Below are 60,772 nucleotides of genomic sequence, written 5' to 3'. Positions count from 1 at the left end.
CCAACACTGCCTCCTTTTGCTTCACTGATGGCTCGATTGCCTGAAGGCACACAGCCTAGAGGCTGCCTGTCAAATAGGAGGAGGCCGCTGTGCTGGGTGGGGAATAGAGCTGGTGTGACGAAGGCTTCAGATCTACTAATGGCTCTTTAGTCTCATTTGCATATCAATTCAAATGCTGATTTCTCCGTAAAGGATGAACAGACTGGCCGTGTAAATCCTGTCACCCCCCTCTGATGCGGGCTCAGGCACAACCTGCATCTTTTCCAGCACATGACAGCTGATTTAATCAGCTGTCATGTGCCCTTAGCAGCCGGTGGAAACACAATCTGCGGATGTTCTGCTACACTTAGCAGGGCTTCAGAAGATCGCAGCTTCAAATCTCCTATGGAGACTATTCAAGCAAATAAAAAGTTTTAAAAAAAAAGTTTAAAATATAAGTTCCAATCACCCCTCTTTTGCCCCATTCAAAAGAAAACAATTAAAAAAAATAGACATATTTGTTACCGCCACATTCAGAAACGCCCGATCTATCAAAATCTAAAAAGAATCTGATCGGGATGAAGTGTAATGGGGGAAAAAAATCAAAACGCCAGAATTACCCCCTTTTTTTTTGCTTCTGCAACATTGCACTAACAGGTGATCAAAACATTATATCGACCCCGAATTGGTATTGATAAAAACGTCAGCTGGGCTCATAAAAAAATAAGCACTCACCCAGCCCCACATCCTGAAAAATGTAGATGCTACGGTCTTGAAAAATGGTGACTTTTTTTTTTTTTTTTTTTAACAAACTTTAGATATTTTTTACCACTTCAATAAAAAAAAAGAACCTATACAGGTTTGCGGACTCGTACTGACCTGGAGAATCATAATGGCATGTCAGTTTTAGCATTTAGTGAACATGGTAAAAAAAAATTGTAGCATTACATATTTTGTTTTGCAATTTCACGGCACTTGGAATTTTTTTTTCCCATTTTCCAGTACATGATATTCTAAAATCATTAAAAATTACAGCTCGTCTTGAGAAGAAAAAAAAGCCCTCACACGGGTATATGGACTGAAAAATAAAGAAAGTTATGGCTTCTACGCTTTCTTTACCTTGAATACGGCTGTCACGGTAAGATCAGCTGGGCAATGCTGAAATACGGTGAATTGCCGGACTTAAAGTTATGTGTTTTTTTTTTTAATACTGATATATATTTTTTATTTGCATGTTTTTGGGACGGTTATCTTGCTTGAGTTTCCATTAACATCATAGATGTGCTTTACAGCAGACACGTGGAGTATAGGAAACTGTATAGGGATATTCATTGACTTCTATGGAAGATTGACACAGATGATTGCTGTGAAGTCATCTCTACCTTTGTGAGGCTCCGAAACAACTGAAAGTGCAGGAGTGTATGTAGATGTGTTTTAAAATAGGGAAGAAAAAAAATCACTAAACACAATTAATATAAAACCTCAAGGTGATTTTAGCAACTTGCACAGATGGGTGTTGTTAGCTGCTACAGTTTTCTATGCAAGGTGCAGTAAATTTAAAGGCCCTCGCACAGAATGTGAAGGAAGTGCACTATAAAAATCCAATATTAGTTAAGGATATTGCAAAAAAAAAAAAAACTAAATCCTCAGAATAATAAATAAAGTACCAGCAGCCTAGATGACATTTTACAAAACTCACCTACTCACTTGGAACATTATCCTGTCTGGCCGTAGCCCTAATAAAAAAATGGCTATAAAATGCAAACCGCTGAGTATGAATGCAGCCTTATAGAACTGAACATGCATTACAATTTGCATCTATTAGGCTACGTTCCCACAACAAGGTCTTAGGGTATGTTCCCACGGCTAGGAACCGGCAGCGCTTTGGAAGCAGCACATGTCCGCTCCGTCCAAAGTGTCGCCGGCTTTTGAACGCCGGTGATTTCGCATGTGTTCATTGAACCGTGCGGAATCACCGCGCCCAATACATTGTACGGGGACATTTATCTTGAGGAGACTGAGCACCTCCACAAGATAAATTGACATGCTCTGATCTGGAAAGACGCGCCGCATGTCCGTCTCCGCAGGAAAGCCGCGGGCGCTGGTGCACGCATAGTGGAGGTGGGATTTCTTTAAATTCCATCCACTCTGCTGTAACATCTGGACACTGCAGATGTACGCGGCGCCCAACCCGCAGCGTTTACTGACCGTGTGAACATACCCTTACAGTTCCAGCAAAGTGGATGTGATTTATAGAAATCTCCTGCCCGCTGTGCTTTTATATTACTCAGCATAAACTGGCCTGCGGTGCGAGTTTCATATCCTCAGCATGGCAATTTCTCTTGCTGGCACGCTGAGTTTTCTGTGCAGATCTTCCCCATAGACTTGCATTAGATGTGGGAAATCTGCAGGTAAAAAACGCACAAGCGGAAACGCATCAAAAAAGCAATAATCTGAACCTAAATGTCTATACGAGTTTTGTCAAATACCCGGAAGTATCACAATCAAAGCAACTTTATTTCTAAGCAAAAAAGGGGAGAAGCCAGCGCTGCCTATGGTCAGAACGCAATACATAAAGTGCAAATGCACATATTGATTTCTAACTATTTAAAATGAGACATTTAGCAAACAATTGATCAATTCTTTGAGCTACACCGCCACGTCACGGCAATCTCATAATGGGGCAGTGTCACTCTACGTTTTTTATATTCGCTGTGCCATAGAGGCCTCCTAAATAAATTAAAAGCAAGACCACATTAGATGCAACCTGTACCTGGGGTCATTTCTTAATCACTCCCATGGCGTCAGAGGGGCAGGTAAGGATAAAGGTTGACCAGGTCCAGACATAGACATTTCAGGTCCAACTTCCACACTGCCCAGTCAGCGCCACAGATAAAGGGTGAGACAGGCTGAGACACAGGTGCACAATTAAACAGAACCCAGGGCAGGGCTGCTGTATGTGTGTACAGCAGCCTATCAATCACAGGAAACACAGAATGGCGCACATGACCAGGTGACGCATGGCTACAGTGGTGGTCAGCCACGGAACCAATATCGAAGCAATAAAGGGGAGAAGCCAGCGCCGCCTTTGATCAGAACGCAATACATAAAGTGCAAATGCACATATTGATTTCTAACTATTTAAAATGAGACATTTAGCAAACAATTGATCAATTCTTTGAGCTACACCGCCACGTCACGGCAATCTCATAATGGGGCAGTCCTACTCTACGTTTTTTTATATTCGCTGTGCCATAGAGGCCTCCTAAATAAATTAAAAGCAAGACCATATTGGTCTGTGGCTAACCACGACTGTAGCCGTGCGTCGCCTGGTCATGTGCGCCATTCTTTCTGTGATTGATAGGCTGCTGTACACACATACAGCAGCCCTGCCCTGGGCTCTGTTTAATTATGCACCTGTGTCTCAGCCTGTCTCACCCTTTATCTGTGGTGCTGGCCGGGCAGTGTGGAGGTTGGACCTGAAATGTCTTTGTCTGGACCTGGTCAACCTTTATCCTTACCTGCCCCTCTGACACCATGGGAGTGATTCAGTAATGCTCCAGGTACAACTTGCATTTAATGTGGTCTTGCTTTTATTTATTGAGGCCTTTATGGCTCAGCGAACATAAAAAACGTAGAGTAGGACTGCCCAATTATGAGATTGCCGTGAGGTGGTGGGGTGGCTCAAAGAATTGATCAATTGTTTGCTAAATGTCTCATTTTAAATACAGTTAGAAATCAATATGTGCATTTGCACTTTTACCCTTCGCCACGACAGCACCCCACATGAGAGAGAGGGATCCGCCCATAGGAACAGGAAACCTACAGAATAAAAGGAGGCGGTCCCCTCTCCTCCTCAGTTTAGGTTTCCTGTTCCTACAGGGACCCGGCTTACCTACAGATGAAGAGGATCCCTGGGCCATGCACCCGCCTGCGCCGGTTTCTGTGGGAACGGCAGGGGCTGCGGTACCAGAAGCAGCGGCGGGGGAGCCCCTGCTTGCAGCCTCCCCCCTCGTCTGGCCAAACATCCACGGTCCGGGTCCGGTCACCGTAGGTCCGGCCGGCACTGTGAGGACGCGCGCGCTGCAGCGGCCGGCTTAATAGCCTCTGGCGGCCGCATGGTGGTGAGAGCGGCGCGTCTAACCCGGAAGTCGCGGGAGCACTTCCGGGTTGGTCCGGGGAGGCAGGAGAATGGGCGGCAAGTTTAAAAATGCAGCGCTAGCGTCGGGCCGGTGTGTGTGAAATGGCTTCACCGGCCGACGAAGCGCACCTGCCCGCAGTGCAACAGCGCTCTCCCAGCAGGGAGAGAAGCACGAGGAGCAGCACAAAGAGTGGTGGCCGACCTCCAGAGAAGAGTTCTACCACCAAACGAATTCCGCCTCCAGAACCGGTACCTGTCAGCTTCACTGGGTGAGTTTTTGAAAGAGTCTCTTCCTATATGCTGATATATGTTCCTCCTGTATCCTTCCTCTAGACTAAGAAAAGGACACACAAATCTAAGCATAAAGAGTGTGCTTTATGTACGCAGCCCCTCCCGGATGATTATGCCAAAAAACTGTGTGCAGAGTGTATCATGCAAACTCTACGGCAGGAAAATATCATGACTCCCTCAGATGTCAGAGCTATTATCCGAGAAGAGATGCAGGGTTTGGCGCAGACAAGTAGCGCCAGTACCCGTCAGCCTAGCAGGTCCCGGTCTCCGGTTAGTTCGGAGTCAGAGGGTGTATGTATTTCTTCAGACGAAGAGGGATCTCAGCCGAGCTCATCCGAGACTGAAGGGGGACTTTGTCTTCCCAACAGTAATGTGGACAATTTAATAAAATCTGTCAGGAGCACGATGGGGTGCCCAGATGGGAAAGAAAAGAAATCAGCACAGGACATAATGTTTGCGGGGTTAGGACAGAAGAAACGTAGGTCCTTCCCCGTCATACAAACCATCAAAGATATTGTCAAAAAGGAGTGGGACAAGCAGAATAGAGGGTTTTTACCATCATCCTCTAAAAGGCGCTATCCCTTCAGCGATGAAGACCTAAACACCTGGTCAAAGGTGCCAAAAGTTGATGCTGCGGTAGCCTCCACAACCAAACAGTCGGTCCTACCAGTGGAGGATTCAGGGGTCCTAACAGACCCGCTGGACCGTAAAGCAGAAGCTTTACTAAAGAGGTCATGGGAAGTCAATACGGGGGCGTTCAGGCCCGCCATATCTAGTACCTGTACTGCAAGATCTCTACTAGTATGGACGGAGCAATTGGAGGAACAGATTAGAGGCAAAACTTCGAGGGAATCTATCCTGCTGAAATTGCCTCAAATTAAAGAAGCAGTAGCATTCCTAGCTGATGCCTCAGTGGACTCGCTACGTCTTGCAGCCAGGTCAGCCGGCCTAGTCAACACAGCCCGGCGTGCACTCTGGCTAAAGAATTGGAAGGGGGACGCACAAGCTAAAGCGAAACTTTGTGCGATTCCCTGTCAGGGTGAGTTCCTTTTTGGGAAGACGCTGGATGAACTCCTGAATAAAGCAGGTGAAAGGAAGAAAGGCTTCCCTAACCAGTATCTTCCATCCTACAGGAGAGCCTTCAGGAGACGCCCCTTTACTAGGAACAAGCCGCTTGAACAAAGAGAGCGATGGGAGTCGAAGGACCCAAAGCAAAAAGGTGCCTTTTTTAGCGGGTCCCATAATCCGAGACGTAAATACCGCTAACCAGGAAGTAGGCGGCAGATTAAAATTTTTTCTTCCCCAATGGGGACAGATAACATCCAGCCAGTGGATTCTGGACATTGTGCAATACGGCCTTAAATTAGAATTTGATCGAATCCCTTGGGATTCCTTCATAATAACATCTCCAAAAGGTCAGGACCAACAGAGGGCTCTAGAAATAGAGATCCTATCTCTTCTATCTAAGAAAGTCCTGATTGAAGTTCCCCAGGATCAAAAAGGGAAAGGGTTCTACTCCCCTTTATTCCTGATTAATAAACCAGATGGTTCATTTAGAACCATCATAAATCTTAAAAAATTAAATTCTTTCCTGCGTAATCATACCTTCAAAATGGAATCCATTAGTTCTACCATAAAACTCTTATTCCCTAGGTGTGTCATGGCCGGAATAGACTTAAAGGACGCCTATTACCATCTTCCCATACATGCCGAACATCAGCAGTACCTAAGGGTAGCAGTCACCCTGGAGGGAAAGGTTCGTCACTTTCAATATGTTGCAATGCCATTTGGGCTTTCTATGGCTCCCCGCGTCTTCACTAAGGTGATACTAGAAGTGATGGCTCATCTACGCCAACGAGATACCTTGATAATACCCTACCTAGATGACTTTCTAGTGGTAGGAAGCTCTGCACTTCAATGTAAAACTCGTTTATCTAATACGATCTCGTCCCTACAGGAGTTAGGTTGGATCGTCAACTTCGAAAAATCTCGGCTGAATCCAGAAACCGTTCAGACATTTCTAGGAATCCAGCTAGACTCCGTAAGTCAGAAATGCTTTCTTCCTCAGTCAAAGAGGTTGACTATACAATCAAAGGTATCAGACGCAATACGCAAACCCTACATGACACTAAGAAAGGCCATGTCCTTACTGGGGTCATTATCATCATGTATCCCTGCTGTACCTTGGGCACAATTCCATACCCGTCAATTGCAGTACGAAGTATTGTCGGCTCAGGGGAAAGACGGTTATTTAGAAAGTAGAATAACTCTTTCCAGTAATGTCTTAGAATCGCTATCCTGGTGGCTAGACATGGACCACCTATCACGGGGTGTGCCATGGATAATAGACCCGTCTAAAATAATTACCACCGACGCCAGCCCTATTGGGTGGGGAGCACATATGGAAGACAATCTGGCCCAAAATACTTGGGATCAGACAGAATTAATATGTTCCTCCAACTGGAAGGAGTTAAAAGCAATAGAATGTGCCTTATATCATTTTCTTCCGCAGATTCATGGAACAAATGTAAGAATTTACTCAGACAATTCCACCGCAGTGGCATACTTGAACCGTCAGGGTGGTACAAAGTCAGGAAGTCTGATGACCATAGCTGCAAACATCTTTCAGCTGGCAGAGGCTCATCTAACATCCTTAACAGCCCTGCACATCAAAGGTGTAGAGAACATCAGGGCAGACTACCTCAGCAGAAACGAGTTGCGTCAAGGAGAATGGACCTTAAACAAATCCATATTCAGAAGGATAACAGAAGCATGGGGGATACCACAAATCGACCTATTTGCCACAAGAGACAACCGGCAAGTACAAAGGTTCGCTTCCCTGAACACCAGGGATCACCCAGATATGTTGGACTCTCTCCACCATCCTTGGCGGTTCAGACTGGCATATGCCTTTCCTCCAATGTCTCTGATTCCTCTAGTGATCAGAAAGATCAGGAGGGAACAGGCAAGAGTAATCCTCATTGCACCATTCTGGCCGAAAAGACCATGGTTCTCTTGTCTCCAGACCATGTGCCTATGCGATCCTTGGATCCTCCCATCAGACAAGGAGCTGCTGTACCAAGGCCCCTTTTTCCACCCGCAAGTGAAAGGTCTTCACTTGACGGCGTGGAATTTGAGAGGCAACTATTAAGTTCCAGAGGGTTCTCAACAGAACTAGTAAACACCCTCTTATTGAGCAGGAAAAGATCTACCACCCTAATATATAGTAGGGTATGGAATAAATTTTTAGACTTTTACACGGTACCGTTCACTAAGCAAGTTCCACTCACACCTATCCTAGAGTTCTTGCAAAAAGGCCGAGAGTTAGGACTATCTGTAAATACCTTAAGAGTTCAGGTCTCGGCATTAGGAGCCCTATATGGATGCAATATAGCAGCTAATAGGTGGATCTCCAGATTCATAAAATCTTGTGAACGTAGTAAACCGGTCCATATTCCCCGTCTACCTCCGTGGGATTTAAATCTAGTATTAGAGGCCTTAACAAGCTCTCCATTTGAACCATTAGATTCAATACCTTTAAAAATCCTAACATATAAAGTAGCCTTACTAGTAGCCCTAACCTCAGCTAGACGGGTTAGTGACATCCAGGCCCTATCAGTAGACCCACCTTTCTTACTGATATTTCATGATCGGATAGTCCTGAAACCAGACCCCTCATACCTCCCTAAGGTAGCGTCCACCTACCACAGGTCACAAGAAATATTTCTCCCTTCCTTTTTTGATTCACCTGTAACTCCAGAACATCATAAGTTCCACACCTTAGATGTCAGAAGAGCCATCCTGACTTATATAGAAAGGTGTCAGACATGGAGGGAGAGTAGGGCTCTGTTTATCTCCTTTCAGGGCCACAAGAAAGGACATGGGGTCACGAGAGCTACCATATCTCGGTGGATCAGAGAGGCTATCTGCTTGGCCTATACGTCAAAAGGCGAGATTCCTCCAGTGGGTATAAAAGCGCACTCAACACGAGCCATGGCTTCCTCCTGGGCGGAACAAGCAGATGTACCGATCCATTTAATATGTAAGGCTGCAACTTGGTCTACACCTTCTACCTTCTACAACCATTATAGACTTGATCTGTCCACGTCTTCTGATCTGACCTTTGGTAGAGCTGTTCTTAATACAGTAATCCCACCCAAATAATGACTCTCTGAAAATCTCTCATGTGGGGTGCTGTCGTGGCGAAGGGTAAAAAGCCGGATTACGTACCGGTAATGCTCTTTTAATGAGTCCACGACAGCACCCATGTATTACCCTCCCTAAATTATGCACAGCTCTTTCCTTTAAGGTCACAAATAATGGTTGTATAGAGTTAAGAAATTTATGTGACTGAATAAGAATGAATACTAACACTTTTGCGGTTCCCCTTTTTATACTCTGTAACTAAACTGAGGAGGAGAGGGGACCGCCTCCTTTTATTCTGTAGGTTTCCTGTTCCTATGGGCGGATCCCTCTCTCTCATGTGGGGTGCTGTCGTGGACTCATTAAAAGAGCATTACCGGTACGTAATCCGGCTTTTATGTATTGCGTTCTGACCATAGGCAGCGCTGGCTTCTCCCCTTTTTAGCTTTATTTCTAACCCAACATGAAAAGCCCACAATGATGAATTCTGGAAACAAAAAATGGAAATACAGTAATGGTGGAATTGTGAGGTTTTCACCATTTCACTGAACTCGGAATATTTTTTCCTTGTTTTTCAGTACAGTACATGGTAAAATATATGGTGTCCTACAAAAAAAGCAACTCTTCCTACAAAAAAAACTTGTACGATGTGGATGGAAAGATAAGTTTTGACAATTCATAAAAACACGAAAATACTAAAATGACAATTTGCTGTAGCAGAAAAGGAGAGAAGGGATGTAATGGCAGCCAATACTGGTGGACACCCAGCTTTCCCTGGAACAGGCACTAAACATTGAGGACTTGTATTTAGAGGGCCTTTTTTTGTCTAAGGCTATGTGCACACGTTGCGGATTCTTCGTGGATCCGCAGCGGTTTTTGTGGTGTAGAAACGCTGCAGATCCGCAAATGATTTACAGTACAATGTAAATCAATGAGAAAAAAAAAATCTGTGCACACTTTGCGGAAAATCCGCTGCGGAAATGCTGCGGTTTAAAAGAAGTAGCATGTCACTTCTTTTTTGTGAATCTGCAGCGTTTTTGTACCCATTCCATTATAGAAAACCGCAGTGGTAAAAAACGCAGCAAATCCGCAGACAAACCGCAGCAAAAACGCGGAACCGCACAAAAAAGCGACAAATCCGCAGGTGCGTTTTCTGCCAGCACAGGCAGAATCCGCACCAGAAATTCCTAAGGCTAATCCGCAACGTGTGCACATAGCCTTACTCTGTGTTTTCCCTTTCTCCTTTGTGCAGCAGGGACTGGATTAATGAAATGTGAGGGCGGCGGGGTGTAAGGTGCCCGATTCTCTGGCTGTGAGGTTCCGATGCTCGGGCTGCGAGGTGACTGTGCTCGGGGTGTAAGGTGCTAAGGCTGTGAGGTGTCCGGTTCTCGGGGTGTGAGGTGTCCGGTTCTCGGGCTGTGAGGTGCTATGCTTGGGGTGTGAGGTGTCCGGTTCTCGGGCTGTGAGGTGCCGTGCTCGGGGTGTGAGGTGGCGGTGCTCAGGCTGTGAGGTGACTGTGTGAGGTGTCAGGTTCTCGGGCTGTGAGGTGTCAGGTTCTCGGGCTGTGAGGTGCCGTGCTCGGGGTGTGAGGTGGCGGTGCTCAGGCTGTGAGGTGTCAGGTTCTCGGGCTGTGAGGTGCCGTGCTCGGGGTGTGAGGTGTCCGGTTCTCAGGGTGTGAGGTGTCCGGTTCTCGGGCTGTGAGGTGTCCGGTTCTGGGGTGTAAGGTGTCCGGTTCTCGGGCTGTGAGGTGCCGTGCTCGGGGTGTGAGGTGTCCGGTTCTCAGGGTGTGAGGTGTCCGGTTCTCGGGCTGTGATGTGTCCGGTTCTGGGGTGTAAGGTGACGGTGCTCGGGGTGTGAGGTGTCTGGTTCTTGGGGTGTAAGGTGCTGGTGCTCGGGCTGTGAGGTGTCCGGTTCTGGGGTGTAAGGTGTCCGGTTCTAGGGCTGCGATGTGCCGTGCTTGGGTTGTCAGGTGTCTGGTTCTCGGGCTGTGAGGTGCCGTGCTCGGGGTGTAAGGTGCCGTTCTCGGGGTGTGAGGTGTCCGGTTCTCGGGCTGTGAGGTGCCGTGCTCGGGGTGTGAGGTGTCCGGTTCTCGGGCTGTGAGGTGCCGTGCTCGGGGTGTAAGGTGCCGTTCTCGGGGTGTGAGGTGTCCGGTTCTCGGGCTGTGAGGTGCCGTGCTCGGGGTGTGAGGTGTCCGGTTCTCGGGCTGTGAGGTGTCCGGTTCTGGGGTGTAAGGTGCCGTGCTCGGGTGTGAGGTGTCCGGTTCTCGGGCTGTGAGGTGTCCGGTTCTCGGGCTGTGAGGTGTCCGGTTCTCGGGCTGTGAGGTGTCCGGTTCTCGGGGTGTGAGGTGTCCGGTTCTCGGGCTGTGAGGTGCCGTGCTCGGGGTGTGAGGTGTCCGGTTCTCGGGCTGTGAGGTGCCGTGCTCGGGGTGTGAGGTGTCTGGTTCTGGGGTGTAAGGTGCCGTGCTCGGGGTGTGAGGTGTCCTGTTCTCGGGGTGTGAGGTGTCCGGTTCTGGGGTGTAAGGTGTCCGGTTCTCGGGGTGTGAGGTCCAGTTCTCGGGCTGTGAGGTGCCGTGCTCGGGGTGTGAGGTGCCGTGCTCGGGGTGTGAGGTGTCCGGTTCTGGGGTGTAAGGTGCCGTGCTCGGGGTGTGAGGTGTCCGGTTCTGGGGTGTGAGGTGTCTGGACACCTCACAGCCCGAGAACCAGTTCTCGGGCTGTGAGGTGCCGTGCTTGTGGTGTGATGTGTCCGGTTCTGGGGTGTAAGGTGACGGTGCTCGGGGTGTGAGGTGTCTGGTTCTCGGGGTGTAAGGTGTCCGGTTCTAGGGCTGTGATGTGCCGTGCTTGGGTTGTCAGGTGTCTGGTTCTCGGGCTGTGAGGTGTCCGGTTCTCGGGGTGTAAGGTGCCGGTGCTCAGGGTGTGAGGTGTCTGGTTCTCGGGGTGTAAGGTGCCGGTGCTCAGGGTGTGAGGTGTCCGGTTCTGGGGTATAAGGTGACGGTGCTCAGGGTGAAAGGTGCCGTGCTCGGGGTGTGAGGTGTCTGGTTCTCGGGGTGAGGTGTCCAGTTCTCGGGCTGTGAGGTGCCGTGCTCAGGGTGTGAGGTGTCCGGTTCTCGGGCTGTGAGGTGCCGTGCTCGGGGTGTGAGGTGTCCGGTTCTGGGGTGTAAGGTGCCATGCTCGGGGTGTGAGGTGTCCGGTTCTCGGGGTGTGAGGTGTCCGGTTCTCGGGGTGTGAGGTGTCCGGTTCTCGGGGTGTGAGGTGTCCGGTTCTCGGGGTGTGAGGTGTCCGGTTCTGGGGTGTAAGGTGTCCGGTTCTCGGGGTGTGAGATGTCCGGTTCTCGGGCTGTGAGGTGTCCGGTTCTGGGGTGTAAGGTGACGGTGCTTGGGTTGTCAGGTGTCTGGTTCTCGGGCTGTGAGGTGCCGTGCTCGGGGTGTGAGGTGTCCGGTTCTGGGGTGTAAGGTGCCGGTGCTCAGGGTGTAAGGTGACGGTGCTCAGGGTGAAAGGTGCCGTGCTCGGGGTGTGAGGTGTCCGGTTCTCGGGGTGTGAGGTGTCCGGTTCTCGGGCTGTGAGGTGTCCGGTTCTCGGGCTGTGAGGTGTCGTGCTCGTGGTGTGATGTGTCCGGTTCTGGGGTGTAAGGTGCCGTGCTCGGGGTGTGAGGTGTCCAGTTCTCGGGCTGTGAGGTGCCGTGCTTGTGGTGTGATGTGTCCGGTTCTGGGGTGTAAGGTGACGGTGCTCGGGGTGTGAGGTGTCTGGTTCTCGGGGTGTAAGGTGCTGGTGCTTGGGGTGTCAGGTGTCCGGTTCTAGGGCTGTGATGTGCCGTGCTTGGGTTGTCAGGTGTCTGGTTCTCGGGCTGTGAGGTGCCGGTGCTCAGGGTGTGAGGTGTCCGGTTCTCGGGGTGTAAGGTGCCGGTGCTCAGGGTGTGAGGTGTCTGGTTCTCGGGGTGTAAGGTGCCGGTGCTCAGGGTGTGAGGTGTCCGGTTCTGGGGTGTAAGGTGACGGTGCTCAGGGTGAAAGGTGCCGTGCTCGGGGTGTGAGGTGTCTGGTTCTCGGGGTGAGGTGACGGTGCTCAGGGTGTAAGGTGCCGTGCTCGGGGTGTGAGGTGTCCCGTTGTCGGGCTGTGAGGTGCCGTGCTCGGGCTGTGAGGTGTCCGGTTCTGGGGTGTGAGGTGTCCGGTTCTCGGGGTGTGAGGTGTCCAGTTCTCGGGGTGTGAGGTGTCCAGTTCTCTGGCTGTGAGGTGTCCGGTTCTGGGGTGTAAGGTGTCCGGTTCTCGGGGTGTGAGGTGTCCGGTTCTCGGGCTGTGAGGTGTCCGGTTCTCGGGCTGTGAGGTGTCCGGTTCTCGGGCTGTGAGGTGTCCGGTTCTGGGGTGTGAGGTGTCCGGTTCTCGGGCTGTGAGGTGTCCGGTTCTCGGGCTGTGAGGTGTCGTGCTCGTGGTGTGATGTGTCCGGTTCTGGGGTGTAAGGTGACGGTGCTCGGGGTGTGAGGTGTCTGGTTCTCGGGGTGTAAGGTGCTGGTGCTCGGGCTGTGAGATGCTGGTGCTTGGGGTCACATGTCAGGTGTCCTTTTCTAGGGCTGTGATGTGCCGATGCTCGGGGTGTGAGGTGTCCAGTTCTCGGGGTGTAAGGTGCCGATGCTCAGGGTGTGAGGTGTCCAGTTCTCGGGCTGTGAGGTGCCGATGCTCGGGGTGTAAGGTGCCGATGCTCGGGGTGTAAGGTGACGGTGCTCGGTGTCCAGTTCTCGGGGTGTAAGGTGCCGGTGCTCGGGGTGTGATGTGTTCGGTTCTGGGGTGTAAGGTGCCTGGTTCTTGGGGTGTAAGGTGCCGGTGCTCGGGCTGTGAGATGCCGGTTCTCGGGGTGTGAGGAGCCGGTGCTCGGGCTGTGAGATGCCGGTGCTCAGGGTGTGAGGTGTCCGGTTCTGGGGTGTAAGGTGCCGTGCTCGGGGTGTGAAGAGCCGGTGCTAGGGGTGTGAGGTGTCCGGTTCTGGGCTGTGAGGTGCCGTGCTCGGGCTGTGAGGTGTTCGGTTCTGGGCTGTGAGGTGCCGTGATCGGGCTGTGAGCTGCCGTGCTTGGGGTGTGAGGAGCCGGTGCTCTGGCTGTGATCACATAGGACACTGATTTGTTACATTGTGTCAGTGCTGGATGCACGTGCTGTCGCAGGGTGGTGAAGTCACCAGTGGGTGGCGCTCGGGAGCTCGCTATATAAACTGGCGGCTTCTGTGCTTTTTGGCCTCTTGTGTGGAAGGCGCAGGGCGGGCAGCATGGCGGACTACCTGATCAGCGGGGGCACCTCCTACGTCCCGGACGACGGCCTCACTGCCCAGCAGCTCTTTGGGGCAGGGGATGGGCTCACCTATAAGTAAGTATGGGGGGCAGTGTCCTGGGGTGACCTCGCCAATGTCAGCGGCTGATTAGTGTGTCATCGTCCTCTGTGGTGGTACTACAACGCCCAGCATGTCCTGCCAGCCTCTGTTGTGGTGACACAGCTCCCAGCATGTCCTACCAGCCTCTGTGGTGGTACTACAACGTCCAGTATGGCCTGCCCGTCTCTGTGGTGGTACTACATCACCCAGCATGTCCTGCTAGCCTCTGTGGTGGTACTACAATGCCCAGCATGTCCTGCCAGCCTCTGTAGTGGTCCTAAATCACCCAGCATGTCCTGCCAGCCTCTGTAGTGGTACTACATCACCCAGCATGTCCTGCCAGCCTCTGTAGTGGTACTACATCACCCAGCATGTCCTGCCAGCCTCTGTAGTGGTACTACATCACCCAGCATGTCCTGCCAGCCTCTGTGGTGGTACTACAATGCCTAGCATGTCCTGCCAGCCTCTGTAGTGGTCCTAAATCACCCAGCATGTCCTGCCAGCCTCTGTAGTGGTACTACATCACCCAGCATGTCCTGCCAGCCTCTGTAGTGGTACTACATCACCCAGCATGTCCTGCCAGCCTCTGTAGTGGTTCTAAATCACCCAGCATGTCCTGCCAGCCTCTGTAGTGGTACTACATCACCCAGCATGTCCTGCCAGCCTCTGTAGTGGTACTACATCACCCAGCATGTCCTGCCAGCCTCTGTGGTGGTACTACAATGCCTAGCATGTCCTGCCAGCCTCTGTAGTGGTCCTAAATCACCCAGCATGTCCTGCCAGCCTCTGTAGTGGTACTACATCACCCAGCATGTCCTGCCAGCCTCTGTAGTGGTACTACATCACCCAGCATGTCCTGCCAGCCTCTGTAGTGGTACTACATCACCCAGCATGTCCTGCCAGCCTCTGTAGTGGTTCTAAATCACCCAGCATGTCCTGCCAGCCTCTGTAGTGGTACTACACCACCCAGCATGTCCTGCCAGCCTCTGTGGCAGTACTACATCACCCAGCATGTCCTGCCAGCCTCTGTGGCAGTACTACATCACCCAGCATGTCCTGCCAGCCTCTGGCAGTACTACATCACCCAGCATGTCCTGCCAGCCTCTGTGGCAGTACTACATCACCCAGCATGTCCTGCCAGCCTCTGTGGCGGTACTACATCGCCCAGCATGTCCTACCAGCCTCTATGGTGGTACTACATCACCCAGCTTGTCCTGCCAGCCTCTGTGGTAGTACTACATCACCCAGCATGTCCTGCCAGCCTCTGTGGTGGTACTGCATCGCCCAGCATGTCCTGCCAGTCTCTGTTGTGGTACTACATCACCTAGCATGTCCTGCCAGCCTCTGTGGCGGTACTACATCGCCCAGCATTTCCTGCCAGTCTCTATGATGGTACTATAGTGCCCTCACAAGTACTATAAATCCCAGCATGCCGTGCCAGACTCACTGATAATGATAGTGCCCATTATACCCCCACAACTCTGTGTAGCACTATTATGCCCAGCATGATCTGTCCGCCTCTGTGATAAGACGATGGGGCATATCCTATCCTCACAACTGCCTTAGTAGTACTACAAGTCCCATCATGCCATGCCTCACTAATCTCCTTATGCCCACAGTACCCTCAATGTCCTTATAATCATACAGGTCTCATAATTCTCTGCCATCCTCTGATCTTGTTATAGTTCCAAGAATGCCCTCACCTCTTGCGTAGCTGCACTACAAGTCCCATCATGCTCTGGCAGCCTCTCTGGGAATACACAAATGCCCCCATGTCCTTCTGGTCACGCTGTACCACCCACCCTCTGCCAGGACCTCACACGACCACCTTGGTGCATGCAAAAACCAGTAGTGGTGGCAGTTGTGTAAGGTGTGCCAGGCACTGTGTAGACTCCCACATGCCCCATAGATTTGAGGGCACTACAAGAACCAGCATACCTCCTAAGATTTTGAAAGAAATTTATAGAAACTTCCACAAGTACTGCCATTTTTTTAAAAATCGTACAAGAGTGCCCCATCTGCCATGTCCGTGCCATCAGGGCAGCTGAGGTATTGTATGTGGTCTCTGCCCAGGTCGCGGCTGCTGTACAAACCCTGCACATTAGGGGCCGAGTGACGTCACATCGGCCATTTCTCCAGCTTTTCTTCACGTTTCCTTTTTCGTGGAGCGGTGCGGGTCCGACCGGTCGCTGACCATGGACTGCTCTTTCTTCCAGTGCGGCCCATACTTGTGCAGATGCTATAGGATGATGCCAGGCCTTGGCTCACACGGGACAGTCACCCAGCTTTCCCTGGGAGTTGTTATCTGTGTGTTAGCAGCACAGAGTATTTCAGAGCGACGTCTGCGGCTCTAGGCGGTGATCAGATCAAAGCTGCAGGTAACCTGACTTATGGAACAAAAATAATTGGCTTTCTATATCGCCGACATATTCCGCAGCACTGTACGTTTTAGAGGGGACATTACAGATAACAATATTCCCATAAATCCGCAGATACTGACAGGAGCGAGGGTCCCGCTGCTCGCAAGCTGCACTCTGAGGAAATGGGGGAGACCCGGAAGGTGGATGGGAGCCATTGCTTGCATTGTATGGTCCAGCCATCAGTGTAATAAATAGGGTGATCATGCAATGCTGAAAGAATATGGTCGGCTTCAGATCCCCAGCAGCGCAGAGGATTTCAGGATATGAGAGTGCTGCTCTAATGGAAGGTGCTGACCCGTCTCATATCCTCAAATAACGGGGGGCAGTGTGATTGTGTGAGGAGAATGTAATGGGGGCTTTTGGTTTTCCAGCAGCGCCGAGTATTTCAGGAGCGGTGGCCTATGATTGTTTCGGATGAAGCTGTGCAATGTATCTGAGCGTTCACGTGCACCATTACTTGGGATGTTCTGGGTTGTTTTTTTTCCATGGGGGCCATCACTTGCCCGGGCCCTCATATCGGGGCCCCTCCTATACGACGTCGTCCATCCTGTGTTTATCTCGGGAACCTGAGGCCTTGCGTGTTTCGTGTTACCGTCCTGTCACACATTCTAAATATAACATCCCAGTGAGTGGCCGTTGTGCTTTTTTCCTGAGTGATATTGCCGCCTAGTTAAAGGGGTGGTGCGGTGGTATGTCAGGCAAGTGCTACACTTGTATTGTAATATATCATGAGGCGCAGGTCGGTCACCGTATTTTCTGTACGGGGCCTACAGAATATTTTACCCAAAGCCTCACTTAAAATGTGCTGTACAGTAAAACACATGGGTGAAGATTTGTACTAAATAGTATGTAATCCACCGCACTCCCTATGTGGAATATCTTTGAGCAGAAATGTATTCTTTTTAAGATTTGCTAATTTATTCAAATTTCTTTGAGCAGAAATGTATTCTTTTTAAGATTTGCTAATTTATTCAAAATTTGAATAAATTAGCAAATCTTAAAAAGAATACATTTCTGCTCAAAGATATTCCACATAGGGAGTGCGGTGGATTACATACTATTCTGTTATTGGACCTTAGAGTCTGTCGCACCAGCACCCCGACCCGATTTAGAGTGCAGGCCAATATCTATATTTAAGATTTGTACTAAGGCAACCAATCAGATTCAGTGTTTATTTCCCAAAGTGTTATGGAAAAATGTAAGCTGAGATCCGATTGGTTGCTATGGGCAGCAAAGAAAATTTACTACTAGATTTAAGGGACGCCCGTAACAACCAGTCAAAACCCTGCTTGCATTTATTAAATCACTCTGAAAATCTGAAAGCTGCACTGTGATTGGTTGCTACAGGCAACAAAAACGGTAAGCTATATGTACACGCATTTGTACCCAGCTCTGATGATCATGCACTAATATGGCCGCCATTACATATCCCTCAGAAATGGTTATTTAGTCTAACTAGATTTGTGAATGATGTTGTGATGAACAAACGGATTCACAGGTGTCTGGTCCAGCGGCTGTGGCTGCCATAAGATTCCTTCCAACTGCTTCCTACCTTACTGCATCCCTGGCGCCATTTCTAATTATTAGGCCGAACACAATGTCATGGCTGTCTCACCCAGCAACAATGACTGCGTGCCAGGTTTTCCAGCACGGAGGTGGTGACTCGCGGGCCTCCCGTACTGCGGTGCTGACTGCCTAGACGGCCGCTGGACCAGGGTGCTGCTAGTCGCTCCACTGACACTGGGTGTAACGCTGCTTTCTTAGCATTATGGTAAATTTGCTGAGCTGCAGTACCACATACAGCCTTTGAAATAGAGTGGCGCTGTTTTTATTTTAAATCAGCCATGTTTTCATTCACACTGCCGTAGATTCTCTCATGTGAGAGAGTCGAGCTGACTGTTAAATGGAACTGGACTCGGCGCTTGTGATGAGCGTCATCTGAGTGTGATCCGGTTCTCTCGCGTATGGATAAGGTGGAGAGCGCACATCGATGACATCCGAGTGCAGCTCCATGTCTCACATGCACCCATAGACTTATATGGTGGGTGCGCGAGATTCGAATATCTGAGCCATTCCGAGCCTGCCGGATCTGCATGAGACCATAATCCCAGGTCTGCACCGCCCCATAGTAGTATAATATTGGGCCGAGTGTTGTCCGATACATCAGATGGTACCAGTGTGATCGAGCCCTTGAAGTGATCATCAATCTGGTCTCTAAACATGGCTGCTTTCTTCCAAAACAGCGCCACATTTGTCTACAGATTGAATCTGGTATTACAGCTCAGCCCAATCTCTTCTATACAGTAATCTGCAGTATCTGACCCCTCCTGGACACCGGTGTGCTGTTTTAAAAAAAGGGGGAGCGGGGGGGGACGTAGCCATGTTCTTCCAACTCTATACAACAAAAGCACTAGGTATTTTATCACTGGCAAACAAATTAGTAATTTTTATGTTTTTTTTTTTCTTAACAGTGACTTTCTTATTCTTCCCGGTTACATAGACTTCACATCAGACCAAGTGGTGAGAAATGGTGCTAAATCAGTGCATGAAAGACATGGGTATCTGACCTGTTACAACTAGAGCACAATTTATTCAGAAGTTCTCTGCATTATTTCTCTGGTTACTTTTCTGGAGAATGGAGGTCTGAACCAACATTGTGCGTGTAGTGCTCCAAATCCCTATTCATTTGGTCTCTGAGTATATTCTATCTTCCTGTAGCCACCTCTAGGGGAGCACACTGCATTTTGGATTATTAGCACATTTAATAAAAGCTACAGGGTGACTTTGGCCATAATAGCTGTTGGGCGATCGAAGGTTGTTTGGTGCCACTGCTACGTTGTGGTGCTATAGAAGTTGTTGGGGTTGTATTCAAACACCTACGCAACTGCGACAAGTCGCAAAAATTCCAACAATCTTGATTATTTTCTTTTGTAGTGTAGGTGTCTCAATGTGAGCCCATTTACTTCTATAAGGCCACTATATGGTAGCAGCGCCAAAGTCACCATATAGCCCTAGTCTAAATCTGTATGTAGTGAGCGCTCCCAAAGGCGACTGTATAAATCTGTATGCCGTGAGCTCTCCCTAGTGGTGACTGTATAAATCTATGCAGTGAGCTCCCCCTAGTGGTGGCTGTATAAATCTCTATGCAATGAGCTCCCGCTAGTGGTGGCTGTATAAATCTGTATGTAGTGAGCTCTCCCTAGTGGTGACTGTATAAATCTATGCAGTGAGCTTCCCCTAGCGGTGGCTGTATAAATCTGTATGTAGTGAGCTCTCCCTAGTGGTGACTGTATAAATCTATGCAGTGAGCTCCCCCTAGTGGTGGCTGTATAAATCTGTATGTAGTGAGATCCCCCTAGCGGTGGCTGTATAAATCTGTATGTAGTGAGCTCCCCCTAGCGGTGGCTGTATAAATCTGTAGTGAGCTCCTCCTAGTGGTGGCTGTATAAATCTGTAGTGAGCTCCTCCTAGTGGTGGCTGTATAAATCTCTATGCAGTGAGCTGCCCCTAGCGGTGGCTGTATAAATCTCTATGCAGTGAGCTGCCCCTAGCGGTGGCTGTATAAATCTGTATGTAGTGAGCTCTCCCTAGTGGCGACTGTATAAATCTCTATGCAAAGAGCTCCCCCTAGCGGTGGCTGTATAAATCTGTAGTGAGCTCCTCCTAGTGGTGGCTGTATAAATCTGTATGTAGTGAGATCCCCCTAGCGGTGGCTGTATAAATCTGTATGCAGTGAGCTCCCCCTAGCGGTGGCTGTATAAATCTGTAGTGAGCTCCTCCTAGTGGTGGCTGTATAAATCTGTATGTAGTGAGATCCCCCTAGCGGTGGCTGTATAAATCTGTATGCAGTGAGCTCCCCCTAGCGGTGGCTGTATAAATCTGTAGTGAGCTCCTCCTAGTGGTGGCTGTATAAATCTGTAGTGAGCTCCTCCTAGTGGTGGCTGTATAAATCTGTATGCAGTGAGCTCCCCCTAGCGGTGGCTGTATAAATCTGTAGTGAGCTCCTCCTAGTGGTGGCTGTATAAATCTGTAGTGAGCTCCTCCTAGTGGTGGCTGTATAAATCTCTATGCAGTGAGCTGCCCCTAGCGGTGGCTGTATAAATCTCTATGCAGTGAGCTCTCCCTAGTGGCGACTGTATAAATCTCTATGCAAAGAGCTCCCCCTAGCGGTGGCTGTATAAATCTGTAGTGAGCTCCTCCTAGTGGTGGCTGTATAAATCTGTAGTGAGCTCCTCCTAGTGGTGGCTGTATAAATCTCTATGCAGTGAGCTGCCCCTAGCGGTGGCTGTATAAATCTCTATGCAAAGAGCTCCCCCTAGCGGTGGCTGTATAAATCTGTAGTGAGCTCCTCCTAGTGGTGGCTGTATAAATCTGTATGCAGTGAGCTCCCTCTAGTGGTGGCTGTATAAATCTCCATGTAGTGAGCTCCCCCTTGCGGTGGCTGTATAAATCTGTATGCAGTGAGCTGCCCCTAGTGGTGGCTGTATAAATCTGTACAGTGAGCTTATCATATTGGCGAATGTAGAAAGCCAGATAATGATCGTTGGACTTATTGTAAATTAAATCAGTGGATTTGATGTCATTAAAATATTACTGTTTTTTTTTTTTGTTTGTTTTTTTGTCTTCAGGACCTCACCTCTGCCCTTACTAAGAAAATAACCCTGAAAACCCCGCTAGTTTCATCCCCAATGGATACTGTAACTGAAGCCAACATGGCGATTGCTATGGCAGTAGGAAAAATTTTACTGATCTTTTTTATTTATTTTTTTTTGTATATATAGTTTGTTTGAATGTAATACTCTTTACATGGTGTTTAGCTGACTGGCGGCATCGGCTTCATACATCACAACTGCACACCCGAGTTCCAAGCTAATGAAGTTCGCAAAGTAAAAGTAAGGGCTCCTTCTTCTATAGGTTTCCCCAATGAATAAGGAATGACTCGGTAATGAAGTCTCTCTTCTCCCTCTTCAGAAGTACGAGCAAGGCTTCATCACGGATCCTGTGGTGCTGAGCCCCTCGCACCGGGTACGAGACGTGTTCGAGGCAAAGGCTCGTCATGGCTTCTGTGGGATTCCCATCACTGACAATGGGAAGATGGGGAGTAAACTGGTGGGAATTATATCATCCCGAGATATCGACTTCCTTAAATCTGAGGAGCATGACGTGCCCCTGAGCGAGGTGAGTGCTGGGTACAGTAATTTTAAGTGGTTGGGGGCACCCTATATGATAGCCACATGTACTAATTATATATATTTTAATTAGATCATGACCAAACGAGAAGATCTCGTTGTTGCTCCGGCTGGTGTTACACTAAAAGAAGCAAACGGAATTCTTCAGAGAAGTAAAAAAGGTAAGTGGGTTAAAAAGGGTAAACAATCTTAAAAAGTCTAATTACTTTGCCCCATAAACAGTTTACAGGCTGTGTGCGGTGCTGCAGCTCGGCCCCATTCATTTTTTAGCACTTCAATATACCGGTCACAACCTGTGGGCGGCTGGCATGGTTTTCGGATGAAAGTAGCTATATTTTTCTAATCCTTTTAATAAGTCTTTGCATCAGTTGTGTTCGATGCTTCATTTCAGGCAAATTGCCGATCGTTAATCAGAGCGATGAACTTGTGGCCATCATCGCACGGACGGACTTGAAAAAGAACAGGGATTACCCTCTGGCTTCCAAGGATTCCAAGAAGCAGCTGCTCTGTGGCGCGGCCATCGGGACCCACGAGGATGATAAATATCGCCTGGATCTTCTTGTGCAATCCGGAGTAGACGCTGTGGTCTTGGTGAGCGGGTTTGTTTTATTACTAGATTGTGGCCCGATTCTAACGCATCGGGTATTCTAGAATATGCATGTCCCCATAGTATATGGACAATGATGATTCCAGAATTCGCGGCAGACTGTGCCCGTCACTGATTGGTCGAGGCAACCTTTATGACATCATCGTCGCCATGGCAACTATTATGACATCTACGTCGATACTGTGCCCATCGCTGAATCAGAAACGTGGGATTTCTACGTCCTTTATGACATCATCGTCGCTGTGCCTGTCGCTGATTGGTCGAGGCCTGGCGGGACAGGACAGACAGACAGACAGACGGAAAAACCCTTAGACAAATATATATATATATTTATTATTATTAATAATAACCTGTTTCTTCATTGTTCATAGTCGGTGGCAGACTATAACATGTGGCCAAATATATTTATTTGTTTATTTATTTGTTTATATTTTTTTACTATACTTTTTCTTTCAATTTTAGGATTCTTCTCAAGGAAATTCCATATTTCAGATCAATATGATCAAGTACATAAAAGAGAAGTTTTCAGAAATCCAGGTGATCGCTGGAAATGGTAACTTTTTTATTCTTGATTTTCACTTTTGCTGTGTAGACATCTAAAGCCTGATAAGGTAGATCATTTTACAGGGACATGTAATAATCTTTAAAATTATGCAAGATGCCCAAAAAATGAGTGCTCCTTCCCAGCTTTCTCCTATATAGTATAGCCACCTAACTTTTTCACCTCCTTTTCCGGGTTCTTGATGGATTGTGACCTCACTTGTTGGGTCCCGTCCGGCACTTGGAGTGTGCCAGGTGGTATTTGCCAATACAGCAACATATAGCTGATGCTGTAAAACTGGCACATAAGATCTGGCAGGTAAATCCTTGCAGCATGTCTGCTAAATCCTCCTGTGTGATGTATTGAATTTGGGAAATGCCCCTGGAGAAAGCCCCTAACCATCTCCCCTACTTCCTCTGTAAATCTGTGTGGACGTTGGACTTTCTGGGTGGCTGGGATGTGTCTGCGTCTTCTATAAATAGCCAGTGACCAGTCCAGTAAGCCAACATGCAGAATTTGGAGCTGAAGCAGTTTGACAGTCAGTGACAAGTGTCTGTCCCATAGCGCCAGCTAAGAGCTATCTTTATAACCCCCTTTCCTAATACTTTCCTTTTAAGTCACATGCAAAGAAGAAAACAAAAACCAGTCATAGCAGTTAATGAGACCCCAACCATCATTGTGCAATAGAAATCTGACCCCTTATGGCAGAGCTTGGGATGACACTGCAGCACGAGTTTATTTTTTTCCTAATGGAATGGATATCATTTTAGTGTTCTCTTCTATTTCCAGTGGTCACCGCCGCACAGGCCAAGAACTTGATTGATGCCGGTGCTGATGCATTGAGGGTGGGAATGGGAAGCGGATCTATTTGCATTACACAGGAAGGTAAAAAAAAACAAAACAAAAAAACATCCTATTGCTGAAATGTGTGCATCTCTGGCAATTTAGATCCCCTTGTTGGTGTACTTATGTGCCGTGGGCAAAGGGGTTTGATGGGCTTTGAGGAAAAAAGGGCAGATGACGATATGCGTGCAGATCAGTTCCACACCTCGTGCTTGGATGGATTCTGCATTCATACAAAGTATTATTCACGACGATTCCTAAATCTTCAGGTGGTATCATACTGCACCTAACATTTAGATTATGATTAATTGCGTGGTGTTTTTGTGTGTAGTGGGGGTTTTTTTTTCCCTTCCCCTCTTAACATTGAATTACATTTAGTGGCAAAGGCGTCTTCACAGGAAGTACTACATGAGATCAATCTCACAAGTAGCCATATAAAATCTGTAGAGAATAGATGCAGTGGTGAGGCGGCCTTATATGGAGAAGGCTTGTGATGTCACAGTGAGGCGGCCTTATATGGAGAAGGCTTGTGATGTTACAGTGAGGCGGCCTTATATGGAGAAGGCTTGTGATGTCACAGTGAGGCGGCCATATATGGAGAGGGCTTGTGATGTTCCAGTGAGGCGGCCTTATATGGAGAAGGCTTGTGATGTCACAGTGAGGCGGCCATATATGGAGAGGGCTTGTGATGTTACAGTGAGGCGGCCTTATATGGAGAAGGCTTGTGATGTCACAGTGAGGCGGCCATATATGGAGAGGGCTTGTGATGTCACAGTGAGGCGGCCATATATGGAGAAGGCTAGTGATGTCCCATTGAGGCGGCCTTATATGGAGAAGGCTAGTGATGTCACAGTGAGGCGGCCTTATATAGAGAAGGCTAGTGATGTCACATTGAGGCGGCCTTATATGGAGAAGGCTAGTGATGTCACATTGAGGCGGCCTTATATGGAGAAGGCTAGTGATGTCACAGTGAGGCGGCCTTGTATGGAGAAGGCTAGTGATGTCACAGTGAGGCGGCCTTATATAGAGAAGGCTAGTGATGTCACATTGAGGCGGCCTTGTATGGAGAAGGCTAGTGATGTCACAGTGAGGCGGCCATATATGGAGAAGGCTAGTGATGTCACAGTGAGGCGGCCTTATATAGAGAAGGCTAGTGATGCCACATTGAGGCGGCCTTATATGGAGAAGGCTAGTGATGTCACATTGAGGCGGCCTTATATGGAGAAGGCTAGTGATGTCACAGTGAGGCGGCCTTGTATGGAGAAGGCTAGTGATGTCACAGTGAGGCGGCCTTATATAGAGAAGGCTAGTGATGTCACATTGAGGCGGCCTTATATGGAGAAGGCTTGTGATGTCACAGTGAGGCGGCCTTATATGGAGAGGGCTTGTGAGGAAGTGATGTCCCTTCACCTTCTCGCTGTTACATCATTAGGCTCACCATATAAATCTGTCTCCTCACTGTGACCACACCAGTCCTCCCCAGATATTCATCCTACCTCGCTGTGATATCACTAGTCCTTCCCAAATATTCCCTCCTTCCTTCCTTTAGCAGAACTAGCCTTCACCATATAAATCCGCCTGGTCAGTGCAGGTAGGGAATATCTGGGGAGGACTAGTGATGTCACAGTGAGACAGGCTGGTGTGCTGTCACTCTTCTTTTAGCCCTAATGTATCCCCTTGATGTCGGGTAGGGGGGTGGTGGGCTGGGCAGGATTATTGATGAGTCTTCAAGAAGTAAACAAGTGGTTAATACAGAAAAATATCTAAAGAAACCATTGACCATAGACTATCGCTTGTTTTATGCATGAACTTCTCATTGTGGGATTGAGCGTTTCGCTTTTGTACTGGATGAAACTGTTACTTTGTGTGAACGTGCCGCCTGCTGCGCCAAACTGTTATGCGGGAGGACGGGGACAAATGTTGCTGTGCTGCCGCCTCCCGGCCTCTGAATGAATTCACTTTATTTATCTTCTCTATTTAGCTGCTCCATCGATTCCTCCAGACCTAAAGTCTCACAGCCCCAAATGCCCCTCTAGTGTGACAGGCTCCTATAGTAAGTCACAGGTGTGTCTGGCCTGAGCCCGGGGCAGCGTCCTGCTCGACTGCTTGGTAGTTGTACATGCACTTGCGGTTTTGTGGCTTTGGGGGACTAGATGAATGTTTTGAGGGTGGATTTGTTTGGAGAAAGCAGGGTTCCTAATATTTTATAGGTAACTATTCTTCTCCATAATACCTAATTATGAAGGGGGGTGTACCCCAATTTACTTAAATATCTGTTTGTGTTGCTTTCTTCTCAATTCTTTATGATGGGGGTTCTCAATCAAAAAAGGGGTGATCACTCCCAAGCTGCTTGTCCCCTTTTTCTGTTCTGTCGATATGCCCCAAAGTTATAGGGAACCTGTCATGTCCTTTTTTTTTTTTTTGCATGTAAACTGTCCCCAGTGCGTTGTTAGTGATACAATGTGCATCACTAACACGATCGGGGAGCTGCGCGTGCGCTGTGATGAGCAGCCCCCCGTATGTGCGCTGTGATGAGCAGCCCCCCGTATGTGCGCTGTGATGAGCAGCTCCCCGTATGTGCGCACTGAACCACTTCGTGCAGCTGGAGCCACTTGTCACGGTGCATGTGCGGCTCCTTGATCGACACTGCGCAAGCGTGGAATTTTTCACAGCGGATTTGGATGAGAAAACCACCGGGAATGTCATTCATATTGTGTGGACAGTGACAACCGACACTGAATTAAGGCTACGTTCACATTTGCATTCTGCCGGGCTGCGTCGGGCGGCGACACATGCGCCCCTATATTTAACATGGGGGCGCATGGACATGCGTTTTGCGATGCACGCGTCTTTTTTGCCGCAAGTGTTAGGACGCAGCAAGATGCATTTTTTTTTTTTTTTGCGTCCAAAAACCGGCAAAAAAAGGATGCATGCGTCGCAAAACTATGCGTTCTTGTTTGCGTTGTGCGTTGCGTCGCCGACGCAGCAGCGCACAACGCAAATGTGAACGTAGCCTAAATGAAGCGCACCCCATGACTAAATGAGCAGGTACAATCGCAGGGCTGTGCACTGTAAGCCAAACATCCGACTCTTTAATTTCCCTGATTTGCAGCTCTGACTCCACAGCACTGGTCACTACTGAGCATGTGCATAAAGTGCAGCACAGATTCATTTCCACTAAAAGCCAAGAACCTTAGACCAGGAACAGAACAGACATTTATAGGGCATTTTATAACTTTCCCAAATTCTTATGAAAGCCTTTACAGCACATCCTGCATTAACATTGTATCCAATTTATTATATATTTTAGGAGTCTGAATCAGTCTCTTTTATACCGACTCCACCAAAATGGCCACCAACTCCTCCACAGCCCTGAGTCTAACCATATTAAGTGCACACGATTAGACACCATTTTTAATTAAAAACAAAAATGATGCACATTGTATCATAACACCGCACTGGAGACAGTTTACATGCTACAAAGGACATGACCGATTCTGTTTAACTTGTTTGATTAAGATGACTTGTTTCTAGGATACAATGCCTGTCACCAGTAACAAGTCTGTTTCACATTGCTCAAGTATTTAGCTTAGAGCGTATTGAAACCATTTGTAAAAGCAGATGAGTAACTCAAACATATAAAAGCATTATACAGCAGAGCTGAACTCACAATTCTAGAAACCCAAATATTAAAAATAGTCTGAAATAATGTAATATAGAAGCACTAAGAGCTAAACTGCGCTGCTATCATGTAGATCATCCTGCAAAGTGCCGTATGTACACAGTGACTGCACCAGCAGAATAGTGAGTGCAGCTCTGCAGTATAATACAGGATGTAACTCAGGATCAGTAATGTAATGTATGTATACATTGACTGCACCAGCAGAATAGTGAGTGCAGCTCTGGAGTATGATACAGGATGTAACTCAGGATCAGTAATGTATGTACACAGTGACTGCACCAGCAGAATAGAGAGTGCAGCTGTTGAGTAGAATACAGGATGTAACTCCGGATCAGTAATGTATTGTATGTACACAGTGACTGCACCAGCAGAATAGTGAGTGCAGCTCTGGAGTATGATACAGGAGGTAACTCAGGATCAGTAGTGTAATGTATGTACACAGTGACTGCACCAGCAGAATAGTGAGTGCAGCTCTGCAGTATAATACAGGATGTAACTCAGGATCAGTAATGTAATGTATGTACACAGTGACTGCACCAGCAGAATAGTGAGTGCAGCTCTGCAGTATAATACAGGATGTAACTCAGGATCAGTAATGTAATGTATGTACACAGTGACTGCACCAGCAGAATAGAGAGTGTGCAGCTCTTGAGTAGAATACAGGATGTAACTCCGGATCAGTAATGTAATGTATGTACACAGTGACTGCACCAGCAGAATAGTGAGTGCAGCTCTGGGGTATAATACAGGATGTAACTCAGGATCAGTAAATTGATGTGGCTCAACTTTACAATTTAAAACTGGATACAAAGGTATCCATACACGTTCATTGGGGCAGCGAGGCTTGGCAGTGCTCAGTCCTTTCTTTAATTCCTACCCTTCTCTGCGTTGTTTATATTCCTCCCTTCATTGATGAAATCAGGAGGAAGACGACGAGTAAGAAGGAATCCATTCTACTTATCACACCTCTGAACCCTGCTTTTTGGGGAAGTTGTTTGCACCTTACTAGTTTCCTGGCATTAGGACTCGGGACTTCTTCCATGTGACGTGTAATATCCCCACGGCAGCTGTTAGTGAGGGGGAATATTGCCGTGATGTCAGTAAGACCTCGTGGTATTTATTTTACATCACCTGAATAACAGGACATGGATCTCTGCCTTGTTTGCATTTGCAGGAGCACGAAAATCCCAGAGAATCGTCATCTACCTCTGCACCTGGGTTACTAATCTTGCATGTTTTCATGTCTCCTCATTCTAACACCATGATGGCCACCAGTTTTGTCCTTGATCGTGGCACCAAAAAGTATTGTATGCAAAAATGCCTAATCTCCTCCAACAATTCCCTGAATTAAAAATGCCAGGAGTTGTATTCCCATCTCGTACCGCTAGAATATAGCAGCACTTTGATTGGTGGGGGGATCGACATGTGGGACACGACTGCTCCCGAGAATGAGGCCACCTTCACACATCAGTCCACGTACAGTCTACTGTCCACTGCACGGGAGGTACGGACTGATGAGTCCTCATGGGCATACGTGAGGCTGTGGAGTTCAGGGCTGGAGACTCGTGGGCAGTACGTCAGTTGCGGTGCCCACTCGGTCCAACCCTGGTCACGGGTCAATAGCCCTATAAGCCCGCTTCACTTCCCGGTGCCTCATGGTGTAAGGTCTGTGGTGCTGAATTAGTGCTATGGTCTCTTCAATAGTTTTATTTTCTTTCTACTCCCCTCTTACTGCCGTGCATATTTTAGAGCGAGTCACACACTTTTTTTGTGACTTATTGGGAGCAGATCTGCTTTAAAAAAAAAAAAACACACTGAGACTCGGCATATTCATTCCTATTGCAAAACCACTTTACTGGTCGTGTCCTGTCCTTTTTTTTTTTTTTTTTTTTTCGTCTCCTGTACTTTTTTGCCGTCTCCTTTCCCGCTTCAGATTTTGAAAACTGTCTTGGGGAGTAAAAAAAGAATACATGTCACTTCTTTACAGTGGATTCCATCAGGAGCCACTTCATCACTAGGAACTGGGCACCATTCAATCAAAAGACTGCAAAAATCTCACCGGGAAACAAGATTCCTGCCAAACAGGAGCGTTTCCACTTCGTCAGCCAGCACTTAGACCGCTGCCATGGTCCGGGACCCACTTTGGTATTCTGGAGCATCTGGACCAGAGCGCCTCTTGCGATTTCTCGGCCCCTATGAGGTCTCTGCTCGCCCAGCTAAGTGGCTGCCGGACTGGGGTAGAGGAAATTGTTTTATCATATTTGACTCCCATCAACCATAGTGGTGGCAGGTGCTAGCGATATGCCATCTCTATGAGATGAGAATACTCCTTTAAAGGGAGTCTGTCAGACTAAGCTGTCGGTATAAGCTAAGCCCACAGCCTTGTGGCGGATAAAGTCCTCTTAAAAATCCCACCTTTATACCAGGGTCTGCAGATCAGGCAGCTATACAAAAATGTAACCATATATGCAAATCAATATGCCGATGCACCCTGGGTGTGGCCATGAGACTACGTGCACCGTCCCACCCACTAGTGTAGCATGTTCCCAGCTCCCCTACTGGTGATTGCTGGCGTGGACTTGCCTGGAGCCAGTGCTGTTAGTGACCTACAGAACTAGTGGGGGAACGGTGCCCGCAGCCTCTTGTCCTCACCAAAGAGGCGCCGAGCAGCCTAGTTAGCCTGTCTGTGATATTTATGGAGGGGACTTGTCCTATAAGGCGATGTGCTGAGTTTTTACTGCTCATTTGGGTTGAGACTCCCTTTTAAGAACAGGGATGCTCTGTGGTTGGGGGTGCTGTGGCTTGGTATAGGCACCATTACTCCATTGACCATTTCTTATTTTGAAGCCACAGGTAAAACCCCTCGGCCTCAGAGTATTCCCCCCCCCCCACCCCAATGGCAGTCAGACTACCGCTTGGATAAGTCACTGCTGTAATTGTAAAGAATCCTTTCCTATTCTCCTGCTCATCCATTTTGTGTTGTTCCTGCAGTTCTGGCGTGTGGGAGACCTCAGGCCACAGCCGTGTACAAAGTGTCTGAATATGCCAGAAGATTCGGGGTGCCTGTCATTGCAGACGGTGGGATTCAGACGGTCGGGCACATTGCAAAGGCTCTGGCCCTTGGGGCGTCGACAGGTAAATGGTCGTCTACATGGCACTTTATTGGGATCAGTAAGTCTTTGTACAAAATACCTGCTGGCAAACATTACCCCCTTATGAATATGTGCATTGAAGCGCTGTCCAGGATTGGAAAAACGTAGCTGCTTTCTTTCAGAAACTGCACCCCCTCCCCCCCCCAACCGAGGCCTGTGTATGGGACGGCAGCTTCATTCCATTCACCTGGATAGGAGCTGCCGTTTAGTCCAGAAAGCAGCCAAGTTTCTATAATATTTGATAACTCCTTAAACTCTCTTACAATTGAAACTGATTTGTTTTTCTACTGTCGGCCTTAATTTCTGGGCAAATCTTATCGGGTACAGCCTGTAGGACAGGCCACTTATCGGGTACAGCCTGTAGGACCGGTCACTTATCGGGTACAGCCTGTAGGACAGGCCACTTATCGGGTACAGCCTGTAGGACCGGTCACTTATTGGGTACAGCCTGTAGGACAGGCCACTTATCGGGTACAGCCTGTAGGACAGGTCCCTTATCCGGGTACAGCCTGTAGGACAGGTCACTTATCGGGTACAGCCTGTAGGACAGGTCACTTATCCGGGTACAGCCTGTAGGACAGGTCACTTATCCGGGTACAGCCTGTAGGACAGGTCACTTATCGGGTACAGCCTGTAGGACAGGCCACTTATCGGGTACAGCCTGTAGGACAGGCCACTTATCCGGGTACAGCCTGTAGGACAGGTCACTTATCCGGGTACAGCCTGTAGGACAGGCCACTTATCGGGTACAGCCTGTAGGACAGGCCACTTATCGAGTACAGCCTGTAGGACAGGCCACTTATCGGGTACAGCCTGTAGGACCGGTCACATATTGGGTACAGCCTGTAGGACAGGTCCCTTATCCGGGTACAGCCTGTAGGACAGGCCACTTATCGGGTACAGCCTGTAGGACAGGCCACTTATCGGGTACAGCCTGTAGGACAGGCCACTTATCGGGTACAGCCTGTAGGACCGGTCACATATTGGGTACAGCCTGTAGGACAGGTCCCTTATCGGGTACAGCCTGTAGGACAGGTCCCTTATCTGGGTACAGCCTGTAGGACAGGCCACTTATCGGGTACAGCCTGTAGGACCGGTCACATATTGGGTACAGCCTGTAGGACAGGTCCCTTATCGGGTACAGCCTGTAGGACAGGCCACTTATCGGGTACAGCCTGTAGGACAGGTCCCTTATTGGGTACAGCCTGTAGGACAGGCCACTTATCAGCCAAGAAACTTTGCTCCCATCTTATTTCCGGCCAAGAAAGGTAAAGACCTGACAACCACTTGTAATCCAGACTTGTGCTCTCAGCAGTTGTCGCTATTCTTGGCACACGATACTTGTCAGCTGACATCGGCAGTGGGTGGTGACGGGCACAGGATTACGCTCCGTCCATAATGGGCATGTTGGGAGTTGATGATGTTGGTGCATTTCCAGGACGATAATCTGCTTATGTTTCTATCCATTTGCAGTGATGATGGGGTCACTCTTGGCCGCAACTACAGAAGCACCGGGTGAATATTTCTTCTCGGACGGTATACGGCTAAAGAAATACCGCGGTATGGGCTCTCTGGACGCCATGGATAAGAACGTGAGCAGCCAGAAGAGATATTTCAGGTGACTTTTGTGTCCAATCTTTGTGACTGCATTATAGGGTCCTGGATCTCACAGATGCTTTTTATTTCAGTGAGGCGGATAAGATTAAGGTGGCCCAAGGTGTATCTGGCGCTGTACAGGACAAAGGATCCATTCACAAGTTTATCCCATATTTGATTGCTGGAATCCAGCACTCCTGCCAGGATATAGGAGCCAAGAGCTTAACGCTTGTCAGGTCAGTGATCGGCTGCGTATGACGTCCTGGACTTACGATACATCCGAGGGTACGAGCACACGACATCTCTGTAAGTGGGCAAACCTGCACAGATTGTAAAGGGGGAGACTTTAGGAAATGCTGGTGTTTTGTTTTTTTTGTTAGCTTTTGTTTCATGGGCACTTTTTGACCACCAGTGGTATTTTTGAGTGTTTTTATGCGTCTTTTTATTGGGAACATCGGTCAGCCATGAAGAAATGGCTAGTAATTTAAGCATAAATTATGGCAAACCACTCGAGATGTTCAGCGTCTCATGTGCCCTACCAATGACCAGTATTATAAAGGAAAGAGCATCTTCATAGCTGAAAACTTGGCATCTTTGGAAACCTGAAATCCTAAGATGCTGAAAAGACTGGAACATATGTACAGCAAGTGGTTGTTACATAGAAAGGAATATGTTTTGCTCCAAGACCCACCTGAAAAATGTCGTGCACGTACGCTTATAGGAAACCTGACGGAACTGCACCCACTAATCTGCTCCTCTGCAGACCTGCATGGGCATCTGAGACTAGCATCTTCTGTAAGTGGTTAATGAGGGGCGGGAATCTGCCATAGCGCTAAATATTAAGGGTATGTGGACACTGGAACCATCGGTCACTGAATTTCTGCCGTTTCAAAAACTGCTTGATTTTTACAAGCATTTGTAATTTGCATGACTTAGGCTTAATATGCTGCAGGATTTAAAGTCATCGTAACTCTGAATATCAGCTGCAACCTTTGTCCACAGCACGTGGCTCAAATTTTGGGAATATAACTTTTTTTTTTTCGTGTCTGAGTAAAATCTATTTCATGTAATCTCCATGTGCAAATGATGTAACAGCCTGGAGAACACAGGGACGCATTGTGTCGAGCGCAGTGATGAGTGAGCGTGCTTGGATAAGGTGTTATCTGAGCATGCTTGTGTTTTAACCAAGTATTTTTGCCGTGCTAGGAAAAAATGCTCGAGTCCCCGTGGCTGTTTGTTAGGCAATCCCTGCCTGTGTTGTGGCTGTCGAACATGCAGTGGTGGCAACTCAAGAGTATTTTCGGCATGCTCAAAAAAAAAAAAAAAAAAATGCTTATTAGGATAAGAGCATGCTCAGATAACACCTTTATCCTCATCACTAGTAGGGTGTCATGTAAATTGACCACTTCTGCTTTGCTTTAGGGCGATGATGTATTCTGGTGAGTTGAAGTTTGAGAAGAGAACCATGTCTGCACAGGTGGAGGGAGGCGTCCATGGTCTTCACTCGTAAGTCATAATGCTGTGTGCTGGGTTGGAGCTCCTTTTCTGTACACTTTTGCAACTTTCCTTAACACAGTAAACGCTCTTGTACATGGTCATTCTGGTCTGGTGCACTTGCTAATCAAAAGACGCCGCAGATTGTGGCCGGTATGAGGCCGTTCCCAGGGCTCTCAGCCAGTGGCCACAGACCATGGTCCTGCGAGGCACTTCACTCCTATCCTTCTACGTATAGGTCAGCAATAGAGAAGCTCTGGCCGATCAGATGATATTAACCCCTTCATGACCTTGGGATTTTCCGTTTTTCTGTGTTCGTTTTTCGTTCCCCTCCTTCCCAGAGCCATAACTTTTTTATTTTTCCGTCAATATGGCCATGTGAGGGCTTTTTTTTTTTTTTGCGAAACGAGTTGTACTTTTGAACGACCTCATTGGTTTTACCATGTTGTGTACTAGAAAACGGGGGGAAAAATTCCAAGTGCGGTGAAATTACAAAAAAAGTGCACTCCCACACTTGTTTTTTGTTTGGTTTTTTTACTAGATTCACTAAATGCTAAAACTGACTTGCCATTATGATTCTCCAGGTCATTACGAGTTCATAGACACCAAACATGTATAGGTTCTCTTTTATCTAAGTGGTGAAAAAAAAATTCCAAACTTTGCTTAAAAAAAAAAAGCCATTTTCCGATATCCGTAGCGTCTCCATTTTTCGTGATCTGGGGTTGGTGAGGGCTTATTTTTTGCTTTCCAAACTGTTTTTATTGATACCACTTTTATGCAGATATGTTCTTTTGATCGACCGTTATTACATTTTAATGCAATGTAGTGGCAATCAAAAAAATGTAATTCTGGCGTTTCAAATTTTTTTCCCGCTACGCCGTTTAGTGATCAGGTTAATCCTTTTTTATTTTTTTTTTATTGATCGGGCGATTCTGAACGAGGCGATACTAATGTGCAGTTTTGATTTTTTTTTTTTTTATTTTTTTTTTTTTGAATGGGGTGAAAGGGGGGTGATTTAAATTTTCATATTTTTTTTTTTTTTCACATTTTAACTTTTTTTTTTTTTTTTTTTACTTTTGGCACAACTGGATTGGCCCTGCTACATAGCAGCGAGATCAGATCGCTCCTATGTAGCTGAATTCCTGCATTGCTATGAGCGCCGACCACAGGGTGGTGCTCATAGCAATCCGGCATCAGCAACCACAGAGGTCTCAAGGACCTCCTATGGTTACTATGCAGACGCATCGCTGACCTCCGATCATGTGACAGGGGTCGGCGATGCGCTCATTTCCGGCCCAATGGCCGGAAGCGCCGGTGAAATGTCGCTGTCAGCGGCATTTAACTAGTTAATAGCGGCAGGTGAATCACGATTTCACCTGCCGCTATTGCAGGCACATGTCAAAACAGCTGACATGTCCCGGCTTTGATGCGGGCTCACCGTTGGAGCCCACATCATAGCGGGGGTTCTGACCTCAGACGTACTATCCCGTCCGAGGTCAGAAAGGGGTTAATCATTCTAGCGTTTGGATACGAAGCTAAATTATACAGCTCCATTAACCCCTTTCTGCCATTAGACGTACTATTGCGTCCATGTGGGGTGGGCTTTACTTCCCAAGGACGCAATAGTACGTCATATGCGATCGGCAGCGCTCACGGGGGGAGCGCCGCCGATCGCGGCCGGGTGTCAGCTGTTTATCGCAGCTGACATCCGGCACTATGTGCCAGGAGCGGTCACGGACCGCCCCCGGCACATTAACCCCCGGCACACCGCGATCAAAGATGATCGTGATGTGCCGGCGGTACAGGGAAGCACCGCGCAGGGAGGGGGCTCCCTGCGGGCTTCCCTGAGCCCCCCGCAGCAACGCGATGTGATCGCGTTGCTGCGAGGGTCTCACCTCCCTCCCTGCTCCCTCCAGCCCCGGATCCAAGATGGCCGCGGATCCGGGTCCTGCAGGGAGGGAGGTGGCTTCACAGAGCCTGCTCAGAGCAGGCACTGTGAAGCAGCCTGCACTCCTATCAGATCAGTGATCTGACAGAGTGCTGTGCAAACTGTCAGATCACTGATCTGTGATGTCCCCCCCTGGGACAAAGTAAAAAAGTAAAAAAAAAAAATTTCAAATGTGTAAAAAAAAATAAAAAAAAATATTCCAAAATAATGAAAAAAAAAATAAAAATATTATTCCCATAAATACATTTCTTTATCTAAATAATAAAAAAAAAACAATAAAAGTACACATATTTAGTATCGCCGCGTCCGTAACGGCCCGACCTATAAAACTGGCCCACTAGTTAACCCCTTAATCCCATATGACGTACTATCCCGTCCAGGTGACCTGGGACTTAATTCCCATGGACGGGATAGTACGTCATATGCGATCGGCCGCGCTCACGGGGGGAGCGCGGCCGATCGCGGCCGGGTGTCAGCTGCCTATCGCAGCTGACATCCGGCACTATGTGCCAGGAGCGGTCACGGACCGCTCCCGGCACATTAACCCCCGGCACACCGCGATCAAAGATGATCGCGGTGTGCCGGCGGTGCAGGGAAGCATCACGCAGGGAGGGGGCTCCCTGCGGGCTTCCCTGAGACGATCGGTACACGGTGATGTGCTCACCGTGTACCGAGCGTCTTCTCCCTGCAGTCCCCGGATCCAAAATGGCCGCCGGGCTGCATCCGGGTCCTGCAGGGAGCACTTCCGGGTCAGGATCAGGCTGCAGCTGCAGCTCTAATCCTGCCCGGCTGTATGTCAGATCACCGATCTGATAGAGTGCTGTGCACACTGTCAGATCGGTGATCTGTGATGTCCCCCCCTAGGACAAAGTGAAAAAGTAAAAAAAAAAATTTCCACACTTGTAAAAAAAAAAAATAAAAAAAAAATTCCTAAATAAAGCAGAAAAAAAAAAATACTATTCCCATAAATACATTTCTTTACATAAAAAAAAAACAAAAAAACAATAAAAGTACACATATTTAGTATCGCCGCGTCCGTAACGACCCGACCTATAAAACTGGCCCACTAGTTAACCCCTTCAGTGAACACCGTAAGAAAAAAAAAAAAAAACGAGCCAAAAAACAACGCTTTATTATCATAACGCTGAACAAAGAGTGGAATAACACGCGATCAAAAAGACGGATATAAATAACCATGTTACCTCTGAAAACGTCATCTTGTCCCGCAAAAAACGAGCCGCCATATAGCATCATAACCAAAAAAATAAAAAAGTTATAGTCCTCTGAATAAAGCGATGCCAAAATAATTATTTTTTCTATAAAATAGCTTTTATCGTATAAAAGCGCCAAAACATAAAAAAAATGATATAAATGAGGTGTCGCTGTAATCGTACTGACCCGAATAATAAAACTGCTTCATCAATTTTACCAAACGCGGAACGGTATAAACGCCTCCCCCAAAAGAAATTCATGAATAGCTGGTTTTTGGTCATTCTGCCTCACAAAAAAATCGGAATAAAAAGCGATCAAAAACTGTCACGTGTCCGAAAATGTAACCGATAAAAACGTCAACTCGTCCCGCAAAAAACAAGACCTCACATGACTCTGTGGACCAAAATATGGAAAAATTATAGGTCTCAAAATGTGGAGACGCAAAAACTTTTTTGCTATAAAAAGCGTCTTTTAGTGTGTGACGGCTGCCAATCATAAAAATCCGCTAAAAAACTCGCTATAAAAGTAAATCAAACCCCCCTTCATCACCCCCTTAGTTAGGCTAGGTTCACATTGCGTTAATGGGTTAACGCTAACGGACAGCGTTGCACGGCGAAAATGTCACAATTAACGCCGTGCAACGGGTCCGTTAGCACAACCATTGACGGCAATGTGATTTTCAGGTGTAGCGCATCGCTAGAGCGTGCCATTTTCGGCTCGCGCTAGCAAGGTGCCATTCTTTTGTGGCGCGCCTCAGACGCTGCTTGCAGCGTCCGCGGCGCGCCCGAGGTCCGATCCCCGATCTTCCAGAGCGGGGACGTTAACGCGACCACTAAACACGACACCTAAAAAGACATTGTGTTAGCGCAATCCGCTAGTGCTAAACGGATTTCCCTAACGCAATGTGAACCTAGCCTTAGGGAAAAATAATAAAATTAAAAAAAATGTATTTATTTCCATTTTCCGGTTAGGGTTAGGGTTAGGGCTAGGGTTGGGGCTAGGGTTAGGGTTTGGATTACATTTACGGTTGGGATTAGGGTTGGGATTAGAATTAGGTGTGTGGTTAGGGTTACAGTTGGGATTAGGGTTAGTGGTGCGTTTGGATTAGGGTTTCATTTATAATTGGGGGGTTTCCACTGTTTAGACACATCAGGGGCTCTCCAAACGCGACATGGCATCCGATCTCAATTCCAGCCAATTCTGCATTGAAAAAGTAAAACAGTGCTCCTTCACTTCCGAGCTCTCCCGTGCGCCCAAACAGGGGTTTACCCCAACATATGGGGTATCAGCGTACTCGAGACAAATTGGACAACAACTTTTTGGGTCCAAGTTCTCTTGTTATCCTTGGGAAAATAAAAATTTGGGGGGCTAAAAATCATTTTTGTGGGAAAAAAAAGGATTTTTATTTTCACGGCTCTGCGTTGTAAACTGTAGTGAAACACTTGGGGGTTCAAAGTTTTCACAACACATCTAGATAAGTTCCATGGGAGGTCTAGTTTCCAATATGGGGTCACTTGTGGGTGGTTTCTACTGTTTGGGTACATCAGGGGCTCTGCAAATGCAACGTGACGCCTGCAGACCAATCCATCTAAGTCTGCATTCCAAATGGCGCTCCTTCCCTTCCGAGCTCTGCCATGAGCCCAAACAGTGGTTCCCCCCCACATATGGGGTATCAGCGTACTCAGGACAAATTGAACAACAACTTTTGGGGTCCAATTTATTCTGTTACCCTTGTAAAAATACAAAGCTGGGGGCTAAAAAATCATTTTTGTGAAAAAAAAAAGAATTTTTATTTTCACGGGTCTGCGTTATAAACTGTAGTGAAACACTTAGGGGTTCAAAGTTCTCACAACACATCTAGATAAGTTCCATGGGAGGTCTAGTTTCTAATATGGGGTCACTTGTGGGGGGTTTGTACTGTTTGGGTACATCAGGGGCTCTGCAAATGCAACGTGACTCCTGCAGACCAATCCATCTAAGTCTGCATTCCAAATGGCGCTCCTTCCCTTCCGAGCTCTGCCATGCGCCCAAACAGTGGTTCCCCCCCACATATGGGGTATCAGCGTACTCAGGACAAATTGGACAACAACTTTTGGGGTCCAATTTATTATGTTACCCTTGTGAAAATACAAAACTGGGGGCTAAAAAATTTTTGCGAAAAAAAAATAAATTTATTTTAACGGCTCTGCGTTATAAACTGTAGTGAAACACTTGGGGGTTCAAAGCTCTCAAAACACATCTAGATAAGTTCCTTAGAGGGTCTAGTTTCCAAAATGGTGTCACTTGTGGGGGTTTTTAATGTTTAGGCACATCAGGGGCTCTCCAAACCAACATGGCGTCCCATCTTAATTCCAGTCAATTTTGCATTGAAAAGTCAAATGGCGCTCCTTCCCTTCCAAGCTCTGCTATGCACCCAAAAAGTGGTTTACCCCCACATATGGGGTATCGTCGCACTCAGGACAAATTGCACAACAACTTTTGTGGTCTAATTTCTTCTCTTACCCTTGGGAAAATAAAAAATTGGGGGCGAAAAGATCATTTTTGTGAAAAAATAAGATTTTTTATTTTTACGGCTCTGCATTATAAACTTCTGTGAAGCACTTGTTGGGTCAAAGTGCTCACCACACATCTAGATAAGTTCCTTAAGGGGTCTACTTTTCAAAATGGTGTCACTTGTGAGGGGTTCCAATGTTTAGGCACATCAGGGGCTCTCCAAACGCAACATGGCGTCCCATCTCAATTCCAGTCAATTTTGCATTGAAAAGTCAAATGGCGCTCCTTTCCTTCCGAGCTCTGCCATGCGCCCAAACAGTGGTTTACCCCCACATATGGGGTATCGTCGCACTCAGGACAAATTGCACAACAACTTTTGTGGTCTAATTTCTTCTCTTACCCTTGGGAAAATAAAAAATTGGTGGCGAAAAGATTTTTGTGAAAAAATATGATTTTTTATTTTTACGGCTCTGCATTATAAACTTCTGTGAAGCACTTGTTGGGTCAAAGTGCTCACCACACCTCTAGATAAGTTCCTTAAGGGGTCTACTTTCCAAAATGGTGTCACTTGTGGGGATTTCAATGTTTAGGCACATCAGGGGCTCTCCAAACGCAACATGGCATCCCATCTCAATTCCAGTCAATTTTGCATTGAAAAGTAAAATGGCGCTCCTTCCCTTCCGAGCTCTGCCATACGCCCAAACAATGGTTTACACCCATATACGGGGTATCAGCGTACTCAGGACAAATTGGCCAACAATTTTTGAGGTTCAATTTCTTCTCTTACTCTTGGGAAAATAAAAAATTGGGGGCGAAAAGATAATTTTTGTGAAAAAATATGATTTTTTATTTTTACGGCTCTGCATTATAAACTTCTGTGAAGCAATTGGTGGGTCAAAGTGGTCACCACACATCTAGATAAGTTCCTTAGGGTGTCTACTTTCCAAAATGGTGTCACTTGTGGGGGGTTTCAATGTTTAGGCACATCAGTGGCTCTCCAAACGCAACATGGTGTCCCATCTCAATTCCTGTCAATTTTGCATTTAAAAGTCAAATGGCGCTCCTTCCCTTCCGAGCTCTGCCATGCGCCCAAACAGTGGTTTACCCCCACATATGGGGTATCAGCGTACTCAGTACAGATTGTACAACAATGTTTGGCATCCATTTTATCCTGTTACCCTTGGTAAAATAAAACAAATTGGAGCTGAAATAAATTGTGTGAAAAAAAGTTAAATATTCATTTTTATTTAAACATTCCAAAAATTCCTGTGAAACCCCTGAAGGGTTAATAAACTTCTTGAATGTGGTTTTGAGCACCTTGAGGGGTGCAGTTTTTAGAATGGTGTCACACTTGGGCATTTTCTATCATATAGACCCCTCAAAATGACATCAAATGAGATGTGGTCCCTAAAAAAAAATGGTGTTGTAAAAATGAGAAATTGCTGGTCAACTTTGAACCCTTATAACTCCCTAACAAAAAAAAATTTTGGTTCCAAAATTGTGCTGATGTAAAGGAGACATGTGGGAAATGTTACTTATTAAGTATTTTGCGTGACATATCTCTGTGATTTAAGGGCATAAAAATTTAAAGTTGGAAAATTGCGAAATTTTCGCCAAATTTCCGTTTTTTTCACAAATAAACGCAAGTTATATCGAATAAATGTTACTACTAAAATGAAGTACAATATGTCACGAGAAAACAATGTCAGAATCGCCAAGATCCGTTGAAGCGTTCCAGAGTTATAACCTCATAAAGGGACAGTGGTCAGAATTGTAAAAATTGGCCCGGTCATTAACGTGCAAACCACCCTCGGGGCTTAAGGGGTTAACCCCTTCAGTAAACACCGTAAGAAAAAAAAAAAAAAACGAGGCAAAAAACAACGCTTTATTATCATACCGCCGAACAAAAAGTGGAATAACACGCGATCAAAAAGACAGATATAACTAACCATGGTACCGCTGAAAACGTCATCTTGTCCCGCAAAAAACGAGCCGCCATACAGCATCATCAGCAAAAAAATAAAAAAGTTATAGTCCTGAGAATAAAGCGATGCAAAAATAATTATTTTTTCTATAAAATAGTTTTTATCGTATAAAAGCGCCAAAACATAAAAAAATGATATAAATGAGGTGTCGCTGTAATCGTACTGACCCGAAGAATAAAACTGCTTCATCAATTTTACCAAACGCGGAACGGTATAAACGCCTCCCCCAAAAGAAATTCATGAATAGCTGGTTTTTGGTCATTCTGCCTCACAAAAATCGGAATAAAAAGCGATCAAAAAATGTCACGTGCCCGAAAATGTTACCAATAAAAACATCAACTTGTCCCGCAAAAAACAAGACCTCACATGACTCTGTGGACCAGAATATAGAAAAATTATAGCTCTCAAAATGTGGTAACGCAAAAAATATTTTTTGCAATAAAAAGCGTCTTTCAGTGTGTGACGGCTGCCAATCATAAAAATCCGCTAAAAAACCCGCTATAAAAGTAAATCAAACCCCCCTTCATCACCCCCGTAGTTAGGGAAAAATTTAAAAAATGTATTTATTTCCATTTTCCCATTAGGGCTAGGGTTAGAGTTAGGGCTAGGGTTAGGGCTAGGGCTAGGGTTAGGGCTAGGGCTACAGTTTGGGTTGGGGCTAAAGTTACAGTTAGGGTTTAGATTACATTTACGGTTGGGAATAGGGTTGGGATTAGGGTTAGGGGTGTGTCAGGGTTAGAGGTGTGGTTAGGGTTACTGTTGGGATTAGGGTTAGGGATGTGTTTGGATTAGGGTTTCAGTTATAATTGGGGGGTTTCCACTGTTTAGGCACATCAGGGGCTCTCCAAACGCGACATGGCGTCCGATCTCAATTCCAGCCAATTCTGCGTTGAAAAAGTAAAACAGTGCTTCTTCCCTTCCGAGCTCTCCCGTGTGCCCAAACAGGGGTTTACCCCAACATATGGGGTATCAGCGTACTCAGGACAAATAGGACAACAACTTTTGGGGTCCAATTTCTCCTGCTACCCTTGGGAAAATACAAAACTCGGGGCTAAAACATATTTTTTGTGGGGAAAAAAAAGAATTTTTATTTTCACGGCTCTGCGTTATAAACTGTAGTGAAACACTTGGGGGTTCAAAGTTCTCACAACACATCTAGATTAGTTCCCTGGGGGGTCTAGTTTCCAATATGGGGTCACTTGTGGGGGGTTTCTACTGTTTAGGTACATTAGGGGTTCTGCAAACGCAATGTGACGTCTGCAGACCATTCCATCTAAGTCTGCATTCCAAATGGCGCTCCTTCCCTTCCGAGCTCTGCCATGCGCTCAAACGGTGGTTCCCCCCAACATACGGGGTATCAGCGTACTCAGGACAAACTGGACAACAACTTTTGGGGTCGAATTTCTCCTCTTACCCACGGGAAAATACAAAACTGGGGGCTAAAAAATAATTTTGGGGGGAAAGATTTTTTTTTTAATTTTCACGGCTCTGCGTTACAAACTGTAGTGAAACACTTGGGGGTTCAAAGCTATCACAACACATCTAGATGAGTTCCTTAGGGTGTCTAGTTTCCAAAATGGTGTCACTTGTGGGAGGTTTCTACTGTTTAGGTACATTAGGGGCTCTGCAAATGCAATGTGACACCTGCAGACCATTCCATCTAAGTCCTCATTCCAAATGGAGCTCCTTCCCTTCCGAGCCCTCCCATGCGCCCAAACAGTGGTTCCCCCCCACATATGGGGTATCAGCGCACTCAGGACAAATTGGACAACAAATTGTGGGGTCGAATTTCTCCTTTTACCCTCGGGAAAATACAAAACTGGGGGCTAAAAAATAATTTTTGTGGGAAAAAATTTTTGTTTTATTTTTACGGCTCTCCATTATAAACTTCTGTGAAGCCCTTGGTGGGTCAAAGCGCTCAGCACACATCTAGATAAGTTCCTAAGGGGGTCTACTTTCCAAAATGGTGTCGCTTGTGGGGGGTTTCTACTGTTTAGGTACATTAGGGGCTCTGCAAACGCAATGTGACACCTGCAGACCATTCCATCTAAGTCTGCATTCAAATGACACTCCTTCCCTTCTGAGCCCTCCCATGTGCCCAAACAGTGGTTCCCCCCACATATGGTGTATCATCGCACTCAGGACAAATTGGGCAACAAATTTTGGGGTCCAATTTCTCCTGTTACCCTCAGGAAAATACAAAACTGGGGGCTAAAAAAATAATTTTTGTGGGAAAAAAAATTTGTTTTATTTTTACGGCTCTGCATTATAAACTTCTGTGAAGCACTTGGTGGGTCAAAGTGCTCACCACACCTCTAGATAAGTTCCTTAGGGGGTCTACTTTCCAAAATGGTGTCACTTGTGGGGGGTTTCAATGTTTAGGCACATCAGTGGCTCTTCAAACGCAACATGACGTCCCATCTCAATTCCTGTCAATTTTGCATTGAAAAGTCAAACGGCGCTCCTTCCCTTCCGAGCTCTCCCATCCGCCCAAACAGTGGTTTACCCCCACATATGGGCTATCAGCGTACTCAGGACAAATTGTACAACAACTTTTGGGGTCCAATTTCTTCTCTTACCCTTGGGAAAATAAAAAATTGGGGGCGAAAAGATAATTTTTGTGAAAAAATATGATTTTTTATTTTTACGGTTCTACATTATAAACTTCTGTGAAGCACTTGTTGGGTCAAAGTGCTCACCACACCTCTAGATAAGTTCCTTAGGGGGTCTACTTTCCAAAATGGTGTCACATGTGGGGGGTTTCAATGTTTAGCCACATCAGGGGCTCTCCAAACGAAACATGGCGTCCCATCTCAATTCCAGTCAATTTTGCATTGAAAAGTCAAATGGCACTCCTTCGCTTCCGAGCTCTGCCATGCGCCCAAACAGTGGTTTACCCCCACATGTGGGGTATTGGCATACTCAGGACAAATTGTACAACAATGTTTGGGGTCCATTTTCTCCTGTTACCCTTGGTAAAATAAAACAAATTGGAGCTGAATTAAATTTTTTGTGAAAAAAAGTTAAATGTTCATTTTTATTTAAACATTCAAAAAATTCCTGTGAAGCACCAGAAGGGTTAATAAACTTCTTGAATATGGTTTTGAGCACCTTGAGGGGTGTAGTTTTTAGAATGGTGTCACACTTGGGTATTTTCTATCATATAGACCCCTCAAAATGACTTCAAATGAGATGTGGTCCCTAAAATAAAATGGTGTTGTAGAAATGAGAAATTGCTGGTCAACTTTTAACCCTTATAACTCCCTAACAAAAAAAAATTTTGGTTCCAAAATTGTGCTGATGTAAAGTAGACATGTGGGAAATGTTACTTATTAAGTATTTTGTGTGACATATCTCTGTGATTTAATTGCATAAAAATTCAAAGTTGGAAAATTGCGAAATTTTCATAATTTTCGCCAAATTTCCGTTTTTTTCACAAATAAACGCAGGTACTATCAAATAATTTTTACCATTGTCATGAAGTACAATATGTCACGAGAAAACAATGTCAGAATCACCAGGATCCATTGAAGCGTTCCAGAGTTATAACCTCATAAAGGGACAGTGGTCAGAATTGTAAAAATTGGCCCGGTCATTAACGTGCAAACCACCCTTGGGGGTAAAGGGGTTAATTGTGCAGAAGCTGCCTCTAATTAGCTCCTGTTCAAAAGATGACTTTGGGCAGACATGGGCTGAATAGGAACATTTCAGTATAAATGTGCAAAAAATCTAAAGTGAACAGACCTCGAGCTCAACTTTACTCGCACTCTTTCTTATCACTAACTGTAGAGTAATCCGACAACACAATTACACCGGTTTGTACAAATATTTATTGCCTATAGTAAAGTAATTCTAAGGCAGTGAGATTTGCCTTGGCTGTGGTGTAATGTGTGTTACCTGTGGACAAGAGACTATTACACTATATATGTCAGGCAGAGATACAGGTGCTTCTCACAAAATTAGAATATCATGAAAAAGTTAATTTATTTCAGTTCAATACAAAAAGTGAAACTCCTATATTATATAGAGTCATTACACACAGAGTGATCTACTTCAAGTGTTTTTTTTCTGTTAATGTTGATTATGGCTTACAGCCAATGAAAACCCAAAAGTCATTATCTCAGTAAATTAACAAACACCAGTAAAGGCTCCTAAGTGGTTAAACAGGTCCCTTAGTCTGTTGCCGTTGGCTCCACAATCATGGGGAAGACTGCTGACTTGATAGATGTCCAGAAGGCATCATTGACACTCCACAAGGAGGGGAAGCCAGAAAAGATCATTACGAAAGAGGCCGGCTGTTCACACAGTGCTGTATCCAAGCAGATTAATGGAAAGTGGAAGGAAAAAAAGTGTGGTAGAAAAAGGTGCACAAGCAACCGGGATAACTGCAGCCTGGAAAGGATTGTTAAGAAAAGGCCATTCACAAATGTGGGGGATTCACAAGGAGCGGACTGCTGCTGGAGTCATTGCTTCACCACACACAGACGTCTCCAGGACATGGGCTACAAGTGTCACATTCCTTGTGTCCGGCCACTCATGACCAACAGACAACGCCAGAAGCCTCTTACCTGGGCCAAGGAGGAAAAGAACCGGACTGTTGTCAGGGGTCCAAGGTGTTGTTGTCAGATGAAAGTAAATTTTGCATTTCATTTTGAAATTCAGGTCCCAGAGTCTGGAGGAAGAGTGGAGAGGACACAATCGAAGCTGCTGGAGGTCTAGTGTGAAGTCTCCACAATCAGTGATGGTTTGGGGAGCCATGTCATCTGCTGGTGTAGGCCCACTGTGTTTTATTTAACAAGACCAGCCGTCTACCAGGATATTTTAGAGCTCTTCATGCTTCCCTCTGCCGACAAGCTTTTTGGAGCTTTAAATGTCATTCTCCAGCAGGACTTGGCCCCTGTCCACACTGCTACAAGTACCAATACCTGGTTTACAAACACCAGTATTACTGGGCTTGATTGGCAGCAAACTCGCCTGACCTTAACCCTATAGAGGATCTATGGAATATTGTCAAGAGGAAGATGAGACACCAGACCCAACAATGCAGGCGAGGTGAAGGCTGCTATCAAAGCAACCTGGGCTTCCATAACCCCTCAGCAATGCCACAGACTGATCGTCTCCATGCCACGCCGCATTGATGCAAAAGGAGCCCCGACCAAGTATTGAGTGCATTTACTGAATATACATTTCAGGAGGCCAACGTTTCGGATTTTAAAATCATTTTTCAAGCTGGTGTTATAAAGTATTCTAATTTACTGAGATAATGACTTTTGGGTTTTCATTGGCTGTAAGACAATCATCAACATTAACAGAAACACTTGAAAAATAATCACTTTTTGATGATTTTCTAATTTTGTGAGACGCACCTGTACTTGCTTACACTGCCAACTTACAGAACAAAAAAAAATAGAATTTAACTTGATTGCATTTGATATTCCATACTGTAAAGTGATGGTATAGAGCTGGGATACGCCATCACCTTATGTTCGGTGGCAGTCTGATTCCTGGGACTCTTGCCTGTCCTGAGGGGCCGCAGTATTGCGTTCCCAGATGGTCACTGTGATCCCTGTACGATGGTCGGCAGAAACCCACTGCAAGAGGAACAGTGGTAATCCAGCACTAGATCCCTTTTATTTTCAGGATTGGTGAGGATCATGTAAATGTTTAACTCCCATACACTGACGGACCACTTTTGCTCCTCAATGGGTGACCAGATTAGGGGGTATTTCCTTGTATAGCATACTTTGAAGACTGAACAACTGGTACTGGCACATCTACTGCAGGGCAGGGAAGAATCTGTATGTCCTTGTTTCCATTACCCAGGGATACGGATCTGCATATGGTCTGACAGCCTTGTCGTGAGCCTTCTGCAATACAGTGATTTTACTATTCAATTCTTTTACAGATATGAGAAGAGACTCTTCTAACATCGTCTGTCACCACCGTCCACAGCACTGAATGTAGCCTGCATTGCATGACGTCCGCATGGAGATCCTCACGCCAGCAGCTGCCTTGTCTCCCATTGACCAGTCTTCACAAAAAGGACTCTGGGTATTTGGGATATACTGTTCATTGTTCATCACTGCCTCCAAAGTTTTTGCAATAAAAATTTAAAATCTTGTGCGTCTCTCTATTGAGCCAGTATTGGGATTACGAAACAAAAAGATTTAGAACTATGGCGATGGAAGATCTATAACCCTTGACCGGTAGGGGGCGCCCTCTGCTACACATCCAGATAAGTAGTTTAAGCAGAGACTGGGATGAGGGCGGCTGCGGTCACTCGTCGCTCGCTGGTCAGAAAGTTAAATGTGGCACAAGCATTGGCCTGGGGGATGAAAAACAAATGGTAAAAAGACCATCAAAGCAGGAGGCTGGATGCAGCACACAATGGTACAGTCACTCAAATATATTAGGTTTGTGCTCGTACACATGGACGTCATGGCTGAGCAGAAAAACCTAACATTACAGCATGTGTTAGTCTGGTCCAATTCCCAAAACAGAGGAATGCATGTACACAGTATACGGTTCCTGCGCATGTCTGAAAATGTCAGCGCTTGTCTGAACTTGGCCTCAGAATTGTTGCCACAACATATGAACAGGCGAGCAGATCGAGAACAGCGTTGGGCTGCAACGTACAAACACAGTATAGAGCCTCATTCAGACAGCAGTATTTTTGACATACACAAAAAAAAAAAAATGGTACTGTCAGTGATTTGCATCTGTACTTGAGCAGTGAGTGTCATCAGTATTTTTCATGTATGGATAAATAAATTAAAGCTTCTGCAATGTTACACACTCACAGCAGACAGATGCCATCTACATGCTGTCAGTGTTTCTCAAGGAGCCATAAATTTATATTGGCGCTTTTCATCCATGCGGCTGGAAATCTAACAGATGTGACTAGCCTCAGATTATGATGGTTATGTGTTATATCCAGAAAAAAAAAACAGATAGAATACGGACAACTGAATGAGGCCTTAAGTTCTGACATATGCGGCTCCATGTGTTCGCCTGCATCGCACATTGATGCAGGAACTATCTACTAGTGTTTCTCCAAAAATAAGACTGGTATATGTTTTGCTCCAAAAGACTGGTTAGTGTCTTTTTTACTTCAATGGACAGTCATGCACATTTATTGTTGGACAAAATTAAATCAACACTTGTTCAAATATAACATCAGCACAACTCCAAAACCTGAATTATAGCATGAATTTCTTGAGATACTATTTCTTTTTTCCATGTCCCACAAGCGACTCTTTGCACAGGCTGATGAAGAACAATCACTGATAGATCATTCCGTCCCCATACATATCATGCAATCGGCAGCACATCTCCTGTTTACACTGGGAGATGTGCAGGTTCAATGTATCAGAGCCATTGTTCTCGTTAGCACAAGCCAGTCTTATTCTTAATAAACAGGTTTACTGGAGTAAGATGCACCCAATTCATTAATAGGCACACACCACTTAATAAATTAGGAATCTTACAAGGTCCATGTGCCTCTAGCAAAACTGTACATACACATACAGCACATACATACCAGCCTGTTTCCCCATCACATCCAGCTTCCTGCAGTTGAGACCCTGGGCGACATCATGGTCACATTACTATCAGGACCGGTTTTAGACAAAGTGGGGCCATGGCAAAAGTTTAAAGCGAGTCCCCAAATGCTGACATGTAATTCGGCGCTTGTTTCCCGGCCTCTTTACTGCAACTGAGAAAGAATGACGGGCACATAACGATCACTAATAGATCAATCTGTCTTCATACAGTATCATGTTATCAGCAGCAGCTCTGCAGCGTACACCGGGAGATGTGCTGCTGAGAACAAGGGATTTTTGTTCCAGCATAATCCAATTATTCGATGAATAGGCAGCATTTTGCTTGTCTAGTACAATACACCCCATAGTCCTCCACATAGTATAATGCACCCCATGTTCCTCCATATGGTATACTTTAATACATTCCTCATAGTTCTCCATAAAGTATATGGAGGTATATGGGGCACATTATAATACGCTCCCCATAGGCCTCCCATATAGTATAATGCGCCCCATAGTACGCCATATACTTTTAATACACTCCCCATAGTCCTCCACATTGTATAATGCACCCCATAGTCTTGTACAGGTCCTTCTCAAAAAATTAGCATATAGTGTTAAATTTCATTATTTACCATAATGTAATGATTACAATTAAACTTTCATATATTATAGATTCATTATCCACCAACTGAAATTTGTCAGGTCTTTTATTGTTTTAATACTGATGATTTTGGCATACAACTCCTGATAACCCAAAAAACCGGTCTCAATAAATTAGCATATCAAGAAAAGGTTCTCTAAACGACCTATTACCCTAATCTTCTGAATCAACTAATTAACTCTAAACACATGCAAAATATACCTGAGGCTTTTATAAACTCCCTGCCTGGTTCATTACTCAAAACCCCCATCATGGGTAAGACTAGCGACCTGACAGATGTCAAGAAGGCCATCATTGACACCCTCAAGCAAGAGGGTAAGACCCAGAAAGAAATTTCTCAACAAATAGGCTGTTCCCAGAGTGCTGTATCAAGGCACCTCAATGGTAAGTCTGTTGGAAGGAAACAATGTGGCAGAAAACGCTGTACAACGAGAAGAGGAGACCGGACCCTGAGGAAGATTGTGGAGAAGGACCGATTCCAGACCTTGGGGAACCTGAGGAAGCAGTGGACTGAGTCTGGTGTGGAAACATCCAGAGCCACCGTGCACAGGCGTGTGCAGGAAATGGGCTACAGGTGCCGCATTCCCCAGGTAAAGCCACTTTTGAACCATAAACAGCGGCAGAGGCGCCTGACCTGGGCTACAGAGAAGCAGCACTGGACTGTTGCTAAGTGGTCCCAAGTACTTTTTTCTGATGAAAGCAAATTTTGCATGTCATTCGGAAATCAAGGTGCCAGAGTCTGGAGGAAGACTGGGGAGAAGGAAATGCCAAAATGCCTGAAGTCCAGTGTCAAGTACCCACAGTCAGTGATGGTGTGGGGTGCCATGTCAGCTGCTGGTGTTGGTCCACTGTGTTTCATCAAGGGCAGGGTCAATGCAGCTAGCTATCAGGAGATTTTGGAGCACTTCATGCTTCCATCGGCTGAAATGCTTTATGGAGATGAAGATTTCATTTTTCAGCACGACCTGGCACCTGCTCACAGTGCCAAAACCACTGGTAAATGGTTTACTGACCATGGTATTACTGTGCTCAATTGGCCTGCCAACTCTCCTGACCTGAACCCCATAGAGAATCTGTGGGATATTGTGAAGAGAAAGTTGAGAGACGCAAGACCCAACACTCTGGATGAGCTTAAAGGGAACCTGTCACCCCGTTTTTTGAGATTGAGATATAAATACTGTTAAATAGGGCCTGTGCTGTGCGTTACTATGGTGTATGTAGTGTACCCTGATTCCCCATGTATGCCGAGAAATACATTACCAAAGTCGGTGTTTTCGCCTGTCAATCAGGCTGGTCTGGTCAGGTGGGCGTGTTCACAGCGTTCTTTTCTTCCCCAGGTTTCCGTTGGTGGCGTTGTGGTGTGCGCATGTCTAAGGTCCGGATTCCCTGTGCCCACGTGAAGACACAGCGCGCGATCTGCGCTGTCATTCCTTTCATCGGTGCGGGCGGCCATCTTCCTGGGGCCGCACGTGCGCAGATGTAGTGCTCTGCTGCACGGGGCTTCAGGAAAATGGCCGCGGGATGCCGCGCGTGCGCAGAAGAGATCGCGGCGGCCATTTTCCCAAAGCCGAGATGCAAACTCGGCTTTGGGAAAATGGCCGCCGCGATCTCTTCTGCGCACGCGCGGCATCCCGCGGCCATTTTCCTGAAGCCCCGTGCAGCAGAGCACTACATCTGCGCACGCGCGGCCCCAGGAAGATGGCCGCCCGCACCGATGAAAGGAATGACAGCGCAGATCGCGCGCTGTGTCTTCACGTGGGCACAGGGAATCCGGACCTTGGACATGCGCACACCACTACGCCACCAACGGAAACCTGGGGAAGAAAAGAACGCTGTGAACACGCCCACCTGACCAGACCAGCCTGATTGACAGGCGAAAACGCCGACTTTGGTAATGTATTTCTCGGCATACATGGGGAATCAGGGTACACTACATACACTATAGTAACGCACAGCGCAGGCCCTATTTAACAGTATTTATATCTCAATCTCAAAAAACGGGGTGACAGGTTCCCTTTAAGGCCGCTATTGAAGCATCCTGGGCCTCCATAACATCTCAGCAGTGTCACAGGCTGATTGCCTCCATGCCACGCCGCATTGAAGCAGTCATTTCTGCCAAAGGATTCCCGACCAAGTATTGAGTGCATAACTGAACATTATTATTTGATGGTTTTTTTGTTTGTTATTAAAAAACACTTTTATTTGATTGGATGGGTGAAATATGCTAATTTATTGAGACAGGTTTTTTGGGTTATCAGGAGTTGTATGCCAAAATCATCAGTATTAAAACAATAAAAGACCTGACAAATTTCAGTTGGTGGATAATGAATCTATAATATATGAAAGTTTAATTGTAATCATTACATTATGGTAAATAATGAAATTTAACACTATATGCTAATTTTTTGAGAAGGACCTGTATACAGTATAATGTAGGTCCCATATAGTACACATAGTATAATGCACTCCCCATGGTCTTTGATAGAGTGTAATGCAGCCCCCATATAGTATAATGCAACCCATAGTCCTCAGAGTACAATGCGATCCCCTCAGAGTATAATACATACCCCCCACACACAGTGTAATGCAGACACACAGTATAATGCAGCCTCCCCTGCCCAACACACACACCGTATAATGCAACATCCAACTACCCCTACACACTATAATGCAGCCCAAACCCCTCTACAAACAGTATAATGCAGCCCCCAACCACACACACACACACACACAGCATAATGCAGCCCCCAAACCCCCCACAGTTTAATCCAGCTCCCCAACCCCACACAGTATAATGCAGCCCTCAGCCCCCCCCACATACAGTATAATGCAGCCAACACCACACACACTAAAATGCAGCCCGCAACCGAACACAGTAATGCAACACACAGTATAATGCAGCCAACTCCCTCCCCCACACACAGTATATAATGTAGACCCAAACCCTCACGCACGGTATAATGCAACCCCCAACACACAGTATAACGCAGCCTACACACACTATAATAAAGCCCCCAACCCCCCACACAAATACAGTATAATGCAGACCGCAATCCCCTTCCCCACACACAGTATAATGCAACCTCCTGCCCCCAAACACACAGTATAATGCAGTCCCCAACCCCTTTCCCCACACAGTATAATGCAGCCCTCAATCCCCCCACAATCAGTATAATGCAGCCTCCCCTCCACAGTATATTGCAACATAGTATAATTCAGCCTTCTCTCACACAATGTAATGCAGCCCCAACCCTCTCCCCACACACCAAAATGCAACCCCTCCCCCACACACCATATAATGCAGCCTCCATCCCCTCCCCCATACACAGTATAATGCAGCCCCAACCCCCTCTCCCCCACACAGTACAATGCAGCCCCAACCCCCTCACCCCCACACAGTATAATTCAACTCACAGTATAATGGAGCCTCCCCACACATACAGTATAATGCAGCCCCCAACCCCCCTCCCCACACAGTATAATGCAGCCCCAACCCCTCCTCCACACACAGGATAATACAACCCCCTCCCCCCACACAGTATAATGCAGCCCCCAACCCCTCGCCCCACACAGTATAATGCAGCCCCTAACCCCTCCCCAACACAGTATAATTCAACTCACAGTATAATGGAGCCTCCACACACACACAATATAATGCAGCTACCAACCCCCTCCCCCACACAGTATAATGCAGCCCCAACCCCTCCTCCACACACAGTATAATACAACCCCCTCCCCCCACACAGTATAATGCAGCCCCAACCCCTCCTCCACACACAGTATAATACAACTCCCTCCCCCCCACACAGTATAATGCAGCCCCCAACCCCTCCCCCCACACAGTATAATGCAGCCCCTAACCCCTCCCCAACACAGTATAATTCAACTCACAGTATAATGGAGCCTCCCCACACACACAATATAATGCAGCCACCAACCCCCTCCCCCACACAGTATAATGCAGCCCCAACCCCTCCTCCACACACAGTATAATACAACCCCCTCCCCCACACAGTATAATGCAGCTCCAACCCCTCCTCCACACAGTATAATACAACCCCCTCCCCCACACAGTATAATGCAGCCCCCAACCCCTCCCACACACAGTATAATGCAGCCCCCAACCCCTTCCCAACACAGTATAATGCAGTCCCAACCCCCTCACACAGTATAATGCAGCGCTCAACCCCCTCCCCCACACAGTATAATGCAGCCCCCAACCCTTCCCCCCACACACAGTATAATGCAGCCCCCAACCCTTCCCCCCACACACAGTATAATGCAGCCCTCAACCCCCTCCCCCACACACAGTATAATGCAGCCCTCAACCCCCTCCCCCACACACAGTATAATGCAGCCCTCAACCCCCTCCCCCACACACAGTATAATGCAGCCCTCAACCCCCTCCCCCACACACAGTATAATGCAGCCCTCAACCCCCTCCCCCACACACAGTATAATGCAGCCCTCAACCCCCTCCCCCACACAGTATAATGCAGCCCTCAACCCCCTCCCCCACACACAGTATAATGCAGCCCCCAACCCCCTCCCCCACACAGTATAATGTAGCCCCTAACCCGCTTACCTCACAGTATAATGCAGCCCCCAACCCCTACACACAATATAATGCAGCCCCCAACCCCCTCCCCCACACACAGTATAATGCAACCCTCAACCACACACTATAATGTAGCCTCCCCCTCCACACAGCATAATGCAACACACAGTATAATTCAGCCTCTCCACACACACAGTATAGTGCAGCCCCCAACCCCTTCTCCCCAGACAGTACAATGCAGCCCCCTACCCCCACATACAGTATAAGGCTACGTGCCCATGTTCTGGATTTTTAGCTTTTTTTAGCGTTATTGCGGCGGTTTTCCGGCTCAAAAACGCTTAAAAAAGCTTACATTAAGCATCCCATTATTTCAATGCATTCCACAGTTTTTGTGCCCATGTTGCGTTATTTTCTGTAAAAAAGCACATCGCGGAAAAAAACGCAGCATGTTCATTAATTCTGCGGATTTGCCGCTAAATTATTGTATTAGGAAGCTCCGGAAAAAAAAGCAAAAAAAAAAAACGCGAGCGGATTTCCTGCGAAAGGAGTTTGGTTTTGATCAGGAAAATTCTGCGAACAATCCTGAATGTGGGCACATAGCCTAAAGCAGCCCCCAACCCCCTCTCCCACACACAGTATAATGCAGCCCCCAACCCATCACCCCCACACAGTATAATGCAGCCTACAATCCCCTCCTCCCACACAGTATAATCCAACCCCCTCCCCCCACACAGTATAATGCAGCCCCCACCCCTCCCCCACACACAGTATAATCCAACCCCCAACCCTCTCCCCCACAGTATAATGCAGCCCCAAACCCCCTCCCCCACACACACAGTATAATCCAACCCCCTCCCCACATACAGTATAATCCAACCCCCTCCCCACACACAGTATAATGCAGCCCCCAACCACCACCCCACAAACAGTATAATGCAGCCCCCAACCACACACACTATAATGCAACACAGTATAATTCAGCCTCCCCCCACACACAGTATAATGCAGCCCCCAACCCCTCCCCCACAGTATAATGCAGCCCCAACTTCATCCCTCACACACAGTATGAGGCCACCAACCCCCTCTCCCACACAGTATAAAGCAGCCTCCTAATCCTCCCCCACACACAGTATAACACAGCCCCCTCCATACACACAGTAAAATTCAGACACACAAACACACAATAATGCACCCCCACAGTCCAGCAGTATTACACACATATTAATGCAGACACACACCTTACCTCTACCCGTTCCTCCGCTGCCCTGGCTTATGCAGCAAGTCTCATTGGCTCCACTGCTGGCACAGCATGGTGCATGATAAAGTAAGGTCATCACGCGCCCGCTGAGTCAGAAGAAGAGCGGAGGGAGCGTCATCTGACGCGGTCTCTTCCATCACTGCTTTCTTTCAACTGTATCGGCGTCTATGATGACGATAAGTTGAATGTGTGATGAGGGGAGGGGGGCACGGCGTCAGGCCCCTCTTACGGACTCCATAGTGGCTGCGTGGCATGCCACTATTAGCGGCACCCCACTGGCTGGGGGCCCCGGGGGGAGTGCGAGCCCTAGGCAGCTGCCTAGTCTGCCTGCCCTGATTACTGTGATGTCACCAAAAGACATAGCAAAAGAAATGCTGGGGGCCCTGGGCGATTGCCCAGCTTGACTCCCCCTAACTCCAATCCTGACTAGGTTTTACTTTTGGACTAGGGCTTATATTTCAAGCATACTCCAAAAATCCTGTAAAATCAGGCTAGGCATTATTTTCAGGGAAACACTATATTTATATGCTCTTGTCTGTTCTGTAAATGGGACCAGATTGGCTCATGCAACAAATCGCCTGCACCCCATGTGTAACCTAATGCCCTAATCCACTCCCTTCTGGACTACTGTAACGCTCTATTAATTGGCCTCCCCCTCACTCGACTTTCCCCTCTCCAGTCTATCCTTAATGCAGCAGCCAGGGTCGTCCATTTGGCTAATCGTTACTCGGACGTGTCCGCTCTTCGCCAGTCGTTACACTGGCTGCCCATTCATTACAGGATACAATTCAAAGTACTTGTTCTCACCCACAAAGCTCTCCACAGTGCGGCACCCCCTTACATCTCCTCCCTCATTTCTGTCTATCGGCCTAGCCGACCACTGCGCTCTGCAAACGACTTTCGACTAACCTCTGCACTAATCCGTACCTCCCACTCCCGACTCCAAGACTTCTCCCGTGCTGCGCCAATCCTCTGGAATGCTCTACCCCAAGATATTAGGACCATCCACAACTTGCATAGTTTTAGGCGCTCGCTCAAAACACATTTGTTCAGAGCGGCCTATCACGTTCCCTAATCAAACTCATTTTATGTTTGTCCAATACATGAGGAGATGAATGAAAGCAGCACTCACCCGTGATCTTCAATGATAATATAGTCCTGTCTGTCTCGTCTCTGCACCCTCCCTCACCGCTCCCTCCTCATGTTGTAACCTGCCTTGTTCCTAGCTGGGAATGTTGAGCCACGGTCAATAAAGGACTATATTATCATTGAAGATCACGGGTGAGTGCTGCTTTCATTCATCTCCTCATGTATTGGTGATTCAGCTGCGTCTTGTGCATGCACCGCCCCGTCTTCAGAAGAAGCTTACCTCGTCTGGTCTCTAAGGAGAATTTGTGGAGGTCTGAATGTGAGAAAGCTCGTTCGGTGCCGATCGACTGACCTCTTGTGACTGTGTATGCTTACTGCTCATTTTATGTTTGTGTGTGTGTAGCCCATTCAGTATCTCCATCTACCCCCCACTCCATGAAGATGGCTGGACCATCATTGTAAATACATCATTGTAAATACACACCTGTACTTTGTATCTCCCCCTCCTCATTGTAGATTGTAAGCTCTCACGAGCAGGGGCGGCTTATTTTGTCTTATTTTGCTTTATTACTGTATTGTTAACATTGTTACCTATGACTGTTGTGTTTGAAACTGTTAAACTGTAAAGCGCTGCGGAATATGTTGGCGCTATATAAATAAAGATTATTATTATTATTATTATTAATGCCCTGATTAACACCGCTCTGATTGGTTTTCTTTCCACATGTACAGTAATTGGGCTGGAAACGCTTTTTCTGAATTTACAATAAAGAAAAACAAAAGCAATGAGTTCACCTCCAGTAAAGCGATGTTCATGCCTCGGAGCACAGCGGGGGTCCAGCTTAGTATCAAAATACAAAACAAATTCCTGCTCAAATCTACCGTAATATTAAAACTTCATAGTCCAAAATATTATAATACATTTTTAATGATTTTATCTTCATTGAGCTGGAATATATTTGGAATTTTCATACTCGGGGCTCATGCAAATCGGTCCGATAATGTAATTTCCAGACTGGCCGTGGCTCTGCGGACCCCAATATTGTGAGCCTCATGGAAATATAAGAAGCGTTCCGGAGCGCCGCAGCCAGTCCGTGCATCGCGGTCTGAGATCGGACAGATTTGCATGGATGTCGGCCTGAGCCCCAATTGTTGTGCAGCTTTCAATCCATTGTGTTACATGGGCAAAATCAACTCGCAGTGCATTTAATATACACGGATGCGCCACTCCAGAACAATCCGGGGTGAAGCAATGATGCAAATTGTCACAGGCTCAAAACTGGAGCGTAAAACTTTCCTCGATGCCAGATGGACACATTCCCGCTGCCGTATTGCGGTGCGGACACTTAGGTTCCCTGATTCATATTAAAGGGATCATCCAGAAGGAGGAAAACGATTGACGCCGCGCCGGATCACGGTTTGTGTCTGCAATCTACTTGTATGGAGCGGAGTTGCAATACCATTAAAGGTCAGGGGTGGCGCTATTCTTAAAAGCCTATAGCCGTGTTATTCTTTTCCTTAACATCCCCATAATTTTCACCACCTTCTTATTACTTACCGTGTCTTGGACTTCTAGGGCCACTCCTTTCTGTCGCATAAACCTGGAGATGGCGGGATCTAATCTCTGCACCCGGTCTCCGGTGCCCAGCACCAGGATTTCTACCACAGAGGATGAAGAGCGTTAGAGATCACAGTATACAGAGGTGGATGAATAGACGAGCAAAATTCCTTTAGTACGGCATTGTCCGGACAGATTTACATGCGGTTTCTGGATTATGAAATGGTCACTGGAAGAGTTAACCATCGAGGCTCCGGATTAGTCGTCTTTGCACAGACTTCAGGGAATCCATTTTCTCTCTCACTTTACTTCCAGGAACAATTGGGAAACAATTGTAACTTCCGGACTATTGGATGCCGGAGAAAAGGAATTTTACAATATATTCATGCACAGAGGAGATGGAAGGTGGGAGAGATTATAGGGGATTAAGAGAAGAAAGAATGTAATGGGGAATTATTTGAATGGTGCTGAGCTGCAATACCTTGTGGAGCCCATGGAGTGGCGCTGTTTAAAATAAAGACTGCCCTTACCTATTTTGGGAACCAGGAGATGAAACAAGGATAAGCTCTCCAATGAGACGTCCTTATAGGAAGCCACCTAGACAGAGAAAAGATCCAGCCCATCAACACAGAACACCGCATCGCTTCTCTGGATTTTTTTTTTCTTAACATGGAAATAAAAAAATCTATCTGAACCTCCAAATATTAAAATAATGACGCTCTGGGGCGGCCACCCTGTCTGAGCGACTGTTAGCAGCATTCAGACTGCATCACAGCAGCCTCAGTGAATGGTGGATCCTGTGTTATCTACTGTATACAGAGGTGTTATCAGTCATTCTACAGGAGGAGGAGGTGAGCTGTGACATCACCTATTGTGAATGGTGGATCCTGTGTTATCTACTGTATATAGAGCTGTTATCAGTCATTGTACAGGAGGAGGAGGAGGTGAGCTGTGACATCACCTATTGTGAATGGTGGATCCTGTGTTATCTACTGTATATAGAGCTGTTATCAGTCATTGTACAGGAGGAGGTGAGCTGTGACATCACCTATTGTGAATGGTGGATCCTGAGGTATCTACTGTATATAGAGGTGTTATCAGTCATTGTACAGGAGGAGGAGGTGAGCTGTGACATCACCTATTGTGAATGGTGGATCCTGAGGTATCTACTGTATATAGAGGTCTTATCAGTGATTGTACAGGAGGAGGTGAGCTGTGACATCACCTATTGTGAATGGTGGATCCTGTGTTATCTACTGTATATAGAGGTGTTATCAGTCATTGTACAGGAGGAGGAGGTGAGCTGTGACATCACCTATTGTGAATGGCGGATCCTACGTTATAAACTGTATATAGAGGTGTTATCAGTCATTGTACAGGAGGAGGAGGTGAGCTGTGACATCACCTATTGTGAATGGTGGATCCTGTGGTATCTACTGTATACAGAGGTTTTACCTTTCATTATAAACCTGTATGTGATAAGGAATCTCAAAACTAATCTCTAAGGAACAGAACGTGTCATCCTAACATGAGTCTTTGCAATACCCACGGTCCCATCACTCACGTTCCACTGCAGGATGCTCCGGGGCAGGACGGCGCAGGGCCCCACTACTTGGTCTCCATTGATGATGAAGCCAATGGAGCTGTAACTCTCAATGAGCATCATCTCTGCGGAGTCCCTCTCGATACGAGTCACTGTGGTCTTCTCATAGAGTTCGTCTCCAGCTGGTGACAGTCGGTGGGATCTACTCTGTTGCCTATGAAAAAAATAACATTAATTTAATCCATAAGCACCCAGTAATCCAATGATGGAGGCAGATGGGGCGACAGTGAAGGACATTCTCAATGTCGGCAGATTTCGGATGATTATTTAGGCAGCAGAGACGAACGGTGAATGTGGGGGAACTGGATGTACTTACCATGCATGTGCAGCGATGGACGGCCGATACTTCACCAACCGCGGAGCCGACAGGCGCAGAAGAGGAAGACCTAACGAAATTAGAGGCGCCATAGGGTCCACTGGACTCAACACTGGAAAAATACAGAAGAATACGATTGGCCCCCGTATCCCTCCATGTCACTGGCAGAAATGAGAAGCTGAAGAGATTTATAGGCAGCTCCTTATATCCCAGCGGAGGAATAGTACGTAGCGGCGCAGCTTTTCGCACTGATATTTTCTAGCTTCAAAAGAGGCGCTGTCTGGATCCCAAACATAAATATCCTCACTGAAGAACAGCGCCACTCTGTGCATAGGTCGTGTCTGGTACTGCAGCTCACTGTGAGTAGAGAGAATGAGCTAAACTGCAATACCAGACATAACCTTGGGATGGGGGGCATACCTGGGACCCTCACTGCTAATCCGGGTCCAGTCCCCCCTCCCTCCTCCGGACTCGTGAGACACTGCAGCGGAGCATCAATGCATACACACAACCAAACGACAAAACACTGCAAAACTGTGGTAGGAGTCACCCAGACTGCAGAACACATGCAAAACCTAGGCGAGCAGAAGAAACATGTCTGATGGGAGTTGTCCTCATACCTATAGAAGCAGCAGGACCATGACAAGAAACCGGCACAGAGCGTGTCCTTGTACACACAACATGGCCGGCAGAACAGGACACGGATCATAGAGAGCAGCCATGCAGACGCTCCCCGCATCCTCTGCCGGCGCACGCTACTGCCTCCATGTGGTTAGACGAGCACAAACTGTGCTGAAGACCTCCCAGAGCTCAGTGCTGCCACCCTGTGGTTATAAGTATAACAGGCTGTGCTGAAGGCGTCCCGACTCTCACTGCTGCCACCCTGTGGTTATAAATATAACAGGCTGTGCTGAAGGTGTCCCGGCTCTCACTGCTGCCACCCTGTGGTTATAAGTATAACAGGCTGTGCTGAAGGTGTCCCGGCTCTCACTGCTGCCACCCTGTGGTTATAAGTATAACAGGCTGTGCTGAAGGCGTCCCGACTCTCACTGCTGCCGTCCTGTGGTTATAAGTAGTGTTGAGCATTCCGATACCGCAAGTATCGGGTATCGGCCGATATTTGCG

At 46.9% G+C, this 60,772-nt stretch overlaps 2 protein-coding genes across 3 annotated transcripts; one reads left to right on the top strand and one right to left on the bottom strand.

Annotated features, from left to right (window-relative positions):
• The first annotated feature begins 13,739 nt into the window (after positions 1-13,739).
• On the top strand, positions 13,740-47,180 carry IMPDH2 (inosine monophosphate dehydrogenase 2). Of its 2 annotated transcripts, XM_069736356.1 has the most exons (14): positions 13,740-13,894; positions 18,790-18,838; positions 20,947-21,048; positions 21,136-21,210; positions 21,290-21,496; positions 21,581-21,668; positions 21,899-22,098; positions 22,577-22,667; positions 23,445-23,540; positions 30,172-30,315; positions 31,806-31,950; positions 32,021-32,164; positions 33,351-33,434; positions 46,966-47,180. In XM_069736356.1, exons 1-14 carry the CDS (start codon positions 13,797-13,799, stop codon positions 46,985-46,987), a joined length of 1,545 nt encoding a protein of 514 aa, XP_069592457.1. In that variant the 5' UTR covers positions 13,740-13,796; the 3' UTR covers positions 46,988-47,180. The 2 variants fall into 2 exon arrangements, with proteins under 2 accessions (XP_069592457.1, XP_069592458.1); XM_069736357.1 differs by lacking the exon at positions 23,445-23,540.
• NDUFAF3 (NADH:ubiquinone oxidoreductase complex assembly factor 3) lies at positions 44,873-60,394 on the bottom strand. The gene is made up of 6 exons (XM_069736358.1): positions 60,268-60,394; positions 59,648-59,759; positions 59,293-59,485; positions 58,259-58,325; positions 57,729-57,829; positions 44,873-47,385 (listed from the first exon to the last, which is right to left on the bottom strand). The coding sequence occupies exons 2-6, from the start codon at positions 59,737-59,739 to the stop codon at positions 47,305-47,307; spliced, it is 534 nt and encodes a 177-aa protein (XP_069592459.1). The 5' UTR covers positions 59,740-59,759; positions 60,268-60,394; the 3' UTR covers positions 44,873-47,304.
• Positions 60,395-60,772: the final 378 nt, after the last annotated feature.

This window comes from Ranitomeya imitator, chromosome 8 (genome assembly GCF_032444005.1).
Source record: "Ranitomeya imitator isolate aRanImi1 chromosome 8, aRanImi1.pri, whole genome shotgun sequence".
NCBI lineage: Eukaryota > Metazoa > Chordata > Amphibia > Anura > Dendrobatidae > Ranitomeya > Ranitomeya imitator.
The sequence above is the reverse complement of the archived record's forward strand: the minus strand, read 5'-3'. Positions and strand labels throughout refer to the sequence as shown.

Excerpts from the sequence above, each read along its gene's own strand:
- IMPDH2 (XM_069736356.1), top strand. The coding sequence starts at position 13,797 with ATGGCGGACTACCTGATCAGCGGGGGCACCTCCTACGTCCCGGACGAC. Across the intron at positions 21,669-21,898 it reads TCTTCAGAGAAGTAAAAAAG|GCAAATTGCCGATCGTTAAT; the intron begins GTAAGTGGGTTA and ends GCTTCATTTCAG. Across the intron at positions 32,165-33,350 it reads AAGAGCTTAACGCTTGTCAG|GGCGATGATGTATTCTGGTG; the intron begins GTCAGTGATCGG and ends GCTTTGCTTTAG.
- NDUFAF3 (XM_069736358.1), bottom strand. The coding sequence starts at position 59,739 with ATGGCGCCTCTAATTTCGTTAGGTCTTCCTCTTCTGCGCCTGTCGGCT. Across the intron at positions 58,326-59,292 it reads GGAGCATCCTGCAGTGGAAC|GTGGCTTCCTATAAGGACGT; the intron begins GTGAGTGATGGG and ends TTCTCTGTCTAG. Across the intron at positions 47,386-57,728 it reads CCCTAGAAGTCCAAGACACG|GCCAATGCTTGTGCCACATT; the intron begins GTAAGTAATAAG and ends TTCATCCCCCAG.